At 32.8% G+C, this 72,089-nt stretch overlaps 2 protein-coding genes across 2 annotated transcripts; one reads left to right on the top strand and one right to left on the bottom strand.

Moving 5' to 3' along the window:
- Nucleotides 1-12,644: 12,644 nt before the first annotated feature.
- On the top strand, nucleotides 12,645-51,515 carry LOC136417616 (condensin complex subunit 2-like). The gene is made up of 12 exons (XM_066403389.1): nucleotides 12,645-12,811; nucleotides 13,425-13,601; nucleotides 14,327-14,543; nucleotides 21,022-21,268; nucleotides 21,404-21,568; nucleotides 32,087-32,202; nucleotides 38,760-38,996; nucleotides 42,770-42,935; nucleotides 46,527-46,707; nucleotides 49,657-49,785; nucleotides 49,879-49,980; nucleotides 51,230-51,515. Exons 1-12 carry the CDS (start codon nucleotides 12,689-12,691, stop codon nucleotides 51,425-51,427), a joined length of 2,058 nt encoding a protein of 685 aa, XP_066259486.1. The 5' UTR covers nucleotides 12,645-12,688; the 3' UTR covers nucleotides 51,428-51,515.
- A 2,499-nt stretch (nucleotides 51,516-54,014) lies between these two features.
- LOC136417697 (uncharacterized) lies at nucleotides 54,015-55,306 on the bottom strand. The gene is made up of 6 exons (XM_066403516.1): nucleotides 55,301-55,306; nucleotides 54,864-55,223; nucleotides 54,606-54,812; nucleotides 54,314-54,555; nucleotides 54,156-54,259; nucleotides 54,015-54,106 (listed from the first exon to the last, which is right to left on the bottom strand). The coding sequence occupies exons 1-6, from the start codon at nucleotides 55,304-55,306 to the stop codon at nucleotides 54,015-54,017; spliced, it is 1,011 nt and encodes a 336-aa protein (XP_066259613.1).
- Between the last annotated feature and the right edge of the window lie 16,783 nt (nucleotides 55,307-72,089).

The following is a 72,089-nucleotide window of genomic DNA, read 5'->3' on the forward strand; positions in this document are numbered from 1 at the left end:
GTCTTCGCGTTGGTTCGTTATTCTTGGACGGCCACTACCACGATGACGATTTACTGACCCTTCGTTAGACCAATCTCTCCAAGCTCTTAGCACTGTTGATGCGTTTCGATCCAATCTACGTGCAATTTCGCGGAAAGGTAAACCTACCTCATGCATACCAACAATTCTTCCCCTTTCAAAGGGAGTTAACTGCCGATAAACTGCATTTTGGCGTACACGAGGCATTTTGCACTACCACACATTTAATATAGTACTAACAATAATACCTTTATCGCTATCTGCCTGTAAAAAAATTTGCAAAAAGAACGATCGTCACAGATAAAAAAGTAAAGAAAAACTTCATATCGCATTAAAATACGAACTTGAAATTTTTATCATTTTTTTCTCTTTACAAGCCTAAAATCATACCAAAATTTCAAATACATACAATGCGTTCTTCTTGGTGTTGCGGTTTTTTTGAAAGTCAGTGTATTAAAGAGACACTCGATGTTAAACTTACTTATAAACAAGGTGAATATAAACATATCTTATCTGGTTATTGCCGACTCAGATTGGGAAGGCAGTTTAGATGACAGAAGAAGTACTACTGGATATACTATATTTAAATTATTTGAAACCAATGTAATTTATTGGAATACAAAAAGGCAAAATTCAGTAGCAACATCATCTACTAAGACCGAATACATGGTACTATTTGAAGCCGTGAGAGAAGCTCTGTGGCTAAAATCCTTTTCAATTTCTATTAAGCTAGATATTACAGAACCAATTATAATTTATGAGGACAATCTTAGTTGTATAAGTATAGCAAATAATCCAACAAGTCACAAAAGGTCTAAACATATACATAGATATTAAGTATCACTTTACTAGAGAACAAGTTGAAAGGAAGATAATAAAATTAATATATATTTCCACAGACAATCAAGTAGCAGATTTGTTGACAAAATCGTTGCCATCACCTAAATTCATGAAGCTAAGGGACTCCATGGGTGTTGAATAAACAGTCTAAGTGTCGATTATTTGAAATTTTTTTATGTTTTGCTGATATTTTTATAGTAACATAGTTATATAGTTGATACTGGCTATTTAAAGTCAATTAAATGATTTGATTAGGTTTTTCTGGGTTTCCCTAATCCTTAGCAACAAATGTTGGATCATTTTTGTATTCTTCCCAGGATTATGCGAGTTCGTAAGTTAGTGTGTCTTAAGTTTATTGGGATATAAATTTTGAGGGGGAGTGTTGGATAATGCTTTCTTTCATAAGGCAAAATTTATGGAAGTATCACTTTCATCAGACACATAAATTATTTTTCGATAGATATGTTTGGTCTAGTCCCTCCAGGATTATACAGGGTGGTCCAATTGCTATGGGCCACTATTGCTATCTTCTAAACCATGGACATTACAAGTTCGGTTAAATTAGACAAAAGTTGTCAAATTTGATGACAAGTTAAGATCTCGAGACACTGTTGCCAAAATTTGTTCGGTTTCGGAAATATTGGAAAAAAATAGAATTTTGCCAAAAACATTTTTTGTAAATAAACCGAAAACTAAGGGTTCTACAAAAAAGTTTTTCTCATAACATTTTATTGTTTTTTAAGGTTCTACACACTAATGATAAATTTTAATTTTTAATTTTTATTTTTTAAATTTAATTTTTAATTTTTAATTTTTTGTGATGAATTTTTCTAACGAAACGTCGGCAAATGTAAACATGTAATACATCAGTGAAATTAGGATAAAATATGCATTTAAAATAATAAAAGAAAAATCCAGGTCCGCATTTAAAAAATTGAAGTTAGTGTCGATACCTCAGAAACTACCTGCTATTTTTTAAAATTTATCATTAGAGTGTAGAATCTTAAAAAACAATAAAATGTTGAGAAAAACTTTTTTCTAAAACCCTTAGTTTTCGGTTTATTTACAAAAAATGTTTTTGGCAAAATTATATTTTTTTCCAATATTTCTGAAACTGAACAAATTTTGTCAACAGTGTCTCGAGATCTTAACTTGTCATCAAATTTGACAACTTTTGTCTAATTTAACCAAACTTGTAATGTCCATGGTTTAGAAGATAGCAATAGTGGCTCATAGCAATTGGACCACCCTGTATACATATATAAACACACAGGTTCAATGTATGGGTGTCTGGAGCGATGCTTGATAAATTCATTATTTTTCTATGTCTTGATATAATAAGACTCTCTTTTAAAATCTATCAGACCGCGCATATCAGAAAATAGAAAATCATTAGTAATTAGTGTGTTTTCTTTTTATCCTCATAACCCAATAGCTACATAAAAAAATCTGCCTTGAATTAATGAGAGATCTAATTTGGCCAAAAAATGTGACATGATAAAATTTTTAGGGTATTTTTCCCAGATTCAGCACCCTAAAATCTATAAAAATCAGTAAAAAAATCGGAGGTAATTTTTTGGTTGTGTACCTGTGTAATTTAGTGCAGTGCTCAGACTGGCCAAGACTTAAAAAGGAAACATTCCACCTAGCAGAATTAGACAAATAACATGATAACAAAAAAGACACAGAAGAAGTTAAGTTAAAGCCCCACATGCCTCAGATTTGCTCCTACATATTGGTAAATAATATAATGGATATATCCTTACCAAATGAACTTGTGGTCTGGGTTTGACTTGTTAAAGCAATTAGAATATTGTGTAAACTCATCTGCACAGGATCTTTTTATTTGTCAAAAAAAATTCAATGTGCAACTGGTAACAGACTTTCCTTCATACATACATTTCCGTGGATCATTTAGTTCTCAATGACACAAAACGAACTCCTAAAAAAGTTGTTACATGATTTCGACTATATAAGATTTTAAACCTTACATTATTCTGATGTTCACAAGCTTTGCCCAAATGAAAAGTTCCAGCTTTCAATGCAGGACCACATATACTGACTTCTTGGTCAATTCCTCATCTGTAGGCAACGTTGTTTCATCAGAAATGATCATTGTGGGATAATTTTTTTACACTTTAGAACAAACAAACAGTAAACTTCAAAAATTTTTCATAATTTATTTGAGGTTTGACTTCGAGTTGACTAACTGTCTGCTTGACATTTGACATTAGAGTGCTAGGAGTGTTAATATTGATGCCCCATCGAACTTCCAGGGACTCGGACATGTAAGAATGAAAATGAAATTTGTTGACCAATCGTTGGTTCTGTAGAATTTCCCATAGAATCAGAACTATACACAAAATGGAAAACTTTCATACAATAATAGATTTTCACAAACTTAGTTTTTTCGATACTGTGATTAACTTATATGTATATTAACGTAGCCGCTATTAACAGGTTACAAAAACGGTTTTCATCCGCCGAGGTGTTCCTCGACGATTACGATTAGATCAAGGGAAAATTGATCACGTGGTTTCAACAAAGCGATCAAAATACGGACTGAATCGATCATTTTTGTATTAATCCAAATAATTACTTCTTTCTCGGATAAACAGATGTACACTTATGATAATTAAAAAATTAGTAAAACATATTCTTGATTAAATTAGATATACATATTTCATTTGGAAAAATCTAGTATAAATGTGTAGCGTTATCACCTGACATCTGGAATCTCTCAGTTGTCGTCATACAACGTTAACTGAAGTAACGCCTTGCTAGTCTTGAATACTCATAACGTCGATCGAACTTTGCCAAGTTCGTTTTATCGAATAACCTCAACTGTCATTCAATTAGAAATTTCAAATTTAAATTTGTTTTGTTTAGTGTGACGTGTTTGTTCTGTTACAAAAACGTTAAATATATTGTAAATTGGTATTTATTCCTTACTCTGATTTGTATCAGAAAAATTAGGAAATCAGGTAAGCATTTAACGTTTATTGAGGTATTCTACGATGTTGTTGGGATGGAAAGCAAAGCTTTAAGTATGCTTATTGGTCTGAAGACCCCTCCACACAAGCTACAAAGGGTTCCTACATTGCCTCATATGTTTGCAGAAGTTCTGATTTATATAGATACGTATTTCCAAAATTAATAACAAGTCTCTGCATAGTAGAACCACATTTTAAATACAAGAAATATATTGGAACAAAATCAATGCTATGTTGCTCCATTAGTTGCTTTTATGTAGTCAAGTCTTTATATCTTTTATTTCTTCCTGAATTTCTTTAACTGACAACTAAAGTTTGAAGGGTAAATGTCCAGACAAAGATCCTTACCTTCGACTTGCATTCTTACAAGTTACTAAGTGACTTTACTAACTATCTAGTTAGGTTTTATCTTTTTTTAACATATTAAAGAATTGCCATGAAACTTCCCTAAAGTATGGGTTTCACTACTTACATATGTTCATTTATGGGAAATAATATTATTGTCCACATCCTACTTCATATGATGGCTCAGTTCTTTGTTCTAGAAGTGTCTCTAGAAATGGTGCAGATAGCGATTTTTAAGCTTAATTGAATTTGACATATACCCAGATATTACAGTTTGGGCTTACAATATAATGCTATATACTACTTAGACAAAGTGATAATTTTTTTCACTCTGTGCAGAGTGTGCAATATCTGTTTTGGAATAATAGTTTGAGTAATAATGGCCAAAAAATCAGACAAATATACAGGGTGACATTTTAAAAACTTGCAATGATTATATCTCAGGAATGAAAAAAGATTGAAAAAGTTCTCGAAACTATTTCTATCATTAATAGGGGGAACCGAAATTATGTACTTACTAACCAATTCGTGTCTACCCTCTAACCTCCAACCACCCCAATTTGGTAATTTTAAATGACAACTCCTCATTTGAAATGGCTTATTTTAAAGCTCTTTAAAAAATACTTTACAATTATATTAATTAACATCTCATTTGTTCAAGCAGTTATTGAATTATTATATTAAATAAATAAGGAATAGAATATAAATTTTCAGAATCATATTGAAGCACCTACTAATATTTAAAATAGTACTTCTATTGTTTACTTAGAGGTTTTGAAGAATTTAGAAAGTAAAATTAGTAAACTTTTTTTTATTTAAAATTCTGCTTTCAGACCTTAATTTATTTCACTTCATTTTTGTACTGAAATCAGTAAAAAAGATTTTGACTAATATTATTAAATAATCTTTGAAACTTTGAGCATCAGTATGATTAAAGCATTTATTCCATTTTATTTTTTCCACAATGGTGTACAATGTTGCTGAACATGTAGAAATGATACTCATTTATGGTTCTGAGAATCATTGTTTCCTCAGAGCAGTTGCTGCGATCAATGACAAATATAAGGGCAGAAATGTTAGCCGTAAGTACATTCAACAGCTAGCACTAAATTTCAAGAAATAGGTTCTGTTGTTAATAAGAAAAGGAATGAACCAACAGTTCTTAACAAAGCCGTTCTAGTGGAAGTTCTCAGTCAATTTGGGATGAACTCTATTTTAGCGATACATCAGGCAGCTACGGCAATGGGAATTTCACGCGAAACGATTAGGAGGGTATTAAAATTGAATAAGATTCATCCTTATAAAATGCAAATCGTTCAAGAACTTTGTGAGGGTGATTCAGGCAGGAGAATTGAATTTTGTGAAATAGTGACTCTGAGAATTGTTACTAAACCTTGACTTGTGAAAAACATTTGTTTTAGTGATGAATGTTCTTTTTATTTAAACGTGCATGTTAATAAGCAAAACTGTCATTATTGAAGTGAGCAGAACCCGCACATATTTAGAGATCATGCCTAGTACCTTGAAAAATTTAATGTTTTGGCTGGCACATTGAGGGATACTATTATTGGTCCGTCGTTTATAGAGGGAAACTAAATGGTACGGTTTATGCTGATATGGTTGAAAATGCCATTGAACTTTTAATTAAATTAAATAAAGAAAATATGTCTTTAAACGAGAATTTGCTACACTTTCAACGCGACCTCTTCATTATGTGGCTCCAGTTAGGCAATGGTTAGATGACTATTATTCAAATAAATGGATTCGTAGACGAGACGTTATAGTAGAGTGGCCACTAAGGTCTCCACACCTAACGCTACTGGATTTTTTTTTAAATATAATATAACGTTCCTCAGGAATTTAAAAACAGGCTTTATTATTGTCTGGAAAATAACGAAAACTATTTTGAACACTTAATTAAATAAAAGGTAAATGCAAACATTCTATTCCTTCTTTTTTAATAATTCCACTGCTTAAACAAATGTGATGTTAGTTAATACAATTGTAAAGCATTCTTAAAGGGCTTTAAAATAGGCTATTACAAATGTGGGGTTGCTATTTAAAATTACAAAGTTGTGATGGCTGGGGGTTAGAGGATAGACAGAGGTAGGTTAGTAAGCACATAATTTTGGTTCTCCCTTCTAATTGAAGAATGGAAATATTAAAAGTTCCAATTTCGAGCAAATCGTTATTTTCCTTTTAAAATGATCTATGTACCATCAGCAATATCCTGTGAAATGCGCTAACTGCCAACACCTCGGGATTCGTGTGAAATTTTATTTACAGAGAGCGTGAAGTGTAACTGTACGCGTTAATCTTACAGTGTTAAGTGTCATCTAGTGCTTTCATGGTGTTTTCTTTTCTTTGTTGATATTTATCGCGTTCAATCATGTTGATTTGTGCACGTTTTCAATATTTTATAACAAATGGAACAAGCAGAAAGATGCAAAAGTGGTACAGGTTCGTTTGTTTCCGAACAAAGACAAGCGAAAATAACAGAATAGGCTTATATTAATCGAAGTAAAAAAACTGTTCCAACCAAACAATAACCAAGTAATAAAGTAAAATTATTACATTCGATTTTGTAATTTATTGAATAAACTGTCATTTTTCATTTAAATTTCTTGTAAATATAAACTTCAATGCAAAGAGATCAGTCGTGAAACAAGGAAAACATTATTTAAGCATTATTATTCTTCTAACAAAACAACTCAAGGAACATATCTTTTAAAGCTTTTGCATGTTGGAAACATAAAAAGACACGGCGAATATAATGAATCTTGTGAGAGTAAACGACAAGTAATAATTTTCTACACTCTAACCAATGGAACAGGGGAAGTCATCAACGTTTGTAAGTTTACCTTTATGCATACTTTTGGACTTACAAGAAGATATATGGTTACGCTAATAAAAAAAAATAGGTGAAACTATCTTTGTCGAAAGAAGGAGACGTTCAGTACCAGAAAAATTCACTTCCGAGGATCATAGAATGGTTCAAGATCGTATAATTATAATACAATAGTATTCCACGTCACATTTCGCATTATCCCTGGCAAAAGACTAAAAAAGAGTATTTGAGTCCCGACTTAAACATCAGTCGCTTGCATAAAGCTTTTTTGGATAAATTTCCGACCAACGGAGTTATATAGAAATTTTATAGAAAAGTGTTTCTAATAGATTTCCCTAGTTTGTCATTCAGACATCTTCGTAGCGATACACGCAGGGTTTGTGACAAATTACATTGTGAGATTCAAGCTCGGAATGTTTTATATGAGCTAACTGAGTTGTTACAATTTGTGTATAAACTTGCCAGATGTAGGTATGTTTTACATGTGCTTATGGCACGAAGGATTAGCCGGAAGAGGGGGCAATGAAGTATTTTCATGCTTACTGCATTTTTTAAATAACTTTAATCCAAGCAGCAACAAGAATATTACCATATGGAGTGACAACTGCGCTTCGCAAAATAAAAATCGCATGATTGTTTTCATTTATGTATTCTTAGTTGCCATTGCGTTATACGAATCTATTGATTACAAATTTCTAGTTAGTGGACACACTTTTCTTCAATGCGATCTTGATTTTGCGTTGATAGAAAAACGAAAGAAACATTGCATACCCATAGTGCCTGAAGATTGGCGTTATATTATAGAGAGCAGTACACATACCGAAAAATTTCAAGCAGTCGGCATGCGAAGATTCTTTAATATTCAAAAGGCCGTCGATTCGGTTTTAAATTTTAAATCAGTTCAGATAAGCAAGACAATGCATATTTGAATAGATGCTAGATATCGAGAGTTTTTGTTTTATAAAAACAGTTATTCAAATATTGGTAACTTGAAAAAGATTCATATTTTGAAAAAAGGCGTATCCGTGGAAGATCTTAATAAAATAATACTTGAAAAACTGCCTTACAAAAGTCACATAGCCGCTAACAAAAAGAAACCCTTAGACGCTATGATTTCCTTTTTGGAACAGCAGAAGCATAAAGACTTCTACAAAAAATTAATAGTATAGCATTTAAGGAAGTGCTATTTTGGTACTTAGCACATAATGTTAACCTAGAGTATTTAGCATTTTTCCAAATTATATTTTTAAGTATTTTTCTAGTTTGCAAAGTTTAAGTTTTTAAGATGTTTACTTGATGTTACTTATTTAGAGTAAAGAAAATTATGCTTGTATTTTTTCTTAACATTATACAGGGTGATTCATTGGGAATGGGACATGACGAAACCTGAGATACGGGATACCAAAATATGACGATTGGACCCAATATTCTTTATATAAATGTTATGTGTTTCAGAATTACAGGTTTTAAAGGTTGAAATTTTATTTTAAAATTCCTTAATAACTTTTTGTGTTTTTGTAGTATCAATACAAAAATTTGTATACTAAAGTTTTGTAAGATGTCAAGTAAGAATTTTGATCTAATGTTTATGTAACTCCTATAGGGTGCTAGTTACGACTCACTGCTTCAATAAATTTGGTCATATTTTTGTATGAATGCAACTAAAATCAAATTCTATTTCACATAATGAAAGAACGTTTATTTTTACTCAAAAAAGATATTTTTATTTAATCCTGATATCTCTCTTCGTTTACGAGATTTTTACCCATAAGCTAGTCCGTGTTGTACCATTTCAAATAAAAAAGTATTCAGATCTTTGAGAAAAAGAATAGTAAAGTATATTGAGGTGGAAAGAGCTCATTTTGAACAGCTGCTTAAATAAGAATTATTTTTTATTTGTTTTTAATGCGGTAAAAGATTTATTTGAAAATTAATAAAATCAAGTTAATAAATGTCTTATTTATATTTTTAAATAAAGATATGGTATTTGACCTTTAGGTTTGGACTTCTCGCGGGCCATGGAAATTCATTTCTACGATCGATCCATCGATATGGAAAAATATTGTTGAAATATTGACGCACTTGCAGCCACCATCGTTTTTGAGGATTTGAAATGGTACGACACGAAATGGGTAAAAATCTCGTAAACGAAGAGAGATATCGGGATTAAACAAGAATACCTTTTTTGAGTCAAAATAAACGTTTTTTCATTATGTGAAATAGAATTTGATTTTAGTTGCATTTATGCAAAAATATGACTATACTGAAGCAGTGAGTCGTAACTAGCGCCCTCTAAGAGTTACATAAAAATTAGATCAAAATTCTTACTTGACATCTTACAAAATTTTAGTGTACAAATTTTTGTATTGATACTACAAAAACACAAAAAATTATTAAGGAATTTTAAAATAAAATTGGTAAAATATATATACAAATACAAATAAAAATGTATATACAGTATATTAAATTGAAACTTTTACGTCTTAAAAATTTCTAATACTTAATTCTTTTCTCTTAGTTGAAGACTTATTTAAATTTTTCTGTATATATTGCGTGAAGAATGATAAAGGACGATAGGTTTCTATTACAATTTCTTGTGATAAAATACTTGTTGGCAAAACATTAGTTTTTATAGTTTTTTTAACAGTCAAACAGCAACTTGTATTTCGTAGATTCCTAGCTAACAAATATATCTTGAATTCATTATGTAGCTCCAAATTTACTTTATTACAATCCAATGAAATTTTAATCAAGTTACAAATGTAATAATTAATACCCTTATAATAATTAAATGTCAGAGAGGCTAACAAATTTAGTAGCAACTTGAAACATCATACTGGGAAATCAGGAAAATGAAGTGGAGAAATCTTAAGAAGTATTTTTAATAGGTAAGATGTACATTAGATTCTAAATAAAATTACAAAAAATGCAAAATTGTCTACTCCTAAATTGGCAAAATTCATGGAAATTGAGTCCAAGAAAAAAGCTCATCCCCAAACAATTGAAAATTTATTGCATAAAAACAACTTTCATGGTAAAGCAACAGAAAAAAGCCATACATAAGCAAGGCAAACTAAATTAAATGTTTTCGATTTGCACAAAAACACAGAAACAAAGGTGTTTCATTTTGGAACAAGGTGATATGCACGGACGAAAGCAAATTCAACATTTTTGGTTCTGATAGAGTAACTAGGATTTGGAGAAAATCCAATGAAACATTAAAACCCAGAAATTTGCAAACAACTGTAAAACACTGTGGCAGCTGCTTAATGGTATGGGGTTGCATGTTCGCCAAAGGCACTGGCGACCTGTATTTTATTGATTATGAATCAAAATGTTTACCTTGACACCTTAAAACAAAATCTTAAGCAAAGTGCTGAGAAATTAGAAATATAGGATCGTTTTACTTTTAGCCAAGATAATGATCCCAAACATAAGATCCCTAAAATTAAACAGTTACATAACTGCCTGAAAGTTATGGAAACACCTCCACAAAGTCCTGACCCCAATGTGATTAAGCATTTATGGTAACACTTAAAAGTTGCTATTAGGAATCGTAAAATTTCTAACATTATCCAATTCAAACTGGCTCTTTTGGAAAAGTGAGCAAAAATTACATCTGGATTTTATCAAAAGTTGGTTGAATCTATACCACGCCGTTTAGAAGATGTAATTTGTAATAAGGGATTGTCAACCAAATACTAATTCAAATTTGTTGAAATTTCTGTTTTTGTTTTATATTAATGTGTGAGTTTGCCTACCAAAAATAAAGATATTTAATTTTTTTTTCATAAAATAACGACTGTCTCTTAAAAAACAGGTGAAGTTGTACTGTAGTTATTTATGAACGGATTTTGACGAACTAAAAAACAAATAAAATTATTTTGTTCAGGCTACTAAATAACGTTAAAGTCAATTTTTTTAAACTGAACTTCTGCTTTAAGAATCTACTTCAGGATTTTAAATAGAACTCCTTATTTCTTTTACATTATTTAATTTTGAATTTCATGATGTATGGCAAGTTAAAATTAAAACAATTTTTAACTGAAAAAAAATTAAAAATTTGAACAATATGAATTATACAGACAGTCATTGGGCTATCTGTGTTATCCTGTGGTCATCTGCATTTTATCTTATCTTATTCCATTGTATTATCTTGTGCAAAGATGCCTAGCGCCATAGACAAGTGGCGTTCATTTTTTGCACAACAGCAAAAAGGAACAATATAAAATCGCCGAATGGTTCTTCGGTCCTTCCTCCAGTGAATTTTTGGCTATGGGGCTACGTTAATGATAAAGTTAATGTTACCCAGAAAGAAAAAATTGATATTTTAAGACAAAGAATTATAAATGCTTCCCAGGAAATTGCATCAAATGCTATCATAAATACTATGTATTATGTAATCAGAAAATATCAATTATCGTATCTGTACATGCTGCTAGTCAATTTGAGCAATATCTATAATATTATGTAGAAATAATATTTTATGAAAATTACAAAGAAAGACGTTGTTACATACAGAAGAAAAATCCTACTTGTAATATTTAAGACAATGTATTAGTACTCAAAAAAATAAGATTTTTGAATTTTTTTTAGATAAAAATTGTTTTAATGTTAACTTGTCATACATCACTAACTAAATTTAGAAAAATACTTGGTATCAAAAAGTGTAAAAAAAATATAGTGTTCTATTTTAAATTCTGAAGTTGACTCCTGAACCAGAAGAAGTTGAGTTTAGAAAAATCAACTTTGACGTTATTTAGTAGTCTCAACAATATAATTTTATTCGATTTTTAGTTAATCAAAATCCGTTCATAAATAACTGAGTTATAACTTCACTTGTTTTTTATGAGACAGCCTGCATATTCCCACGCATTTTTCCATTTAAAAACTTTTCCATTCTTGGCCGTTGTTCCCGAAATATACACAGAAAAATTAAAAATTAAAAAATTATTTAACTAATAAAAAACAATTAGGCACATTAGAAAATTTTAATGTGTACAAGATTCAATTTGATACGCTGAATTGTGCCAATACCAAATGGTTTGCAATGATCGCATAGAAATTATGATAAAAAACATTGCAATTTCCACAGTTGTAACTTCCAAACCATTAAAGTTAGAGCGGAATATACTCTATATCCTTAATCTTAATTTTATTTTCAAGATCTGTCTAATGACCTATTCTTAATGTGACATGTTTGCAGAAGATTTTTCAATTTTTTGGCTTTTTCAAACTCTATATTTAGATTGTCTTGGAAAAAATGAGAAATCTGTTTCGACCTAATTTTGATCACTTGAAAGATAGAGGAGTGAAAAATACAAAAGGGTCTTATTTCCGATTTCAAATACCACTACTTAAAAAATAGATAAATATTGAAGTAGGGTTTAGTATATGTATATTACACGAAATATTCCTAGAATCTCGAACCCGATGCAAAAATTCAATAATAAACAGGTTCAACAATTTAAAATATCAAAGTTGACGTCTGCTTCTAGTATAACCAGAATTGCCGCCATCTGAACAATATTTGATTCATATAGTTCCCGTTTCCCGCAGGACCATATTATATTGTATCTCATTATTATATTGATTGCAGCAATTTGCCAACCGATTCTAAAATTAAGAAAGAAAAAATCTGGCAATGGAGACATCCAGTCCAATGGTTCCATTGAAGTTAAAGACTAAGAGAAACAATCTTATTTCTGAAATGACTTTAATCACTCCATTAAGGCGAGGACATGCCCAAAGGAATGTTTTAGATGAGGTGAGTGAGTTTTACTAAGTTTCTAAAGTTCATTTTGGATTTTTACCTACATACCAGCTGCTGTCAAAATAGATGTTAGCAGAAAATTAAGATGTCCTGGAAACATGATATTGCTAGGTATTTAGGGTGTAAGTGTTAGTTCTGTACTAGGTTTTAAGACATGCGCGAACATAAGAGTTTGCAGAAAGAGTAAAGTGAATCATGCATCTTATATGAATGCCTTAAACACTTGTTTTTATCAATAATGTTCTACACTAAATTTTCGACAACAATTGACTTTAACATTAATTACTTCATTTTTAAAAACTTTTTTCAATTTTGACTTTGAAATTCACATTGACACCGCACAAGAAATGCTTTTCTAATGATGCTGCGGAAAATCTAACAATATGGGAGAGGCCTGAGAGCTAGTTGTCATTTTGTCGCTCTTTTTTAAGCAAAAGCAGATGAAATGATTTAATTGGTGTACGACTGTTATTATTGATTAGATTTAAAATTTTCTCAAAATTTGATTAATTGTTAGTCTAATGAGGCAAATACTCAAAAATAAAATTGGATAATCCAGTCCATTGTCATATGTGACTAAAAGTTTAGTAACATATTTGATTCCTAGTCAAATGATGATGTGGAGCGTGCAGAAAGAAGACGATCAGTGGCCATCCGAAAGTCAATACAAGCATTACCACCCCCTGAACCCAGTTCGTCAGTTATGAATGATTCTATCATAGCTTTGAGCGAAGAAGAATTAAAAACACAGTTACAAACATTCTACCGATTACATACGGAAAACGTAAGTAGATATAATGTATCAAAAAAAAAACATTGTAAATAGTTTATAGTTTATAAGGGTGTTCCGAGTTGCAATAATGAAATGGTTTTGCTTCATTCCATAAATAAAATAGTGAAATCATAATCATAATCTGATCATGAGTTATTCTAAATTAAGCGATCACCAATACTAATTTTTTTATTATTGAAAACAGAATATGAATTAAATTAGCAAACTTGTAATATTTTTTAGCTGTTTAAAATGTTAACAACAGGTAAGCAATTTAACATCGCGTTATTGACTCATTTCAGAATATGCTGTTTCTTTACATAGGACGCCATAGATAGGTATTTCTGCCCAGATCGATAGCAAATCACTTTCTCAACGGAAATTTTCTTATCATCATTGTGTTAAACTTGATGTAACGAACTAATAAGGATATTTTATTTTTTAGTTTAATAGGTTTTTATTTGAAACTATATGATGACTAATATCGAAGTTAGTATATTTTTAAATATGAATAAAATAAACTAAAAAATAAGCACCCATCTCAAAATTGTGTGGTATCCAGTACTTAACGTTTTTCCAATTTGTTAGTATTTATATTATTAAATATTTTTTTAGAAAAGAAGTGAACAGGCTTAATTTTCACTGTGGAAAATTTAATTCAAAAGATCAATGGCAAAAAATGCAATAACAAAGATAGGCACATGTTAAAAAAATAAGTTGATGATGATCTTTTTTAGAAAATAAATGTTAAAAACGCCTGGAGTTTACGCGTCATCGATGTGTTAAAACAGATAATAACCAAAAACCAACCGGACGTATTGAAAGTAGCAGGGAATTCTTTAGAAATAGCAGCAAGAGTTTATGGTTTACGCGTTGACGATTTATATTCTGAAGGTCTGAAACTAGCAGGAAATTTAGCCAGAAATTTTGCAAGACCTCAAGATGTCGAAGACGGTAAGTTTGTAGCGAGAATTTTTCATAAAAAAAGGTATTTACGTGAAAATTTTCCCTATTATACCAAATTTTAGTTACCAATATTTGCTACTGATTAGTTAATTTAAAAAATAATTAAATATCATTTACCACACCGATTCCATTATACTCATTCATTTACATGTAAATACAGTAGACACTCGATACCGTGAACAAAATAAAACAACGCACGTTCACGTTAGCGATTTATTTATGTAATCGGAGGTTAATCTAAATAGAGTGGAAAACAGATTATTGGGTGACAAAAAAGTCTGAAATTTTAGTTTGCTTCTTAAAATTTGTAATTTTTTGCACAAAGGCTGTTTCTCTTAGTCTTTTTAAAACTATGAGGTCTGTGAAGTCCACACCACCATATTCTGCCCACTGGATTGCAGTATTTAATGCAGTTGTAGCGCTGTCCAGTGACACTTTATTTGACATTTCTTGAAAATTCTCGACTACATGAACTTCACATTCTTTGTCAGCATCATTCCATTCCAATACATCAGTTTCCTTGAATGTGGCCTACAAATATACATAAATTACATATGTAATAACAGATTTAAATTGTAAAGATAAATCCCTTACTTGTGGTGCTAGTGGGTTTAGAAGATCACAGGATTTGGAGATTAAGCCTGCCTTATCATCGTCCCATCGACGTTTTAAAACAGAAAGAGGTAATTCATCATCGTCATCCTTGGACATTTCAGTGTTCTCTAAAATATTTCTCCAACATTTTGCAATAATTTGTGAATCGAGTCGATTCCATGCAGCCGTTAAGTTGACAACAGCTTCCTTAATAGTCAAGTTTTTCAATGTATCAGTTATGTTTGAATTACTTGCTATAACATCGGCAAGAAGGCTATTCCTGTAATATAATTTTGTAAGCCTAATAACATTTTGATTCATAGGTTGGATAAGCGGCGTAACGTTAGGTGGAAGAAGCATTGTTATTATCTGTCCATCTTCGCTCTTTAATTCTTCTTCGTTTGAATGAGATGGCGCGTTATCTAGCAGAAGTAAGGCTTTTATCGGGAGCCCTTTATTTGACAAAAAACGTGTAACCTGTAAAGAAATACGTAAATTTATGCTACGATTTCAAGAAAAATACACAACAAAATTTACCTGAGGTACAAAGGAATGATGGAACCATTTTTTAAAAATCCACACACAGCAGTCATCCACGCTGTCTTGGAGTGTTCATAATCAAGAGGGCAAGTAAAGTTTTTAAATGACCTTGGATTGGCAGCCTTACCGATAACTAATGGTTTTACTTTATGTCTTCCAGTAGCATTTGTGCAAACTGTTGTTATTCGTTGTTATTCATTGTTTTTCAGTCTTTCAATGTTTTGTCCGGTAGAAGTTTCCAGTATAAGCCCGTTTCGTCAGCATTATAAAGTTGATCTAATGTAATTCCAAGTTTCTACATTTTATTTTTTAACTGCTTTTTAAAAGGGTCAATAAGTTCCGCTTGGGAAGAAAGTTTTTCCCCGGAAATTTTTAAAAATCGAATTCCAAATCTTTTTTTAAACCTCTGTAGCCATCCCTCACTAGCCGTAAATTCCTTATCAGTTTCCTTTATTTCAGAATGTATGGATTTGGCTTTTTGCTTTATCATTTCTCCGCTTACAACTAAATTTTTATTTCGTTGATTTAGAAACCATTTGTATAGCTGTTTTTCCATTTGTGGTAATCCAGACCCTTTAAGTGTTTTTCTTTTACTTGATCCAACATATGTATGTGTTATTACTCTTAAAATGGTTTCTTTTCTTTGCTTTATTTTGCAAATCGTAGATTTAGCTATATTGTATTTTCTGGATAAATTTGAAACACTTGCACCTTTACTTAGCTCCTGAATTACAAGAGATTTTTCATAGAGAGTTAAACACTTTGGTTTTTTCAGCGACATTACATATAACAACACGTATTCACTAAACCTTTCGACAACCGTTCAAAAGCAACAGGCAAATGTTGCAATGCAAAAAATGAAACAATAGGGGATTGTCAGTAAACTACAAAGTAAAACTGGGAAAATACCGGGCACGACCTGGGGTCGAGCAACCCCGTATTGAGCACGACTGCCAGGGAATCCCCAGAAGTAGTTCCCCCGGTAACGGAAATCATTTGTTCACGTTATACGGTGGTTAATGTGATAGAAAGATGATTCACGTTATCCGGAGGTTTACGTTATCCGATGTTCATAGTATCGAGTGTTTACTGTATTTACAATTCACATTAATATATTGGGCATTAATAAATACAAGATTAATTAACAGGTTTTCTAGTAGATGAGGAATAATAATGCTAACACATTTACAGAATGATCACCGATCACATTATTGATACTTATTACGTACTTAAATTTCATGCGTGCTAATATCACTGTATGACGCCACAAACAATTTCCTTACATTGTAGATTACCTGTCATTGATCCTTTTCATCAGGATATTGGTGATGGAAACTGCAAGGCTGTAACAGATTTTGTTCGTTAGCGTTTATATGGGTGTTTGAGAACTTAAGCTTCTCTTGAAAAATCACCACGAACTGCGTAAATTCCTTGCTTGTTACTATTTCCCCGTTAATCTCTACCATACATGTAACGAACCATATAGGCTTCCCTACATTTGTAGTACCTTACAGATACCCTCGTGTATGGATAGCACTTACAGTGGCGGACAAAAGTTTAGAAACTTAAAAAATTTTTAATTATTTGAAAAAAGTTGCAAGTTATTGATTGTGATACCTTTGATATATAATGGTAACCTTTCAGAAGATTGATTGTTTGATATACTTAATTATTAAATTTAATATACAGGGTTATTCACGCTATACGGCGCGGAATATTGTGGCTAAAATACGATGCCTTCAAAAGTTTTCACTTTTGGGCTATATGGGGATCTATTATGGCTAGTTTTTAAAATTATTTTCATATTATAAAGGGGGTCCCAAAAGCCCTAAAAGTATCAAAGTTGTGTTTTTTTAAATGGAACCCTCTGTATATTATTGCATTTTTGGGTTCTCTGATCAAAATAAGTGTCTGTTTTAATAAGGTTTACTATACCTAAAACTTAAGGTTTTTTAAATAATTTGAATTTTATCAAAATTTGACCTAATTTTCATGTTTTAAACATTTAAGAAGTATTTAAGTTATGCAAGTGTATTTACAGTGTAGTGTAACAATAGATCATATTTTATATCCCAATTATGATAAACTTGCCATTTTATACAGGATGTGCAAAAATTAAAACTAATCAAATAAGAACTTTAAGTGACTATAACTTGATTAATTTAAATACAAAGCTATATTTTTAAACTTACCAGGATATGTAATTTTTAATTACCTATTGAATGGTATTAGGGTGTTCATAACTAAGTCTTCGCGTTTTTACAGAATACGCTAAATAATTGTTCTTTGCGCCGTTTGGTGTTATTTAGTTCAAAGTTCTAAATCTCATATCTATCATCTCATATCTAAATCACATATCAACTATAACATAAAACAGAAAAAAATATTTATAATAGATGTTCGAAATGTCTACCGTCCATTTCTAGGCACTTAAAAATTCTTTTTTTAAAACCACTACTAACTCTGGAAAGCATTTGCGGAGTAACAGTTTCAAACGCGTCTCTTATACGTGTTTTCATATCCTGTGAAGTTGTCGGAGGCGTATTGTAGACAATTCCTTTTATGTATCCCCACAAAAAGAAATCTAGTGGAGTTAAGTCCGGGGATCTGGGGGGCCAATTTTGAAATCCATTTCTTCCAATCCACCTTTTTTTAAAGTTGGCATTTAAAAATTGCCGAACCTCGCGATGATAATGAGGCGGAGCTCCATCCAATTGAAGCCACATGGTGGTTCTAATAGTTAAAGGGACTTTTTCTAATAATACTGGAAATTGGTGTAAAAGGAAATTTAGAAACATCACACCATTTAAAGGTCCTTCAAAAAAATACGGTTCAATTAAATATGGACCCAGTATAAAAACTGACAGATTAAATAAATTATCTGACATTTTGAAATATCATAGGCAACTAGATATTATACATTGGAATTTTGAACTAAATAACACCAAATGGCACAAAGAACAATTATTTAGCGTATTCTATAAAAACGCGAAGACTTAGCTACGAACACCCTAATACCATTCGATAGGTAATTAAAAATTATATATCCTGGTAAGTTAAAAAATATAGCGTTGTATTTAAATTAATAAAGTTATAGCCACTTAAAGTTCTTATTTGATTAGTTTTAATTTTTGCACATCCTGTATAAAATGGCAAGTTTATCATGATTGGAATATAAAATATGATCTATTGTTACACTACACTGTAAATTACACTTGCATAACTTAAATACTTCTTAAATGTTTAAAACATGAAAATTAGGTCAAATTTTGATAAAATTCAAATTATTTAAAAAACCTTAAGTTTTAGGTATAATAAACCTTATTAAAACAGACACTTATTTTGATCGGAGAACCCAAAAATGCAATAATATACAGAGGGTTCCATTTAAAAAAACACAACTTTGATACTTTTAGGGCTTTTGGGACACCCTGTATAATATGAAAATAATTTTAAAAAGTAGCCATAATATTAGATCCCCCCATAATAGATAGCCCAATAGTGAAAACTTTTGAAAGCCTCGTATTTTAGCCGCAATATTCCGCGCCGTATAGCGTGAATAACCCTGTGTAAAGAAATAGTTAGAAGAATAGTTTATTTTTGGAACGGACAAAAGTTTAGAAATTTCTATTTACAAAAGAATTCTGTTACGAAAAAAAGTAAAAATTAATATTTGTTCCATATCCTTTTGCATTAATTACTGCTTGACATCTTCTGGGTATCGAATCTATAAGTTTTGCACACATTTCTTCAGGAATGTTTTTCCACTCGTCCATTAAGGTATCAAGAAGTTCAGCTCTATTTCGAATATTTTTCAATTGAATACGACGATCTAGTATTTCCCACAAGTGCTCAAAAGGATTTAAATATGGTGATTGTGACGGCCAGTCAATTAAATCCACCTTTTTTGTTGATAACCAATTTTTGACAAGCTTCGAAGTATGCTTGGAGTCATTATCTTATTGGAATCTCCAACGAAGAGGTATTTCATATTCCGCAAAAGGCGATATTTGATTCTCCAAGATGTCCCAATATTGGAATTTGTCCATTCTTCCTTTGACCTCAACAACTGGTCCAGTACCAGACCAACTAAAACACCCCCAGACCATAACACTGCCACCTCCGTGTTTCACCGTTGGTACTTGGTACTTTACGTCGTATCTTTTGTTTTTTAGTCGTCTTACATAGTGTCTCCCATCTAATCCAAATATTTTAAATTGGTTCTCATCACTTCAAAGGACAGTGCACCAATTTTCACAAGTCCACTTCACGTGGTCCCAAGCAAAACGAAGACGGGTCTTGATATTTTTCTTTGATAGAAGGAGTTTTTTAACAGCAACCCTTCCGAATAAACCAATAGTCGACGTCTTACAGTCCTTTCACTCAACTGGATATGAAATTGTTCCGAAATTTCTTGGTTAATTTGTTGAACGGTCTTACGTGGATCTTTTTGTGAGATTTTTTTTATGACTTTATCAACTGCAGCGAAAATTTTTCGTGGTTGTCCTGTACTTTTCGCTGTTACAAGACTTTTATTACCACTGCGATAAGCAGATATAATCTTTGAGATGACACTTTTGCAAATTTTGAGACTTTTTAAAATATGAACTTGTTTTTCACCACTTTCACATAATTGGACAATTTTTTGTTTCAAATTCCGAAATATACATTTAGCCTTACCCATATTTATAGTATGATAATAATTCTCTCACAACTTGTGCAAAATTTTGCAATAACTGAAGATAAACAAAAAGTTTGTAAACTTTTGTCCGAGCAAAAAATTGTTTTTGCCTATTAAAAAAATTAAGGAATGTATGTACAATAAACAAATAGATAGGAGATTTCTGTTTGTCATAAACAACAATTTTATGCATACGAAAGATCCCTGAAAAGACATACTCCAATGAACTACAAAAAATAAAAATGTCTAAACTTTTGTCCGCTACTGTATTTCGATGATCAGATGTAGGTTTCTCTTCACGTCTTCAATTTGGTTGACCTTTGTAAGATGCACCAAAGATTTAACTGTATATATCTTGCGCGTTTGAGTCGTTGGCAGCTTCTTAGGTTCTGCAAATATAATACAATGACCTCAGGTGCGACTATCTCGTCAATATGGAGCCGTATAGATGGATGTTAAGACGGGATCTTCGTCCCGGAGCTGATTATGACTGTTATGCTGCCGGACTGGAAATTCTTCAAACAGTTGGCCCTGCCAAACTGAGAGAGGAGACCTCAGATCCTCCCATATTATTTTATTTCGTGCTTTGAATACGAGTACATGTTAAAACGACTTGTTAATCCGTTTCTACATTGTGTTTATTATTTGAAGAAAATGCTGAAGGTCTTAACGCATCTGAACCTGAAGCTCAAAAGAAAAAACAACGGAAAAAACGCGCCTTGGTAATGGGGTCTAAAAAGTTCACTGTCAACGATGATCCAAAAGTATTTCTGTGTCAAGTAGCCAGACTGGAATCGGCAATTTTTTCTGCGAGAGAAGATCCAAGCTTGAGTGTTACTGGAAACTTGTTTACAAACAAAGTTCCCATGGATCCTATAGGTTATAAATTTATGTTTGTGTGAGTATGACTACTACAGTGCATGCACTTTTATTTTTTCTGTTCTATGTTTATTGTACCTATATTTGTGTTTTACGTTATCTTTTTTCTGAGCTGAGATATTACAGGGAAATAAATGTATTGATATTTTTATAGGAGCAAAGAACCAGGATGGAGATGGGAAGTTGGGAGCGATTTGCCAGTAAGTTCGGGTGATAGTGAAAAATTTCCAGTCGACATAAGACCTGTTAACCAATACCACTTATGTGCACCATTCACGGATTTCAGACTTGATTTGTGGGACCCAGAGGAAAATAATGAGTAATTTACATTTATTCAAATTTAGGTCTTGGTTGATGGTATTTAAATTTGCTTTGTTACCATTCATGGTGTTCGCTGTTAATTTAGAGAATTTTATCTTCTTGCATTTTTCTAAAGAACGGTCGAATCATTCTTTTATCGATTTGGTTTAATGTCAGATCGATTTCTATTTTCCACTGATTTGGCTAAAGTGTCCGCTGAATCGCTCACAATAAATGAAAAAAAAAATTACATGTAAAATAAAATATTTATTTATGATAAATCTTTCAAAATTGATATAGGAAAGTGCCAAACACTTTTCGTGATGATAAATAATTTGCAAACTATTGTCCCCTAACTATGACAAAATGGGAAACTTTATACATTATATCGTCGGCGTTCAAATAAAAGTCATTAAGTCCATTTTTATCATTTTTTAGTTAATAACACCAAATATTTTTAAAAATGAGCATTTTTTAACTGGTAAAACTCATTTAGTCCATATAAGCATGTATAGCTATTTTATTGGCACGAGAAAATCATTAAGTTACATAAGAACCTTTTTATGTCAGGCAAAAGTCACTAAATTGACTTAGTGATTTTGTTTGATCTGTGACAAATGATAAACGTATACGTCAGTTGGACTTAGTGATTTATTTGACATTTCATTTTAAGATTAGATTCATTATTTCGGTGGTATTTATAGTTTGCGTGCGCATCAATAAAACATATTCCTGAATTTGAATTATAGTTATATAAAACGAGCTTAAAAATGCAAGATGGTAGGGGCAAGCGTCTTTTAGAATTTGTTTAAAATGCGAATCACAACAAAAAAACCTAAAATAATTGTGCCATCAGTTGTAACGTTGAATAGCCAATATTTGGGAGAAGAAAAAACTTTAAAAAAATTAAAATGTAGTGATGACGATAAAAATTTCGATCCAAACGATGAAGACAGTTCTAATAATAGTAAGAAAATTGAAGGTAAATAAATTTTGTTGTAAACAACAATTCTAAAGCTTTGTATTGTATTTTAGAGTCAATGCCTAGATAGGTCTCTAAATCGTAAGGAAAAAAGTTGTTGGAATAAAGCAGATAAAAAAATGGGTTCGCAACATTATAAAAAAATCTAGAAATCTAGGTCAACCCGTATATTATGAAAAAAGGACCAAAGGCAGCTAAATTTCCGCAATCTGTCGGTTGTAATAAATGTAGATTTAGCTGTTCTAAAAAATTTAGTGAAGAAGAGAGGTTTCAGTTATGTTCTAGTTATTGACAATTAGAACTATATTCACGAAAAGGGATTTTATTCGACAAAATATTAAAAGTAAAACTCCATAAAGACAAAGGTTTCGAAGAGACTGCCAAAGCATGGAATAATTGCAAAGGGTTTTATTTTTTGAAAAATGATATTCTAACGAAAATTTGCCAAAAGTTTTTTTTAAAGACTCTCTATAAGTAATGGACCACTGAATAAAGCGTTTGAAAATAAAAGTGAATCCTCAGGATTGTATGATGGAAATGACAGGCGCGGTAGGCATGATACTTCTAACAAAATCACTCAAGAAGAAAAAAATTATAAATCACATTGGAAGTTTCCCTTTGACTAAATCACTATTGCAGAAAATCTGAGAGAAAGTATTTAGATGCAACATTGTTCATAATCAAATTGTACACTCTCTATAAAGGATTTTGTGAAGAAAATGGTCATATTTCCAAAAGTTTGACAACATACAAACAAACAATAAAAAAATACAAAAAAACAAAATTGCAATGAATATAATTATACATTTTTCAAACCACGCAAAGATCAGTGTGCGCTTTATATGAAGTACCAATCAGCCAAAGCAGAGCAAAAGATCTTTTGATTCAATCTACAGTGAACACAAAAAACAGGAAGCTGATGCAAACGAGTCAAAAAAATCAGATAAAAAGGGCATGTAAAAAGCCCAATTTTGGCACAGCGATGTTTGATTTTCAAGTGTCCTTTAAATACCAAGCAGTGATGTATAGAGTAGAAAATTGTGCGCTCATAATTTAACTCTTTATGAAGGAGCTCCATCTAACAATGCATACTATTACACATGGACTAAAGGTAATGGAGTACGAGGAAGTTTAGAAATTGCAACGTGCCTTTACAAATACCTTAACATCCTACTTAATCATATTACGGGAGTATCATTTTTTTCTGATACTTGTGGTGTGTAAAATAGAAATCAGAATGTCTCTGCTATAGTTTACTATTTTGTTCACTACGGAAATACCGTAGTTACTACCGTTAAACAAAAATGTTTGGAACCTGGGCACTAAATAATGAATTGTGATAGTATGCATAATTCCATTGAAAAGGAAAAGAAGAATGTGGTCGTTTGTACATTAAATGACTGGATAAATATTTTTAAAATGGCTCGATCCAAAAGGGAGAAGAAAAAAAAATGACCCGTATCATGTTCAAGAACTGAAGTATAAAAACTATCTTGATTTTAAGAGCCTATCGCAATCGATTTTAAAATTGTCAATATCAATGGCGAAAAAGTAAAATGGCTACAGGTAAAATGTTTCCGAATTGAACAAACTAACCCTGGATTAGTTAAATACAAATACAGTCATACAGGGAATTATCTCTTTATGAATATTAGTGAGAAAGGCAGGCATTCAACATCATCTGTTTCGCTAAATAAAGCATATACCGCAATGTTGCCAATTTCTATCCAGAAATATAACGATCTAAAGAAGCTGTGCACTAATGGAGTAATTCCTGTAGAATTTAACAATTGGTATCTATTGCTACTACCATCGAAAGTTTGTGAGAATAGAAATGCCGAACCCAGCATAGAAAGTGAAAGCGAACAAGATTAGTTTCTTTTTTCGTTTAATACTATTTCAATGTTTTTAATAATCAATAGTGATAGGTTAAATGTATTTTTTTACATACAAAATTAATTTTGATATAATACATTTTTTCACTATACTGGCCCTAACAACTATACAGGGTGATTCACGTAACTGTTTCATTAGAAATTTTTGTACTTGTAACTAATCTAAATTTTTCATATTTGGGGGTTAAACTAATATACAGTGTGTCCGGGTTAAGGATTTAACACTTTCGTAAAACCTTTATTTCTTAATCGATTTTGACGTTTTTTTTTTTTGTTAATTAGATATTCAAAATGCGCATTCGTCTAGTGGATACGATCCCTCTTTATCCATAATCATAACCAATTACGTGCATTTTTATGGGATCAAATTTCGGAAAATACTATTAGGGCTTTTTTGGGATAAAAACGAAAACAGATTCTTAATTAGAATGACCTAAAACTTACCTGTTCCGATTTTCATTTTTCTACTGTACAGGATTTTCGAGAAAATCAATAAAACATGTTTTTTACGTAAACAAATTTTAAAATTGGCAAAAAAATTTATTTTAACAATAATTAACTAAATTTTGATATTTTCAATCAACCCCCCAAATTCTCGTATACATTTTTCAATACGTCAACGATTATTTCTCAGTACTTTACTTAGTTGTTGTGGAGTTATGCTCTGACAAGCTTCTCTACTAGTAATACGAGCACAAAACGTAAGATTTTTTTTATTCCAGAATACAAGTTGTTGAAGAACATTGCAATTTTGTTCTTTCAATTATGCCAAAGTGTTTTAAACATTAGACAGATATTTTTAATTCATTACTTTGCTTCCTTTTTCCTTTGCTACCTGCAATGTATGCGGTATCCACAAGTTAAGTGTGCTGTGAAAACGAACAATATATTGCTATGGTTACGTTAGTACTGTTACTGTTAGGTACTAACTATTGGTTTGCTGTTCGTAACATAATCAATTTCACAGAAGTAAAAAGTTCGAAAAATGTCTTATTCGCTGCAAGAAAAAGTAGAAATAATAAGATTAGTTGGTGATGGGACGCGTACTTTTCGTGAAACAGCAAATGAATTTAATCGACGACATCCAGAACGCAATATTAGTCATGTAACAGTCGCAAATATCAACAGACGTTTTGATCGTTATGGGACAATTGTAAAACTACCGGACCAGCAACGTAATCGCGAGCCTCAAGCAAACCAAATAATTTTATATTACTTTAATACCAATCCGCATTCAAGTCTGAGGGATGCTAGCAGAAATTTAAACATTTCTAAGAACATGGCTGCTTCCTGTAAAATGCGTTAATGTAATTATCAATTCAATAAGTTCGCTCAGCAGTTTAGAATCGTGAACTTTAATAATACTTATTCCAATAGTGATATTTTAAATTTATTCTTTACTCATGGAGAGTGTAACAAAGTTTTGGAAAGAACTTGCCGTACATTCAACGAAAGATATCCGCATCTTCCGAAAATCACAAAGAACGAATTTAGGATATTAGAATCAAATTTTTTAAAATGTTCTTTTCAAGGCCAAGTAAGATACTTAGAATTATTATTGCACAATGTTAAAATATCGCAAATTAGAGCAAAAGCGTTAATTTTAGGTATAGGAATGCTTAATAATAATCGATTGAGAATTAAATTTAGATTCTAGACATATAAAAATATAGTGAGTGTTCCATTTGAAATAAGCGATTTTTTTGCTATCAAAGTTCTTTAAATATGACGTGGTTTTTTGAACACTCTGTATGATATTTATAAAAACTTTTCACATTAACCTAATCTACCATATCTAGTTAACATGTCAGCAAATTTTCGTAAAGCCAGCTTCAATAATAGCTGAGAATTTTAAATTTTGTGGAAATGACGTTTTAGAAAGATTTGTCTTTTAAATCAAAATATCTTTAAAACGGTTAGGTTTAGGTATAGAAATACCTAATAAGAATTTAATTAGCTTAATCCTTAAATTCCAAAAATGCAAAAATTTACTAGGTGTTCCATTTGAAATAATGAATTTGACCTCTACTTCCGGTATAACCGGAATTGATATGACCTTCAAAATATTTTTAAAATGTAAAGTGTATCTATATTAGTTTAACCCCCAAATATGAAAAATTTAGATTAGTTACAAGTACAAAAATTTCTAATGAAACAGTTACGTGAATCACCCTGTATATTGGGACGCATTGTAATCTTGAGGTTTACTAAAAATTTAAAGTAAATAAGTGTATACATACTTAAACGAATGATATTTTCAACATGCAAATACAGTGCATAAACAACTGGTTAAAACTAATTTGCCAAAATTATTGTTAAATACTAAAAATGACAAACTTTAAAAAATATTGTACATTATGTCTGACAACTATACATTGGGACGCCATAACTAATAAGCTAAGTAGGCTGCGACAACTTGACTTTGACGTATTCTAAAGTTCTATGCATATATTTTTAAGCCATTTGTAATGGCATAGTTTTTAAAAATCCCCAAAATATGGTCCGAAATGTGCCTATTTCTCAGAAATTAAGAAAAATTATAATTTCTCAACACATTAAAGGAAAATCATTGAAAAAAAATAACAGAGGACTTAGAATTATCAAAGTCATCAGTCGGGAACATTGTAGAATCCCATAATCGCAGAGGTACAATTGAAATTGAAGGTAGAAGTACTGGTCGTTGTTCAATTATTAAAGAAAGAGATCGACGACCATTAGTAAAAATATGCAAAGAACAAAGACGAGGCACTCTCCGGGAAGTCACTGCTAGATGGAACGATCATTGTGGTTTAAATATATCTATGGAGTGCTATCGAATATGGATTCATAAGTCCGGACTCGGTTTTTACAAGGTACTTTCATTTCTAGGAGGCGTATTACTTGTTAATTGCTTTTTATAATTTTCGTTAGGCCAAAGAAAAGCCACTTTTGATAGCTACCCAAAAAAAATCAATTGATTTGGGCAAAATCAAAAGTTTCATGGACTTACAATGATTGAAAAAAGATTATCTTTAGTAATGAGTTCAAATTTGACGTCTGTATTGGAGATATACGTAAAAGAGTCATAAGGACAAAACGAGAGGCTTTTCACAAAAACTGTTTGAAACGAACAGTTAAATTTCCTAAGGGTCAAATGGTTTGGGGCTGCATGTCTGCCAAGGGATTAGGTCAGATAGAGTTTATAGACGGCACAATAAATGCTGAGAAGTATAAACAAATATTACAAAACAAATTACTTCCGAGCATTCGTCAGTTGCACGATGACGAAAAGTTCATTTTTCAACAAGATGGTATTTCTTGTCATACTGCCCATTCAACGAAGCAATGGTTTGGCGAGAATAACATTAATGCAATCTCTTGGCCTTCAAGCAGCCCTGATTTAAACACAATCGAATGCGTTTGGCACGAAATGAAGAGATATCTAAGAAATAATCGTCATAAGAGCCTCGAAGTTCTAAGATTAGCTATTGAAAAGATTTGAAACACATTTTCACTTTTTTTTTACACTTTATGATAAATTGGTGAGAAGTATTCCAGCAAGAATCCAAGCAGTTATTAAAGCGAAAGGCGATGTTACCAGTTATTAATTAGAGCTAAAATACGTTGCGTCCTAATATATAGGGTATTTCAAATTCGACTCTCACCATTGGGATTTCGAAAACTACAGGAGATATGAATAAGTTTAAATAGGGGCAAAGTTGCACAATCTAGTCCTTGATGGAATACCATTTTCAAAATTTTAATTTTCCGAGTACTTCCGAAGATATCCGAGAAAAACTAAAAATTGGAGAATCCATTTTTTTTAGCGTTATTTGACAAGGAAAGTTAAATCCGTCAGCACATTTTCATTGCCACTTTTTCTCAGCTACACGATGACATATTCAGATTTGCCATCCGACGTTTCGTCTTTCGGCTACCATTATCAACTTTATTTTTTTATATGGGGGCCACATTGGATTTTTCAATAGAAAAGTAGTGCGTTTCATTCTGATTTCATTGATATACAACTTCTTATAATTTACTTTTTAAAAACCGAAATATTTAAATAAAAAGAAATATTACATAGTTAGCTTTGACTCCATCGAAAGATTTTCTTTTATTCGCACTATATGACAGAACTCTTCAAACGAGTTTAGAACTTGTGCAGATTTCCCATGAAAATCAGCTTCAGAAATGAAGAGAAACGAGATATGTTAAGACTTTATTACAAATTTGATAGGAACAGTACGAAAACAGCTCAAATGTATATTGAGTTATATCCGGAAAGACAACAGCCGCATAAAACATTATTTAAAACTTTGGATTAACATCTAGCTGAGTTTGGTGCTTTCGAAAATCTTCTTCCATTCTGCTTCCATACTTAATCCTAGGTTTTTCACCAATCTCAACTAGATGTTAATCCAAAGTAAAAAAAATAAAATAAAATGGTAGCCGAAAGACTAAACGTCGGATGGCAAATCTGAATGTCATCGTGTAGCTGAAAAAAGTGATAATGAAAATGTACTTACGGATTTAACCTTCCCTGTCAAATAACGCTAAAAAAAATAAAAATGGATTCTCCAATTTTTAGTTTTTCTCGGATACCTTCGGAAGTACTCGGAAAATTAAAATTTTGAAAATGGTATTCGATCAAGGGCTAGATTGCGCAACCTTGCCCCCATTTAAAGTTCTTCGTATCTCCTGTGGTTTCCGAAATCCCAGTGGTGAGGGTCGAATTTTAAATACCCTATATAGTTGTCAATACGCAATATTTCTTAAGTTTGTCATTTTTCGGGCTAAACAACAAATTCGTTGTATTATTTTTTTATTAGTTATTTAAGCATTGTATGAGCATCTTGAAAATATAATTCGTTTGAATATGTTAATTAATATTTGTTTTAAAATATTGAAAACTTTAAAAATTATAATGCGTCCCAACATACAGGGTTATTCCTGCTATACGGCGCGGAATATTATGGCTAAAATACGAGGCTTTCAAAAAGTTTCACTTTTGTGCTATATGAGAATCTATTATGGCTACTTTTTAAAATTATTTTCATATTATACAGGGTGTCCCAAAAGCCCTAAAAGTATCAAAGTTGTGTTTTTTTTAATGGAACCCTCTGTATATTATTGCATTTTTGGGTTCTCCGATCAAAATAAGTGTCTGTTTTAATAAGGTTTACTATACCTAAAACTTAAGGTTTTTTAAATAATTTGAATTTTATCAAAATTTGACTTAATTTTTATGTTTTAAACACTTAAGAAGTATTTAAGTTATGCAAGTGTAATTTACAGTGTAGTGTAACAATAGATCATATTTTATATCCCAATCATGATAAACTTGCCATTTTATACAGGATGTACAAAAATTAAAACTAATCAAATAAGAACTTTAAGTGACTATAACTTGATTAATTTAAATACAAAGCTATATTTTTAAACTTACCAGGATATGTAATTTTTAATTACCTATTGAATGGTATTAGGGTGTTCATAACTAAGTCTTCGCGTTTTTACAGAATACGCTAAATAATTGTTCTTTGCGCCGTTTGGTGTTATTTAGTTCAAAGTTCTAAATCTCATATCTATCATCTCATATCTAAATCACATATCAACTATAACATAAAACAGAAAAAAATATTTATAATAGATGTTCGAAATGTCTACCGTCCATTTCTAGGCACTTAAAAATTCTTTTTTTAGAACCACTACTAACTCTGGAAAGCATTTGCATAGTAACAGTTTCAAACGCGTCTCTTATACGTGTTTTCATATCCTGTGAAGTTGTCGGAGGCGTATTGTAGACAATTCCTTTTATGTATCCCCACAAAAAGATATCTAGTGGAGTTAAGTCTGGGGATCTGGGGGGCCAATTTTGAAATCCATTTCTTCCAATCCACCTTTTTTTAAAGTTGGCATTTAAAAATTGCCGAATCTCGCGATGATAATGAGGCGGAGCTCCATCCAATTGAAGCCACATGGTGGTTCTAATAGTTAAAGGGACTTTTTCTAATAATACTGGAAATTGGTGTAAAAGGAAATTTAGAAACATCACACCATTTAAAGTTCCTTAAAAAAAATACGGTCCAATTAAATATGGACCCAGTATAAAAACTGACAGATTAAATAAATTATCTGACATTTTGAAATATCATAGGCAACTAGATATTATACATTGGAATTTTGAACTAAATAACACCAAATGGCACAAAGAACAATTATTTAGCGTATTCTGTAAAAACGCGAAGACTTAGCTACGAACACCCTAATACCATTCGATAGGTAATTAAAAATTATATATCCTGGTAAGTTAAAAAATATAGCGTTGTATTTAAATTAATAAAGTTATAGCCACTTAAAGTTCTTATTTGATTAGATTTAATTTTTGCACATCCTGTATAAAATGGCAAGTTTATCATGATTGGAATATAAAATATGATCTATTGTTACACTACACTGTAAATTACACTTGCATAACTTAAATACTTCTTAAATGTTTAAAACATGAAAATTAGGTCAAATTTTGATAAAATTCAAATTATTTAAAAAACCTTAAGTTTTAGGTATAGTAAACCTTATTAAAAACAGGCACTTATTTTGATCAGAGAATCCAAAAATGCAATAATATACAGAGGGTTCCATTTTAAAAAACACAACTTTGATACTTTTAGGGCTTTTGGGACACCCTGTATAATATGAAAATAATTTTAAAAAGTAGCCATAATAGATCCTCATATAGCCCAAAAGTGAAACTTTTTGAATGCCTCGTATTTTAGCCATAATATTCCGCGCCGTATAGCGTGAATAACCCTGTATAATTGTTAGGGCTCGTATTAGTCGTTGCCATTTTTTAATCCACCGAAACTCGCTAAGTCCGTCAAATATCAATATAGTAATGTATCAAAAATTTGCATGTCATTATTTGTTGTATCATATCTTATTAAACTTTACTTTTGTTTTAATATAGTAGTATAGTTCTCTTCTATAAAATAAAATTTTGCTTCCAATTATAAAATTAAAACAAATTTTTCTCAAACCTACTATTTTGGACTTAGTGATTTTTGCCAGAACGCTGACAATATTTAAAAATTTTGAACATAGGTATAGAACATAGTAGATAAGAATTACTTAATATCACACTTTTTCGAATTCCCATAGTAAAACGGCTAAATTGATTTAAAGGATCGACAAAATTTGATTTTCTAAAATATTTAGTAAAACATGAACTGTTTAAAATAGAAAGAGTGGTTCTAAATTTGCCTTTTAAGGGGTTGTGGTACTAATCAACTTAACACAAATTTACCTTCATATTCGGTTTATTGTCAAAAATTACATGATGCATTTGATCAATAAACCAAGATGGAAAATGAATTCCTGTTATATCTCCTGATGCAAATGTGAATAAAACTGCAATTCTCTCCCCATTTAAAGGAATCCGCAACGTTTCTAGTTTCCGCGATTCCTTCACTAATTACCAAAAAAAATTCAGTCTATATTTCATATATTTTGAATTTTCAATAGATCGTTCCAAATCCACTGTTTTTCAGCGTTGAGTCCAAAATTTGTACAGAACTTGTTTTGTCCGATGACGTATCAACATGTTATCTATTTTTCCATGTTAAAAATGTATTGTTTTTGGATACTTAACAATATAATTCCTACATAATTTATTTCACAGCTTACTTACGAAGTCCACTACTTTAGACGAAGTCGTTTTAGATGATAAAGGGATCCCAATTGCGGAACTCGACGGTTCAATTCATGATATTTTTGCGGATGGAAATGACCAGGGTGGTAAGTTTCTTATAAACCCTTATTTTTGTCACTTAATATAGAGTAATATTGGTTAAGTACTAGGGATATTAAGTAGGTATACTTACATTTAACTCTTATGGCCGCTGTGGTCGATAAAACCACCATTTTTCAATTATTAGAGCGGCAGTAGGTCAAATTTTAAACCACATATGTGAAATCATTTTAATATTTAATTAAGTATCTACCATTGTGGACAAAAGTTTGGAAACAGTCAAAATGATTTTAAAAATTGTAAAGTAATTATTATCGCTATATGACTTACAATAATTTAAATCAATAGGATTATCTATTAAACATTGTGCAACACAATAAACCACTTAATTTAAATGGATTGCAGAAAAAATACACAAATTTAAGATTTTATGACAGATAAAAGTTTGGAAACTATTCAATTTTTTCATTAAATTAAAATAAATTATTATTTTATCAGTACAATAATTTTATGTATTAATATTTGATTGCGTAACCGTTTGATTGGATCATTGCTGCACATCTACTGTTCATCGAATCAACTAATTTTTCACAAATTATCATCTAAATATTTTTCCATTTCAGTTTAACACTCTCCATAAATCATCCTTGTTCCTAATTGTAGGATTCCTAATTTGTCTTTTCAAGTGATCCCAAAGGTGTTTAATTAGATTTAAATACGGTTACTTCAATGATAGCCACTTCAAGACGTTGACGGATTTCATCTGAAACCAATCCTTGACAAATTTTGAAGTGTGTTTAGGATCGTTGTCTTGTTGATATCACCATTGTAGAGATTTATTATCTTCAGCATAGGGAAACGTGATCGTTCAATATATTTTTATAAATAAATCAATCCATTATGTCTATTATACGAATTAGCGAACCAACACCGGACGGCGAAAAGCATCCTCAAACCATAATTTATCATAAATACCGCTATGTTTCACGGTAGGGTTTTGGTATTTTTTTTATTATACCTTTTACCAATCGAACGCCTCACATTAACCTTACTGTCATTTCCAAACAAATTAAATTTATTTTCGTCACTGAATAACACGGCACCTCATTCATCATGTGACTTTGAAATATTTTCACGTGCAAAAGTAATACGGGCCTTTCGATTTTTTTTGGAAATTAGTTGTTTTTTTACAGGTTTGCGTCCAAACAATCCCATATCACGTAGAAGTTGTTGTACAGTCTTTATTGAAACGTTTTTAATGTTAGAAAACATTAATTCTTTATGAATATCCGAAGCCATTTTGCAAGGATCTGCTTACGAAATGGTTTTAATTCGTCTATCAAGTTTTCTATTAGTACAATGTGGACGTCTAGCACGAGAACGATCAGTGACAGTACTGCACTGGTTTTTTTTTAACAATTTTTGAAATTATCTTTTTCGACACTTTCAACACCTCGAAAATCAAAGCGTACGAGTAACCCTCTCTTTTCATTTTAATTATCCTATAAATCGTTTAATCATATAAATTCGTTGACGGATAGCTACTGGAATTTGTTTTGTTTCAGCCATATTTGGAATTAAGTGTACAGTTAAAAATACGTACAGAAACTGATGTATATTTATAAAATTTGCAGATAAAACAGTACAAAAACGACGTTTCCAAACCTATGTCGAACAACAAAAAACATACCGGGTGAGCCAAGAAGGTGGCTCGCCCTTATAACTTTTTTGTTTTTAAATTTAGAAAATTGAAATTTGGAAAAAAGCTATATGACAGTAGAGCCGATTGATTGACATTAATTACATTTATCTAGCACTTCCGGTTTAACCGGAAATGACCTCAACTTTCGATTTTTAAATGTAATGCCCTATAAATTTTGACTTTTTTAGAATCTAGAGGTCATTTCTAATCTAAAAATATGTAATTAAAAAAAAAAAAATTTTTAGCGTTTTTTCGTGTCGAGCTACGCCATTGAGGTATACACATTAGGTACAATTTTAGGTCAGAATTATGGGGAAAAATATTAATTTGTCATTTTATTGAGTACTCTTGCTTTTATGAGCAATTTAAATACCGAGAAACAGTTTTTCCCATTTATCTTCTGTTTTTTAAATAGCAACATAGTGGCTCATTGCGATTTTCTGAAAGAGTATTTTTTTCTGAATTTTTTGATACTAAACACAACGTATGCTCATTTAGAAATAAATCGTTAATTCGTTAAAAACGTTCAAATTTAGAGAAAAATACGTTGGCCGTGGAATACGTTATGGCCGCTTTCCAAATGACAGAACAAAAGAATAAAATATTTCTACTTGTAGAAATTGTGTGCAATTCTAAAAACGCAAGTGAATTAAATTATAAAAAAATGCAAAATTACAGAAATAATGAAAAAATTTATATGTTGTTAGTATTTGGAGAATGTCGTTAAGGGCCTTCCGATGCTGCGCGAGTTTATACGGAAAAGTTTCCATTTAGAAATCATCCAGGTCGCCACTATTTTAAAAAATTAGTGAATAAAATGAAAACGGGAAATGCTGATAAAGAACTACACTTTATTATCAGTGAAGACAAAGAAATCGATGTTTTAACTATTGTAGACGTTAATTCAAGTACATCAATTCGTGAGATAGCTGTTCTATCATTTAGAAAGCGGCCATAACGTATTCCACGGCCAACGTATTTTTTTTTGAATTTGAACGTTTTTAATGAATTAACGATTTATTTCTAAATGAGCATACGTTGTGTTTAGTATCAAAAAATTCAGAAAAAAATACTCTTTCAGAAAATCGCAATGAGCCACTATGTTGCTATTTGAAAAACAGAAGATAAATGGAAAAAACTGTTTCTCGGTATTTAAATTGCTCATAAAAGCAAAAGTACTCAATAAAATGACAAATTAATATTTTTTCCCATAATTCTGACCTAAAATTGTACCTAATATGTATACCTCAATGGCGTAGCTTGACACGAAAAAACGCCAAAAAAATTTTTTTTTTTAATTACATATTTTTAGATTAGAAATGACCTCTAGATTCTAAAAAAGTCAAAATTTATAGGGCATTACATTTAAAAATCAAAAGTTGAGGTCATTTCCGGTTAAACCAGAAGTGCTAGATAAATGTCATTAATGTCAATCAATCGGCTCTACTGTCGTATTTCCTTCCATCCGTAGCTTCCTTCCAAATTTCAACTTTCTATATTTAAAAACAAAAAAGTTATAAGGGCGAGCCACCTTCTTGGCTCACCCGGTATATATTATTTTATTAATACCAGCTTCATTATTTATAGGTTTTTACACTACCTGTTTATTTACATCTATGTACAATTATATTTATACAGGATGATTCATTGGGAATAGGACATGGCAAAACCCAAGATAGGGGACACCAAAATATGATGATTGGACCCAATATTCCTTATATAAATGTTGCGTGTTTCAGAATTACAGTGTGTTAAAGGTTGAAATTTTATTTTAAAATTCCTTAATAACATTTTGTGTTTTTGTAGTATCAACAAAAAAATTGGTATACTAAAGTTTTGTAAAATGTCAAGTAAGAATTTTGATCTAATTTTTATATAGCTGCTAGAGGGCGCTGTCTGCGTCACGTCGATTATGTTTAAATTGTCACAACTTTTTCTTAATAAATTTGTGTTTTTATTAAAGTATGTGAATTTTTAAACGTTTTTATGTCAAAAAGATATATCTTGTAAATATCGCCAGTATGAACCGTTGTCGAGATATTTGCATTTGAAAATATTGCATTACATGGTAAAATAAAAAAACAAAAAATAATAATAAACAATTTAATTTAATATCAACAACAATCTAATAAAATAAATCTTCTTTATCTAATAAATGTTCAAAGTGTCTACCTTTGGTTTCAATACATTTTACAACACGTTTGGTTAATAATCTTCTAATTTTAAATAATAAATTTTCATTTCCCATTGTTTTGACGCCTACGACAAAATTGTGAAAATTGCATTATAGCGGGAAAATCAGTTTCCTATAAATTTTGCACAGGTGTAAAATGAGACGGGTGCAGATTTTTTTGATGAAAAATTTTTATAATCGATTTTTTGCTTACTCCAGTATTTGCTGCCATTCTCCTAATTTCTGGATTTTCAGCAACGCGTATTAAAACTTCTTCTTGTTGTGGCTTAATTTTTGGACGTCCCATGATATTGTTAGTGTTGTGACTTAAAGTACCGATTTCACCTAATCTATCATACATATATTCTCTTAAATATTTTGAAATCAGGTTGTTTTCTATTTGGGTATCTTTCCAAATAACGTCTATAGGCCCTACGTCCATTGAAATTTTCCTGCCCATATACGCACAACATATCTCTCATTTCTAAATTTGAAAACGAACTATGTTTTGGCATGTTGAATTTATATTTTAATATTTGTTTGACACTCGTTTGACAACTACGAGTAGTTCTGTCAATTATAATAATGTGTATACAACAGCAGTTATAAACAACTAAAAATGCAATTATATTTTCAAATGCAAATATCTCGACAACGGTGCATACTGGCAATATTTACAAGGTATATCTTTTTGACATAAATATGTTTTAAAATTCACATAGTTTAATAAAAACACAAATTTATTAACAAAAAAATTGTAACAATTCAAACATAATCGATACGATGCAGATAGCGCCCTCTAAAGGATGGAACTAATTTAACATAATATTCAAATTTGTTATGTTGAAAAACCCCTAAATACCATTTTTGGTGGAATTCTGTACATTATTAAAAAAATTATAAAGAAAAAACGAAAAGAAAATTGCGACTTTAACACCCTGTAATTCAGTTATTCTCAACTTTTTGACTAAGGTAAATTTATCTAAATCGCAATATTTTTACATGGAGAATCTGCCATTACTCTGTGTACCATTACTTAAACCCCACCCTGTATATAATTTAAAATCTAACTAAAAGGACACCGTTATAACTAAAAATAAATTCAGTAGTTTCCAAACTTTTGTCCACCACTGTATGTGCTTCGGACGTACATCATTTTAACCGCCTATTTTTTTAAACATCCTGTATATTATTTGAATAAAAAGGACATATGTAACTTTCTATTCGACCACTTATAACAATTAACCTTAATAGAACCCTAACATTAAAAAAAATTCTTTACGCCACTTGGAAAATATTTCATTTCAGATTTCTGTTCTAATAAGATTTAAAGTAAAAACTGGGACAGAGCGTTCATCGAGACGCTCTAAAAATGATAAAAATATTAGACACTTCCAGTCTATGATGTTATAAATATAATAGTTAAATGTTAGTTAATAAATTGGATCGATATTATTTACTATGTGACAATTGGAAAGTTTACACCGCATGGATTAAATATTTGGTGCAATAAATCAATGACGTTATAATACTTTCTTCATGCTGTAAACACTCCGAATCAAATTTTTGGGATTTCAATTTAGTTCGGAGTAAATGGAAGAGGCCAAATCAGCTTTTCGTAGCATAAACTCTTTATTACTAGTTTACGTACCCAATTTCAGATGCGTCTTCAAATAACAGCTGTTTTCTATTAAACTTTGAACAAAGTTTAATTATTATAATTTGCTCCAACTTGGATTAAAAATGTCTTTCAGATCTATGTTACGATGGTGTAATTACATATGCATAAAATTCAATTAACCCTTTACCAAAATTATAATGCCCAAAGGTTTCGCTGAACATATACTTAAAAATATCTGCTTATTTTGAAATCACGATAATGTTAATGGTATTTATTTTATAGATTCATAGTAAGTATCTAATATTTCTTATTTTGGCATTAAATACAGCCATAGGCAAATAAATCATGTAGAACGAAACGACAAAATAATTAAAGTGAAGCAACTACTGCAGGGCCATCTGTTCGTGATAACGAATGAATTTCGAGTTCTTAAAAGATTTTTTTTTGGCACTGAATCCTTCGTTAATGTTTTGAATTTGTGGATTGAATTTATTAAATGAATGCAACATAATATTTTTCAATTAACATAATGTTTTTTCACTACCAGTTTAAAAGACACCATTATTAGCTGTGTGGAATAACTGTAAAGTATGTCAGTGAAATGAATTTCACACTCCTATTTTTAACTTTTTAAGGTCTGTCTGATAACATAGTTGTTTTAGTTTGACTCCTGTATTTTTTTTCATTTTTGTAGCATTTGAGATGAATTTGAAAAAATTAAGATTGTGGTTATGGTTTTACTATAATTTTCACCGTTTGGAAGTTATCACTCTCGAGAGTGCAAAAATTATAGTATTTCAAACATCAATTTCTTGAAAATAATTTTAAAACTCAAATGCTATATTACAAATTCAAAATAATATACAAGGTGTTCTATTTGAAATAAAAAATTGTCACTTATCCACGAAAGTTCCAAACTTCGATTCGCGCGAATATGCTGTCTTATGAAGGTTATATCTTAACCTACTGTTATTGTACGAGGACTATAAAGAATCAGTTTAGGGCCGCAAACAGTAGGTATTAATCAGAGTGTTTTGTAATCAAATCAGATATAAAACTAAATATTGCGCAAATTTGTGCAATGACTCTAAATATATTTTTTTGTTAGAGTTAGAGGATCTTCTAACCGACGAAGAAGAAGTAGAAATGCCATTAAGAAATCGAGACCTAGAAACCATAGTAAATTTCTATCCAACTGAACAGGGCCTCGTCAGCAATGTCGAAAGGTCTGTCTATTCCTTCAATAATGTTATGGACACTGCTTACGGAAAAGTGGATCAAATTTGGGCCGGTCCAAGTCATTGGAAATTAAAATTTATTCGCAATAATTCCATGGTATATGCAGGTAAGTTCTGAGAGAAAATTATCTATGAATTTATTCAGATTATGGTATTTAAGTAGTATCTGTATTTTAACGTTTGTGATGGTTGATGTAAACAGTACGAAAATAAGTGGGAGCAAGTGCTGTTTAGTTCCTATATTCATAAACATATTAATCAATAACCGGGAAAAACTTTGTAACAATTGCCACAATGCCTTATAAGACATATTGTAACATTTTTACATTATTAAATTCTATGCAGATTTCTCAAGCATGTTCAGTATTAAATAGAAAATCTAAAAGAAAAAAAATATTACAAGGTATTGCTTTGGAAAATTGAAGTTTGTTACGTCTCTGTTTTAATAACTATCTTGAAAAGGTGAAACGTCATATGAATCGTCAATAATACGAGTGTTACCTTATAAAAACCTTTATAAAAATGTGTTTCCTGTGAAACATTACAATATGACTGTTCAAGATGAAATCAAACCCAAACTGAAATTATAAACTTACGGCAAACTTGGTTCTTATATTCTACGTACAGGGTCATTGGTTATATTTTCACCACCCACCTAGAGGTTTTCCTTTTAATCTGAGAAGAAAAAGTTAAATACAAAAGTTGTAGATAATCATTTGTAGTTTATTTCTATATACAGGGTTATTCCTGCTATACGGCGCGGAATATTATGGCCAAAATACGAGGCTTTCAAAAAGTTTCACTTTTGGACTATATGAGGATCTATTATGGCTACTTTTTAAAATTATTTTCATATTATACAGGGTGTCCCAAAAGCCCTAAAAGTATCAAAGTTGTGTTTTTTAAAATGGAACCCTCTGTATATTATTGCATTTTTGGGTTTTCCGATCAAAATAAGTGTCTGTTTTAATAAGGTTTACTATACCTAAAACTTAAGGTTTTTTAAATAATTTGAATTTTATCAAAATTTGACTTAATTTTTATGTTTTATACACTTAAGAAGTATTTAAGTTATGCAAGTGTAATTTACAGTGTAGTGTAACAATAGATCATATTTTATATCCTAATCATGATAAACTTGCCATTTTATACAGGATGTGCAAAAATTAAAACTAATCAAATAAGAACTTTAAGTGACTATAACTTAATTAATTTAAATACAAAGCTATATTTTTAAACTTACCAGGATATGTAATTTTTAATTACCTATTGAATGGTATTAGGGTGTTCATAACTAAGTCTTCGCGTTTTTACAGAATACGCTAAATAATTGTTCTTTGCGCCGTTTGGTGTTATTTAGTTCAAAGTTCTAAATCTTATATCTATCATCTCATATCTAAATCACATATCAACTATAACATAAAACAGAAAAAAATATTTATAATAGATGTTCGAAATGTCTACTCGAAATTTCTAGGCACTTACAAATTATTTTTTTAAAACCACTACTAACTCTGGAAAGCATTTGCAGAGTAACAGTTTCAAACGCGTCTCTTATACGTGTTTTCATATCCTGTGAAGTTGTCGGAGGCGTATTGTAGACAATTCCTTTTATGTATCCCCACAAAAAGATATCTAGTGGAGTTAAGTCTGGGGATCTGGGGGGCCAATTTTGAAATCCATTTCTTCCAATCCACCTTTTTTTAAAGTTGGCATTTAAAAATTGCCGAATCTCGCGATGATAATGAGGCGGAGCTCCATCCAATTGAAGCCACATGGTGGTTCTAATAGTTAAAGGGACTTTTTCTAATAATACTGGAAATTGGTGTAAAAGGAAATTTAGAAACATCACACCATTTAAAGTTCCTTCAAAAAAATACGGTCCAATTAAATATGGACCCAGTATAAAAACTGACAGATTAAATAAATTATCTGACATTTTGAAATATCATAGGCAACTAGATATTATACATTGGAATTTTGAACTAAATAACACCAAATGGCACAAAGAACAATTATTTAGCGTATTCTGTAAAAACGCGAAGACTTAGCTACGAACACCCTAATACCATTCGATAGGTAATTAAAAATTATATATCCTGGTAAGTTAAAAAATATAGCGTTGTATTTAAATTAATAAAGTTATAGCCACTTAAAGTTCTTATTTGATTAGATTTAATTTTTGCACATCCTGTATAAAATGGCAAGTTTATCATGATTGGAATATAAAATATGATCTATTGTTACACTACACTGTAAATTACACTTGCATAACTTAAATACTTCTTAAATGTTTAAAACATGAAAATTAGGTCAAATTTTGATAAAATTCAAATTATTTAAAAAACCTTAAGTTTTAGGTATAGTAAACCTTATTAAAAACAGGCACTTATTTTGATCAGAGAATCCAAAAATGCAATAATATACAGAGGGTTCCATTTTAAAAAACACAACTTTGATACTTTTAGGGCTTTTGGGACACCCTGTATAATATGAAAATAATTTTAAAAAGTAGCCATAATAGATCCCCCCATAATAGATAACCCAATAGTGAAAACTTTTGAAAGCCTCGTATTTTAGCCGCAATATTCCGCATCGTATAGCGTGAATAACCCTGTATATATATATTATACAGGATGTTCGAGAAATGCGTGGCATGCCAAACTTATATTTTTTTTAATGGAACACCCTGTATATTTTTTATTTTTGAGTTCTATATTTCGTTCCAATAATTTCTGCATTTAACTTCCTATACCTATCTCTAGCATAGCAAGGACATGCAGAAAGTGCAATGGAATGTATTCTGATTTGCAACCAATAAACGAAAGGAAATTTATAAGAATACAATACAACTTCATTAACCATGGCTCAAGACTAAAGGCCGAACCTAGATTACTGAAACCTGTAATTGCTAATGAAGAAAATATTGTGAATATTTTAGCTTACTTCTTTTTCTCTTTACTTAATTTGGTCACATTGTCCATGTAAAATAAATAATTTCATCAACACTTCATTTGAATAACTGTTTTCTGCCATTTTCTCAATTACATATTTCGAATTACTATTCTTAAAAAAAGTGTAAATTAAAAATTACAACAACGCCGCCTGTCAAACTGTTCAAACAATTGCACAGTCTTCAACAATTATGGCGTCGCAGAGCCACCTTCGGCAAATATCATTAAATCATTCAATTTAAAGACAAAACAGCATTTATTTTCGAAACGTGATGGTTTAGGTATAGGGACATAACACATCATTTTAAAGGAAATTTAATTGTCTTTCGGCATGGCAAGTAATATACAGAGGGTTCCATTTGAAAAAACACACTTTAGACACTTTTACTGTCTACCCGTAAGACCTTTAATTTTGAGCCACCCTGTACAAGACAGAACATTTTTATTTGCATGCGACAAATTGATGGACCTTTCACAAATTATATTTCAAATTTTGTCCCTCTGTGAATTCAAATCACGTTATAACAGAGGTTTTATTAAAGGCCTCACTTTGAACAAAAAATAAGAAAATTAAATAATGTTCCGAAAACTGCTAGAGATAGGATAGGAAGTTAAGTGCAGAAATTATTGGAACGAAATATAGAACCTAAAAACGAAAAAATATACAGGGTGTTCCAATAACAAAAATATAAGTTTGGCATGCCACGCTTTCTCGAACATCCTGTATAATGTGTATATATATATATATATATAGAAATAAACTACATATGATTATCTACAATTTTTGTATTTAACTTTTTCTTCTCAGATTAAAAGGAAAACCTTTAGATGGGTAGTAAAAATATAACCAATGACCCTGTACATTTTGTATCAATATTAATAAAAGGCAAAAACTAATAAAAGTTCTTGGGGAATACCCCATTTAGGGAAAGACCGAAAAGAAGAGGAGAGAAGAAAAACAAAACCTCTGAAAAGAAAGTTTGAGCCGCAGCCATTTGACTGGATGGCACTGTATCACAATACACCCAGTGATCTTGATAACAAAGGAACGAGGCTAAAGAAAAAGAAATGTATTGTGGTCGATACTAGAAAGTGAGTTATTTTAAATACCTCATAATTTCCATTTTATACATTTTATTTGTAACGAAAATTTTACTTTTGTTTCAAAACGTATGCATTTGCTGGTTGTCTCTGAGAGGTTATTAACCCTATGAACTTTATCGTCTTTGTTACCGTTTGAAACAGTAGATTACACATCCAGATGACATTTTTTTCTATCGATAACAAAAAATTGCGAACCCAAGGTGTACGTATCGCCGAAATAAGCTATTGCTCGAGACAGACAAAAAAAAATTGTGACGTAATGTTTACTATTTTTTTCCCTACTATTTATTGAATAGGTATATTTTCTCGCTTTTTTTTCTAAAAATAATTTATTAATAAGTTAACAGTTACAGGTATGTGGGTCATTATTTACCTAGAGAGCTAATCGACCATAATGTCGTCATCATTCCCATTGTGAAATACAGTAATATTCGCTTATAACGAACCCCAAGGGACCGTAGTAAATAGTTCGTTATAACCGAAGTTCGCTATAAGCAATAAATGGTGTTATGATTGTTTTTTTAATTAATACATAACACTTTATTTACATACATATATATTTTAAAAAAGTCAACAAGTAACATTCTTCAACTAGTAACCAATTTAAATAATACATATTTGTTAAATTTAACAACACTTTTTAGGAATTAGAAAGAAAAAAATCGCTAATTTTGGTTTGTTTTATTGTGGTGAAATGAATTTCATTTATATGTAATTCCACATGGGCTATTCCATCGAGAACATTTTGTGGAGTATTTCGCGATTGAAGAAATTGACGAATACTAGAAACATATCGAAGTGCTTCTGTGGTTGTAGGAACGGATATTATTTCATTATTCTCATATGCTGCATCTTCGTCTTCCTCATCATCATCATAAGTGTCAGATGCAGAAGACACAGACGCAATAACGGCATTATCGTCTAAAAACTCAACGCTCACAAGATTGTCATCCACATGAACAAATTCATGAAAATCGTTGTTGGTTTGAAGAAAATCCTCTTGAATATCGGTTTTATTTTTGCATTGATTTTTTTTTAAGCCATTCGACTAATGGTAAGTCATCATCTGAATCAAAATTCTCATTTTCGAGAAAACCGGCATGTCGAAAACAATTTCTAATCGTTTGCTTTGACACCTTTTGCCATGCCATATGAATAAAGCGTATTGCATCCAAAAGAGTAATAATAAATTTTTCCTTACCACTATCCATACAAGATATCATTTCCGAGAGGAGGAGTCGTCGATAATGACTCTTTAGACTATGGATAACACCCTGATCCATGGGTTGTAATTTAGAACTAGTGTTTGGTGGCATAAACACTAACGTAATCCACATCAAATTTTTAACATCGGGATGAGCCGGACAATTATCCACTAACAATATGATTTTTCTTTTTTTACGGCGTAATTCTTCATCCCATTCACGTAATGCATTTATAAAAATCTCTGAATTCATCCATGCCCTTTTATTGGACTTATAAGTTACTGGCAATTGTACAATATTCTTAAAACATCTAGGGTTTTTAGATTTTCCAATTACCAATAACTTTCTTTTTTCGGATCCTGTCAAATTCGCTACAACAAATATAGTGATTCTTTCTTTGGAAAGCTTTCCACCTTCACAGGTTTGCCCTTTAAACTTTAGTGTTCTATCAGGTGTAAGCTTGAAGAATAAACTGGTTTCATCTCCATTGAAGATGTCCTCATCCTTAAAGTTTGACCTAATTATTGGCCATTTGTTTTGCAGCCAGTCATCTACAATGTTCATATCAACTGAAGTCGATTCTCCAGCAATTCTTCCACTCGTAATATTATGCCTTCTTTTGAACCTTTCGATCCAGCTTCTATTAAATTTCGGTTCCTGGTTTCCGGACACCTTACTTGCAAAATCTTCAGCTTTTGATTGTAATATAGCACCGCTAACAATTGCGTTATTATTTCTTTGTTGAGAAAACCATTTTAAGAGTCTTTGGTCAACTTCATAATTATTGGGCTTTTTGATTTTTTTTACATTTGAATGTTGTCCACTTTCGAAGGTTTTTAGGATTGTTTCTTTATTTTTCCAAATTGTTGCAACCTAAAATTACATATGTATAGTCAAATTTTAATTCGTATTAATACTATTTCAAATTACATAATTTATTACAAAGCCGGAAAATTACTGGAATAACAAAAAAAAATATCTGTGAACATTGCATATTTTATTGTTCTTACCGTTGATTTACTTAATCCCATTTCTGAACAAATTTCACTCTGTTTGGCATGTCTCTGCAACCGTTTAACAATGTCATATTTACAATTTAAAGTTAAAGCTTTACGTTTTTTTTTTAATGATATAACTCATGATTTTTTTAACGAACGAATTCTTTGAACGCTATCAATATACTGGAACAACTGTGTCGTTTGTGTCAGCAATTTGCTTCAAACGATTTTGGACTTTCCCCGAGAATTGTTTACTTTTCTTCTTTGGGATTTCGGTAAAATCCCGCGTTAAGTTCGTTATAACCGTAAAGTTTTTCTATTCTTCTAAAAATTTAAGGTTCGTTATAACCGAAAGTTCGTTATAAGCGGGTTCGTTATAAGCGAACATTACTGTATTTATGCCCCTGATGTTTCATATCCAGGTGCTACGCCCATAGGAATTTAAACTTAATGATTAAGTCCCAGTGTTGTACTCAGAGCCTGGGCGTATAATACACCACTATTTTCAATCACATATTAATGAAAATAAAAAGAAAAATATGGAATTTTTAATCAAACCGCGGTATAGAGGGTGTCGCAAAAGGAGATGTAAATATTTTAAGGAGTGATTGTGGTGACAAAAAATAGGCAAATTTCATATAAAGATAGATCGGCACACGGGCCTCAATGGAGCTAAATCCTTTTAAACGTTGGTTCCTGAAGATGGTTTTTTAATCAATATAACTGAAACGGTTTGAGATGATGTTATAAATTTTTTACTGTTTGTTAAACAGGACCGGCATAGGGTACTTTTGGCACTAACTTTAATCCGAGTTTGGCAATTTAATATTTAAATTTATTAATTATCGCTTACAATAATAACTTAAACTTAGTGCAGTGATTATCTGAAAAGTACATTGTGTTCACTTTTCGACATATTTTTTTTAAATTTGATTTGACTGGTTTTTGGATAAATGAGTTATTTATGTCATCCAACTTCTAAGTACCGGAACGATTGAGCTTATTTAAGTAAATCTATCGCTTTAGTATTTTAAGGGACAAAATAATAAATTCGACAAAAATTATGAATTCATATTCGTTGCACGAATTTTCTATAAGAAGAATATTTCGTGAATAACATCCTCGAAGAATGTGGCCACAAGACTGAATTATATCAGTTGATTGTAAGATTGCAGGAATGACTATTGCATTAGTGCAAATTACGGCTGTAATTAGTTTGTAATTGGTTCAGCGAGAAAAGAGGAAATTAGTATGATATTGGAATATCGATTATAGAATATCCATATTTACAGTAATATTCGATGTTAATCATCGAGTATTGTTTAGGGTCAATCTTTTCGATAATTATTATTAGTTAAAATATTTAAAATTTTCAGGATTTTGATGCCTCTGCGCAATACTGCAGCTATAAAAATGATAGAAAATATGGAATATCTCTGCACCATCCCTACTATGAAAGTGGTTAAAAAGAAACCGTTGGGAAATGAAGTGGATTATTACGTGTCTGGTTACAACTACGATAACCCCAACGATAGTCATTATTGTCCCCCACAATCGGTAAATATTTAATTTTTTCTAATTTTGACATTTAAAATCACATTTTAAAATTGATTTCAAAATATTTTAAAATTTCAACGACGGGAAAGTTTCGTGTCGTGGGTAAATATTCTTCTTGTTTCAATTTCGTATAAGTCAGACTGGCGCAAAGCCCGTGTAAGGTTAAGGGGTCAATTCGGCCCCCACGGGCGATTGATCTGAAATTTTTACCAATTGTCCCTATCACTCAAAGGACTTACCACATAAAATTTCAACTTCCTAAGTCTCACCATTCAAGGGTAGGACGGGGTTGAGGGTGAAAATTTTAAAACGCCATATCTCGGGAACTATTCATCGTACAGCGTGGGGCAAAATGGTGCGTCCTTCAGTAACTACCTTCTTATTTTCATATACTTATAGATTTATCGGTTGATGCCAAAGGGCCGAAATCTCAAAAAAAAAAAAAACTTAGGTGATTTTAGAGGAGTTCGCACTTTGGTACACTAACCATTTTTGCACACTGTGTAGAGGGCCTCTCGAAGTATCTACCCACGTTGAATCAGATTTGTACAAAATTCAGTATTTGAGATATAGCGATTCAAAGTATAGGTATACAGGGTTATTCACCCAACCCGTTCATTAGAAATTTACTAGGATGTAAAAGTGATACGAATTTGAAAATTTGGAATTAAGTTAAGTTCGACATATATATTTTTTTTTAATATTTTCAACTTGCTGTCACTTCCGGTTTAACCGGAAATAGCTGTAACTTGCTTATTTCAAGTGGAACCCCAAGTATATTATTTTATTTTTAGATTCTACGTAATATTTTAGGTACATTTTCTGTATAATTTTCTATACTTAGTTCTTACCGTTTTTGAGATATTTGACCTTGAATTAAAAACATGCCTCTGTAATGACCAATTTTAAAATTGCATATCTCTGTAACTATTAAAGACATAATATCCATATTTTTCAGAATGCCAATACATAGTCTTAGGTTCACTCTTTCACTATTTACATGGCTTAGTATTTTACAGGGTGTCCAAAATTCTGCTCCTGACATTTACATTTTTGAAGTTGCAAAAGTCAGTTTTTTTTTAAATGGGACACCCTATAACTTTAAGCAGTACCAAGTAGAAAATGTAATTCTCCATTGAACTGTATTAGGGTTACCTATACCTATTCCAAACCTTTTTCGAAATAATTAAGTTTATCTGAAATTAATAGTAGATATTCATTCTGGTAAATTTTTATTATTTGCGTAGTTGGCCGTGGAAAAGAAATAATGACAGTTATTTGTTAATAATGACAGTTATTGTACGTTTTTGTTTTTCGGTGGCTGTTAGTAGCAAAATTAAAGTGAAACTTTGAATCATCACATGACATGACACACAACATGAATTGAGAATATCAGCGTTTGTGTATTCTTGCATCAAAATTGAAAATATCAGCATTGATGTATTCTTCCATTTTGATTTGAATTTTGGACACCCTGTAAAATACTAAGCCATGTAAATAGTGAAAGAGTGAACCTAAGACTATGTATTGGCATTCTGAAAAATATGGATATTATGTCTTTAATAGCTACAGAGATATGCAATTTTAAAATTGGTCATTACAGAGGCATGTTTTTAATTCAAGGTCAAATATCTCAAAAACGGTAAGAACTAAGTATAGAACATTATACAGAAAATGTACCTAAAATATTAAGTAGAATCTAAAAATAAAATAATATACTTGGGGTTCCACTTGAAATAAGCAAGTTACAGCTATTTCCGGTTAAACCGGAAGTGACAGCAAGTTGAAAATATTAAAAAAAAATATATATGTCGAACTTAACTTAATTCCAAATTTTCAAATTCGTATCACTTTTACATCCTAGTAAATTTCTAATGAACGGGTTGGGTGAATAACCCTGTATACCTATACTTTGAATCGCTATATCTCAAATACTGAATTTTGTACAAATCTGATTCAACGTGGGTAGATACTTCGAGAGGCCCTCTACACAGTGTGCAAAAATGGTTAGTGTACCAAAGTGCGAACTCCTCTAAAATCACCTAAGTTTTTTTTTTTTTTGAGATTTCGGCCCTTTGGCATCAACCGATAAATCTATAAGTATATGAAAATAAGAAGGTGGTTACTGAAGGACGCACCATTTTGCCCCACGCTGTACGATGAATAGTTCCCGAGATATGGCGTTTTAAAATTTTCACCCTCAACCCCGTCCTACCCTTGAATGGTGAGACTTAGGAAGTTGAAATTTTATGTGGTAAGTCCTTTGAGTGATAGGGACAATTGGTAAAAATTTCAGATCAATCGCCCGTGGGGGCCGAATTGACCCCTTAACCTTACACGGCCTTTTACCGTTTGGATGTTGACCGCGAGTTTCCCGATCTTTAATTTTTTAATTTTTTAAAAACAGTGACACTAACTTTTTGCCGAGGCTAAAAATAGTAACGTGTTGTGAGCTGGGAGTTCAATAGCAAAATGAGATAAATTGAGATCTTAAAATGCGTTATGAACAAAATCATGGCACAACGAATACGTGGCAAACCAGTTTAAAAAAATGTATTACCGTACAAATGCTATTGCCTCCCCATTATAGGACTAGCTATTTTTGTGTGACTTAAATATACAGTGTGTTCATTTTAGCTTATCACACCTTTAAACGGCTGTAATATTTTTATTTTCTTAGATAAAGGTGCCATTCAAAAACACATTTTATATGGTAATTTAAAATTTTCCCTATTGCCTGTATTCATGAGATATGTTAAGTATTTTTTATAAAATCTGAAAATTTATTAATACACGGAGTATTTAATTTAAACGGTAGTAAAAAGTCTTTATAAAGGCATTTTAACGTAGATACTAATAATTTTGAAGATGTGACTATCCCATATTATTAACTGAGCCCCTTGCAATTTAAACGCAGATTCGTTTTTACTAAACTGCAATGTTATTTAGGAAAATATTCATGACAATGAAGATGATACAGATAACCCGTCCCATGATATGGATTGCTCATTTCCAAAATCAATTGACGAGTATGCTCCAGAATTTACCGGCGATAACATGGTCGATGCACCTTATATGGTTTGTTGCAATATTTAAGAATTGTTGTGAGACATTAGAATAAATTAAATTGATGAAGGGTTTTTGGGCAGTACAATAGAATTTATGTTGCAGGTACAACAATCTTTTATGCATTACGCGACCAGAGCTAAGAAGATGGATATGAAGAAACTGAAGGAGTCGGTGTGGTGCGCATTAACACAAAAAACAAAATTTGTAAGTTTATTTTTAAGCATATTCGACATTTTTTAGTTGATTCCTGATTTACGGCTCAGATATGTGCTAAATTGAAAGAGTGATATATTTTTACCTAATGAAAAATGATAATAAATCATAAATTTATAATCATTATTTAAGTAAGTTTTATACAAAGTCTAGTCTACACATTATGTTTTCCCGTCGTCTTTTGAAAAAGTCTATTAGTTAAAAATGCATATCATAAAATGTATAAATTTGCCTTAAACGGTAAAAAAGCAAAACCAAATATTGTTATTATTAACAGTCGTTTAAATTAGTTAGCATTTATTGCTATTGCTCATGCATGTCATTGTACTGCCTGAACTAAATGATTTATCGTCGTATAATTTTTTGGCAAAAGGTAAATAAAATAAATTTAATATTTATTAATATTAATAAGTAAAATAGAGAAATATAGAAAAACATGTTTAGTGCCAAGCCATTAATAATTTCTGTCGATGAATAAAATTAATTCCATAAAATATTTTTCAATTTTGTACTCTTATTGCAATCGATAAAATAAGGCAGTAGCCGATCTTTAATGGTTATATAGATGGGATGTGTTGAAATGCTAATTTCGTAAGACTCTAATTGATGTTTATGAAGCTCTAGTACTAACGATGAATGTACACAAGTAACAAAAAGCACTATCCTTGTTAGTGGCGCTCCTTAGTAAAAATGATATGCTCATGTACAGATGTCAAAATCAGGATGGTTTTACCCCGTAATAAAGCATAGAAAATATACGCACATGCGGACGTAGCCTGGAGAGAAAGGAAAAAGAATAGAATATGGAAACCACAGGCAGGCATCAACCTTACTGTTTTATGGATTCGTTTACAAAATGCATTTACTGCAAATGCATGAAGTATCTCCACTACATCATTGTTACAACCTAGCCTGCTGTACTTAACCAGCCGTGAAAAATTACAAACAAGAATTTGTTAGCGAATATGCATGGACATGTTAGGAAGGTGTTAACACGGTTTATGCAAATTTTCATTAGTATTTAAATAGAAAAGAAGGGGGACATCTACCAACACGCGTTTTTACTTATTGATTTCATGAGGCTTCTGTGTGTGTATAAAGTAGATACACACACATCATGATGCATTCTGTAAACATAGTATTATTATTGCTGTCCATACAAGCCAATTTCGTGTCGTCATTATGTTATTTAAAATTATTTTCTGATTTAAAATCACTAAGAGAATTCTCTTCTTTCCAGGACACATCGGCACAAGTGAAACGAATCCAGTTTTCTCAAATGTACCAGCAACTGCCGCAATTCCTTGATGAGAAAGTGGCATCTGAACTGTCCTGTCCATTAGCGTTTGTCGCTTTGCTTCACTTGTGCAACGAGCAAAATTTGAGTTTAAAGAGTCAGAATGATTACGATTTCTGCATTTCAAATTCGAATTTTTAGTTATATAATTTTTTTTTTGTCGAACTCAATCTTGAATTATACATCATTTGAAATGTTGTATCTCTTTAAATATTTATGATAAGGAGTGCACAAAAAGTACTAAACCATAAAAATTTCGCAGTGTTTATCTTCTTGATACTTGCACAAAGAAAGTGAGTAGATAACATATTATGATTCTACGGTCTACTTTGTAAATAAAATTTAAATTGAGTTTTTATACAGTAATGTATTTATATGAAGTTTTTGCAAAATACAAAAAAAGTTTATAAAAAATGGCATTTTTTTCTTATCACCTTCCCAAAATATTAATATACAGTACTGTTCCGGGCCAATCGAACACGAGAAAAACTAATCGAATTGACTGACGCTAAATTTCTTCCCATTATAATGCTCCGAGCCCAACGGAGCCGGCAGTTACTTTACTTCAAACTATCGAAGATAGAGAAACGATAAGGTATTTTTCACTGAATAGAAACGAAAAATTTATTTTAAAAATGTCGACTAGTTATAGTGTTTCCGAAAAAGTCCAAATCATTAAATGGTATTGCCAAGGGCAGACTTGTCGCCAAATTAGGTAATCTTTTTCGGAAATCCTTCGGGAAGAAAATAGATCAATTCCCTCGTTGTCAACATTACATTTAATTGTTCATAATTTTGAGACATTGGGATGTGTTTCGCCAAGCGCACATCAGAGCTTTGTTGAACTTGATGAAGACGCCGAGGTCACACAGATCCAGATCTTTGCTATGGCGTATGAAGGTCCCACACTCTGCAGCGAAGGCATTGCCGATGAAGTTGGAACCAGTGGTTCGTATGTCAGGAAAGTCCTAACAAAAATGGTTACCGATCCTACAAACCTCAAAAAACTCACGAGGTGTTTCCCGCAGATCACTTTCGCAGAATGGAATTTTACGACATAGTAATGGAACGTTCGAATCGTGATGACAATTTTCTCAGGAACATTGTCTTCACGGATGAATCGACTTTTCCATTATTAAATTAACCTAATTCTGCTCGTGTGCGATATTGATCTCGGGAGAACCTGCACAAGTCTTTTGATGTTCGCACTCGGTTTTCTCAAAAATTGACCGTCTGGAGAGGCATATTGGGTGAGAATATGATCGGTCCATTTTTCATTGATGGAATTTTGACTGGCGCGAAATGCTTGGACCTGCTTCAACAACAAATAGTGCCCGAAATTCAAAGAATCGCTGGGAATCGATTCTGTGAGACCTGGTTCCAACAAGATGGATGCCCTGCTCATAATAGTCGTTTGGTCAAGGAATTTTTGTGTCAGACGTTTCCCCAACGACTTATTACAGGGCAAAAGGGGACTATTTTGTGGCCAGCCAGATCTCCAGATCTTTCTCCAAACGATTTTTTTCTATGGGGGCACGCAAAATCTAGCATTTATGGCTTTGAGAGGGTTAATAATTTGGATGAACTTCGAGGAAAAATTGAAAACTCATTCCAAAATATTAGCTGTAACATGTTACGAAATGTTAGAATGTCATTTTATGACCGGTTGGGCTATTGCCTAGCTCAGGAAAATAGGATTTTCAAACAATTAATTAAATTTTTTCAATTAATTATCTTAACATTTTTATCATTTGGAATTCGTTTTTATTTTATTACTTTTAAATAGATTGAATTTTTATTTTGGCTAGAGAAAATCTTTTCGTTTTGAAGAAAGAATGAAAGACGTAATTCCAAGTTCATTTTAGGGATTGGCGTATTTTATTAGAAGAGCGGCCGCCGCCGTCTACACTCCATACGTATCAATATCGTACTGATTTATTTACGGTACTAACTGGGCAATTGTCCTTGTGCAAGTGTGAGGGGGGAACAGATATGGACATGATTTGGGTAGTAGTCAATTCGACTGGTTTTCTCGTGTTCGATTGGCCCGGAATAGTAATGTATATGTAACAGTATTGAAACACCCTGTAAAATAAGTTATTTTACTTACATGGCTACAATCTATTTTATGTTTTTCTCGCCTTATTAAAATTACATAGGGAGGTATAAGGTATGTTGTTGATGCTTAGAGTAAAGTCAACTTTTGCTGATCTTCGTGCTCATTTATTATCCTTTGATAGTACATCTATGAGCACTATTACAATTGAGTGACATTTAATGCATGGTATGCATACATTTATTTTTGATTTGAAAATTCATGTAAGTAACGTATTTATCGTGTATTAGAGATGATCTGTCCTGTCTCAACATATACCTACCCCTACTGCCTTATCTATTATGTCATAATGAGCATCACGTATGAATATGTACCTTTAAGTATCTAAAAATGAGTGAGTTCCATAGGGACCGTAGTTACATCAATGAGATCAGTAGATGCAAACTTACAGAGATAAAGGACTGTATCGACATCACACCAAATGGACCAATAGTGAAGGCAAGAGGTTTCTGAACTCTCATGATAAAAATCAAAATCATGAATTTGATTTTAGGAGACTCGTCTGGCTAATTACTTTCCCAGATTGAATGGGTCAATTTCTGACTCTAAAAGCGAATAAAAGCGGAAGCTTTTATGAATTCCTGATAATAGGTACTTACCAGAATCAAGAGTTCATCGGCATAGTAATAATACAAAGAAAGTCTTAGCAGCATGCTTGTCGAGAACATAGTTATAGATGCGATTAACAGTAATGTGATTTCGTTCTAATTAAAAGATAAAGTTAAAGAATATTGCAACTAGAAGTAAAGTTACCAACCCCTGAGACTTGCGTTAAAGACGTGGCAATTTGAATTGAGCTCTGAATAAAATCCAACATCATAGGATAGGTCATGTTCTTATTGTAGATGTTAACATATCTGAAAATGTGGAAATTACCTAAAAATGGGTTATAACACGTGTTTGTGACTCACTGAATAATATTCTCGTGTCTGACAATGAGGTGTTTAAAAAATAAGAAAGCAGCCGTTTCCTCGTCCTCAATGGCATTCAAAGTTTGATATTTCCGTTTAAAATCCTGAAAATTCCTGAGCAAATGGTCTAGCTTTTTTAGCTGTCTGGAAGGATAGAGAATTAAACTGATCACAAGAATATCGATGACTACTAGAGTATTAGACACTACTACAGTGTCTATAAATTGAACAATATACGCCGTCTAAAACTGATAATATTTTATTTGTCCATAGGGCATGTAACTCAATAGACCTTATAGTGTTCTTGTACATCAAAAGGAAACCAAGTGGATAGAGGCAATTCTTTTACAATCTTGGTCACATTGCCATATGTTTCTTCAACGGGTTCAAGCATAATAGGTTTTAAGAAGTATGCCAAATTCACAAAATTCACGCAGTAAATGTAAATCTTACATTTCCAATTCAGGTTTTCAACGTTCTCTTTGTCGAGTTTTTGAATCTTGAATTTTGAAATATTATATGATGAAAACTAAAGCATTGCTAACTCTACCAATTCATCATCAATAAAGTCTCCCTTCATTTCATCTTCAATAATTGTCTTTATCATTTTCTTGAAGCTGGGACTTATTCGTGTTATCAATCGCCTACAAAAAATAACGGTGTGTAGCAAGGTAACACATAGATTTGAAGACAACTCATCTATTTTAATGGGATTTTCGTTTAGGATCAAGTATAATTCTATGTATGCCGTGACTATGAATATGGCATAAGTAACAAGTATTATATTGCAATAGACGTCATAAGCCCTTCGCATTTTCTTGCTTTCTGGAAACGTCAACTCCGACGGTAAAACTCCCAACATAAAGCACCCTTTTACGGCTATTCTGAAGTTTTCGCATTTGGGGTATATCTAGAAAGTCTTTAGCATAGGGAACTAATATCCAAAGAGATGTTTTATAATTAACGAGATTTTGAAGGTTGACTTACGATCATGTTTTTCGGTAGCTGTAGCTGTAGCTATCACTCGGCAGATGCAAATATATAACTGCCAACAAAGTGCGGCACTGAGGGAACTAAACTGCGGCGCAAATTACGTTACTTTTAAATGCTCCGAATGGTAGGTAAGGCAGATTCAAATGTCAGATATTTTTTGGAAACGGCTTTTTCTATATTAATAGAATTCAAGGATCGGTTGAAACAGAGGGGATTCTTTGTGGTCATTGGAGTATATTGTTTTCCTCTAACTTTTTGGGAAAATTACTTGAAATAAAAAAAAATCCATTTACCCTAATGTTCATCGCAAGAGTTTACTTAATATCTCAGGCTAGGTACTTACCGGTTTCTTGTCGGATTCGTGTCCTTCTAAAAATTTCGGAACTTGGGAAAATTATTCATTGATAAGGCGACAATTATTTGCGATATACTGTATAATAATCTGACCATGATACATTGTAGTATTGTTCTCTTATTTAGTTACCATTTTAATCCTTACGTGCAATTATATATCAATTGCATTAGTATTTATGTGTCTAGTTACTATTTCATGACTCTATTATAACTTTAGTCTATAATTACTATTAGTTTAGCCATATTGTAAGAACAAGTTTTCATCATTAATAAAGAAGTCTTTCCGATATTTGTATCCCCACGTTTTAGAATTTAATTTGCTTATTTACTGGCGGACCTCGGGACTCTGATGGTAACTTGAGACACAACTCTTCCCCGAAACTGAAAGATACTTGACGATAAGACAAAATCAGGTTGTGCCAACACGGAATTATCTGAAATAGGTCATTCGGAATGTAACAGTGACGAACGACGAATGCAGATATATTTATATCTGCATTCATTGTTCAATCAAAGACTTCTTTATCAATGATGAAAACCTGTTCTTGCAATGCGGTTAAACTAATAGTAATTATAGACTAAAGTTATAATATAGTCATGAAATAGTAACTAGACACTTAAATACTAATGTAATTGGTATATAATTATATATATGTAAGTATTAAAATTTAACTAAATAAGAAGACAATGCTACAATATATCATCGTCAAATTATTATACAGTATGTCTCAAATAACTGTTACCTTACCAATAAATAATTTTCCCAGGTTCCAAAATTTTTAAAAGGACACGAATCCGACAAGAGACCGATAAGTGCCTAGCCTAAGATTCTGAGTAATCTCTTGCGAAGAACGTTAGGGTGAATGGATTTTTTTAATTTCAAGCAATTTTCCCAAAAAGTTGGAAAAAACAACATAGTCTAATGACCACAGAGAAGCCTTTCTTCTAGATGCGTTGGGAAAAAGCTACCACTTTAGTATGCCCCAAAAGAAAGTTGGTGGAAAGAGGGGTATTTAGGAGTTCTCCGGAACTTTTATAGCAATAGAACTCCATGCACAGTTTCGAAGGTAGGCGCCAGTTGGAGGCGCCCCTTGAGTGAGGGTCTTTTCTCCAGGAAGAAAACCACATTATGCAAGCGCATAAGTTGAAGTAAAATGCATAAATTGCTGGGAAAGTTTTGGGTTTTGTTGCAAAAGAAATTGTCGTATCATTGCAGCATTTGCCAACATTCCTATCAGATTCCATCAGCGTACATTAGTACCTAAACTTCAATTAAACTAATTTTCACCAATAATTAAATATTTATGCTGGAAACTCCGCTATTTTATATTTAGTAAAAAAACGTCATTGTTTCATGTGCCTTTATTATGTAACTACCACATAGGATATGGTAGAGATTGTTGCAACCGATCTTTAAATTTTATTAATAAAGAAGAAGCCGTTTCCAAAAAATATCTGACATTTGAATCTGCCTTACCTACCATTCGGAGCATTTAAAACTAACACTGAATTCCTATTAATTTTACTGAAATGTTTTATTACATAAAATTGGCAACATGTAAAATTATCACTTTCCATGGCGCTCTCATTATTAAATTAAAAATAAACTTGTAATAATTTTGTAAAAAACCAAAACGATGAAAAAATTAAAAAAGCAAATTTTGTCATGAAAAGATATATGGGGTTAAAATAATATTCTGAACGACTTTTTTTAATTATTTTTTTCATATCTTTAAGGCGGAACAAAATATGGAAAATTAATCCTGTTTCGAAATTTGTAGTAAGCTGAGTTTACAATTCAGATGTTACATGAGTATCTTAAAAAATGTGACTCACCAACCTGTATGACTGTGAAAAAATTCAAATCTGTATTCCTTCAAATAGCAAAAATATGTGGGTGTCTTTATCTTGAATGCGACACACTGTAGAAAAGCACAAGCTAAGTAATTTTTACAGGTTGTTTATTCGTAAATTCGTGGTACCAAGATGTTGATTAGATGTGGCCTAATTCTTGATACGTCTAGTTAGCAATGGACTGAATTCTTGCGAAGGACCATCTTGAGTTCGCGGTCTCAGAGTCACCGTGTTCGTGCAAATGAAGAAAACAAAAAACCCTTTTAACTGTAACTAAGGTTTATTGTTTACCAACAATTTCGAACAATTTAGCAAAGGGAGTAACAACTTTCCGTGATAAGTTAACTAGTGTACTAATTAAACGTATATAGGAACCTTGAGTAAGTATTCGCGTACGAGTAACGTGCAAAGTACGGAGTTAAGAGTCGACGGAGATGCACAAGAAGGGGAGCGATTTTTCTTCTTGAAAAATTTTAAATACTAAAGTTAATGGGAAGCGCACATAGGCGTACTAAAAACCAGGAGGTCATCATCGGCACTTCTTCTAGATCTGTCCTTGTAACTTGCCTAACTTTAACAGTATAGGATAAACGGTATAGTTATTGGACAGATTCGATTTAGAAATCTGTAATAAGCACAAATACAGTAATAATTGAATATTTTACTAAGAGATGGCGAGATTGTTTACATTTCTGCCAAGAAATAAAGGGGATTCACCAGGAATGCTTTATAAGAAAAGTTACTGTGAGTATAGTATCGGAATGCATAGTGTGCTGCGTACAAGGTAAGATTTTGATAAGAAGTAATAATTTTAAAAGCAACAATTTATTGAATTTCGATCGCAATTTGAACTGTTCTAATATTTCCGCAATAATTTAGATCCTTCCAATTTAGTATTTTTTACAGATTTACCCACATATTTTCATCCCAGGAATTGTATCACCTCGTCCAACATCTGTATGTACAACTTTCAGTTATTAAACATGCTGTCAAATCATTGATTTTGGGTTTTGTCATTTGTAGATAATTATTGGACGCCGAGTTGGACAGATATTTATTTGAAATAAGTAAATCATTGGAAATGCCGAAATGTGCCAAATATAATTTGGTTCAACTTGAGATAGGTCTGGAAGAGTTGCAAGAAAAAGGAACAACCATCAGAGTGGTTTCAACAAAATCCAAGATTCATTTCAAACTCAAAAATCCGCATCGTAAAAGTAACTATGGGCCTTCGCTTATTTTAACAAATGAAGAACACCGTTTAGTTTTGTGGATTTCGGAATTAGAAAAAAGAGGATTTTCGAGAAAAATGGAAGATGTTATCTCAAATGTTAAAAAATTTTTAGAAGTAAATCCTAGACCAAATCCTTTCAAAAATAATCGTCCCGGAATAGGATGGATGAAGGCTTTTCTTCGTCGAAATTGTCAAATCTCGGATAGGCAAAGCGAAATGATTTCAGCGGCTAGCTCCTGTGTAACGGAATCGAATATAAGAAAATGGTTCGCCGAAATCAAAGAATACTTCGAAGAGCAAAACTTGACGCATGTACTAAAGTACCCTTCCCGGGTTTATAACCGGGAAAAAACGGGATTTCAAATGTATCCATCTACAGATCGTGTATTGGCCGAATAGGGAACAAAAAATGTTTACAGCATCGAGAAAGATTCTTCAAAAGAAAATATTACTGTAATGTTTTCTTTCTCCGCTGATGGAAAAACTCGTCCCCAATGATTATGTATTTGTCGGAGATTTATTAGTTTTTAAGTTCTGTAGATGTAATATTAGAAGAGACAATAAGATGAAGGGCAGGCTGACAGCCTTCTTAAGAAAAAGCATTGTCGAGCGAGATCACTAATACCACGACGCTCTTAAGTGGCAATGTGTGCTAATTATTTGGGTGACACTAAACTATTGGCTCCTTTGTAATAGGGACTAGCAGGTACTTTTCCCACGGTTCTGAAGGACTCACCAGAACTGGGAAAGTTAAGACAACAGGGACAAAGAACTGGCAGTTAATAGATTGACGAGCAGAAGAGTGGTCGTGGGGTAGTGAATTCGCTAGTCTGTCTTTTCATTCTTTGACTTTTAAAGACATACCTTTCCTCCAAAATGGAAAACGTAGCAAACGCTATTCCGACATATTCTTACCGAAGAATTTCTGAGAAAATTGCTCGTGCTGTTCCGCTGGAATGGGGTGTTGCAAGGAGCGATAACGGATGGATGACTGCTGAGGTGTTTTATGAGTACATAGCGAACGTTTTCTATCCATAGTTAGTAAAGAACAAGGCGACGTTCTCCGTGATCCTCTTTGTTGATGGACATAAGTCTCATATATGTAATTTACGACTTGAGTATTTTATGAAGTCAGTTGCAAATTGTGCTTATAGCTTTATACTTAAATTCAACTAGGATTTTGCAGCTCGCAGATGTCGCAGCTTTTAGTCCATTGAAAGCCACCTGGCGAAAAACTACAAAACAATTCTATGCAGAAAGTCCAGGGGAATCAATAAATAAACTTAACATTGCACCTATATTAGCAAACGTCGTTGACAGCATTAAATCCGATACAATCCGAAATGGATTCCGATTATGTGAAATATGCCCCTTTAATCCAGATGCAGTGGATTACATTCGGTGTTTTGGATCGAAAAAACAAAATGTAAATAAACAGAACGAAGAAAATGAACAGAGCGAGGGGAGAACGCTAATTTACAAGTCTCAATCTTGTTGAAGTGGTAGGCCCAGATCTTATTACGAAATTTGAGAGTAATAATTCGTCTCAAGAAATCGATGACGAAAATTTCAAAAAATTACACTTAATTTGGAAGCACTTCCAAAAAGTATTACCCAGTAATTTTGATAATTTTTTGTCAGAATCTCTTGAAAACGGACAAATAAGAGATACAAATGTTGAACTGAGTGAAATTACTAATGAGGTAACTACAGAAGAAGGGTTTAATATCGAACGAATCAAAACAACAACTCCAATTCCATTTTTATCTACACGGTCATTGATAAAAAAATCACAATTTTTGGCCTCTAGTTCTACACTTATCTCTGATTTAGTGGTAACACCTACAAAACCAGACGTCCCACTTGAGGTAGCGTCGAAAACTAATGTAACTCTTTCCTCTTTTCTAATGTGGCTAAATTCTCCGAAACGAAAAAATAAACGACAAACTGGGAGAACACTTTATGCTTTGACATCAGAGAAGTTTCAACAAATATCTAAATCCAAACATGCTTTAAAACAGCAAAAGTTAGAGGCGAAAGAAGATAGAAAAAGAAGGCATGCAGAGAAAAAACAACAACAATTAATGGAGAAAACTAAACTACAAAACAGCCAGAAATACAGGCAAAAATGTAACAAATGCTTGAAGCTAATAAAAAGAAACGGGTTGACTTGCGATACTTGTCAGAGGAATTTTCATCGATCATGTGTTCCTGTGTCACATAGAGAGCACATTCCAGATGATGAAGATGATTATTTGTGTCATTTATGCTACAAGGAAGCACGTGAAGAAAGTGATGAGACAGATTAAGACTCGAAAGAATTAAACTTGAGGAACTAAATGTCCACTAACTATAATTAATTCGCCTATTAATTGTTATAATTTGTCCAATAACTGTACTTTTTGAACATAAAAATTTAGTGATACCTAATTTTTTTCTATGTTGTTTTGTGTTTTCGATGATAACATTTGAATACCCATCTGTTTACGATACTTTCGTGCATTGGTGATATTTGTAGTTTAAAAAATAAATTTTTATCAAATTATTGAATAAAAAAAACGTTCCTTATCTGTTCAATAACTATATCGTTTACCCTAATTGGATTTTATTAAAGGACGGTTAAGACCAGAATCGAGGACATGCCTAAACTCTGGTATGCACAAAAGGTCGGCGAAAAGTTTTGTAACACAGTTGGTTTAAATTCAAACGAAATGCGTACCAACATCTGGTCATATGGGCAAAGTGGCAAAAAAACGAGTAATGTTCATAGGCGTAGCACACGGGTTCCTTACATACTAATCACGGATTTAATTCTAGGTTTATGTAGAATACCACTTATCGAACTAATAGATTAAATCAATTATCGGATATTATGTCCTCTACACAAGCCCTAACAATTATCTAGGGCAAAAATAATATCTTTTAACGTTTGCTTATTTTTTAAATGTTGCTTACATCACCAGTAGTGCAAAATGGTCGATTTTTTTAAATTGAAACTTGAGTGAAGTGACACCTAAAATAAAAAATCTTTTAAATCTACATTTCATAATGTATTGCGATTTAAAATCTATCGATTAATTTTGGAGAAAAACTTCTATAAATGTGGTATAAATGGTATAAATGGGTAAAAAATGTAATACAAATTCATTCAAATAGTACGTGAACAATGAAAAAACTTTCTTGCTGATAGGAAATTCCTTTGTCTTCGATTTTTTACTCACAAACAGCCTTTGATTATTTTTATTTATTACTTTGTTTTTTTTTTTTAAATCGAAACCTATTTGTGAGCACAAAATCGAAAGCAAGACAATTTTCTATTAACAAACAAATTTTTTCATTGTTTACGTACTATTTAACTGAGTTTGTATTGTATTTTTTACTGCGTTTATAGCTATTTTTCTGAAAAACTAATAAATAGATTTTGAATCTCAATACGCCATTAAATATATATAGTTTTTAAAGACCTTTAATTTGAAGTGGCACTTGACCCACGTTTTAATTTTTAAAAATCGGCAATTTTGCTCTTCCGGTAACGTAAGCAACATTAAAAAAATAAACAAACGTGAAGAAATAATATTTTTTGTGCTATTTAATGCTGTTGTTGATCTTTAAAACAATAATAATGTAGCATCGGGTTTGATACTACTGTAGATATAGGATGGTATTTATATCTTATAATGAAATCACAAGTCAGAAAAAGGATTATAAATGTGCGTCTATTAATACAAAGTGAACAAAGCGAAGGACAAAGTAACTTATGAATTTGTGAGCGCGGAAGCGACTCCTGAGTTGTCAACGACCAACCGAACCCAGAAGAAAAGAGAGCTCGTATATGCCCTGCAAATCCTTAAATACTAAAACCCATTGTGATAAACCATGGGTTTTAGTATTACATTAACCCACTCGCAAGAATTTGGAAAGTGCAAAAGAATAGATACCAAAGTGATGATGTATCTCGTGAACTTCACAATATATCAACACAAGGTTTGCGGCAGGTTATAGAGCTCGGCGATGCGATTAATGTTGAAGAGGATCTTTCTCAAAAAGAGTGTGCGTGTCTGACAGACTATCACATTAACTTATCGTGCCATATAAAAGTCTATATTGTATTTATGTGGCTGGGATTGCCGAAATTTCTTAAAATATTGTTCTTTTTCTTCGTTGCTAAATGAATTAAAATAAAATGCAGCCACTCTTAAATTATCCTCTGAGCTTCGTACTTCATGAATTCTGGTACATACCAACATTTGCGTCACACTACTTTGCTTAAGTGCCTTCAAGAGTACCAAAGTCTTATCTTTGTGCGTAGGACTGATCTCATCAAACTCATCAAATAAGAAAGCGACTTTTAGATTTAGGCTTTCATGAGTATTTTTACCTTTCTTTAAAGCATATTCGAGTAATCTTTTCTGTAACAGTTCATCGTCTGTGCCACTTCTAAGTAATATTTCTGTTATAAATTCAATTGCCTGATCTGTACCTTCTTCTGTAAAATTTACAGCTACCAATGTGAGTTTTCCTGCTCTTGGAAGCTGTTCAGAAGATACGGCATAGTGGTTAAGGTTCATTCGTTTCACCTATATTTCCGGATATGCGGATTTAAAGTTTTTGCCGATGTTAGACATGATTGAATTTTGCGATAAGATTCACTTTGTTTTCCATTGATCTTTTAATTGACTTTATAATTTCTTTTTCTTTAATTTTAGCAACGTTCGTTTCACTATTTATATTGCAGATAAAGCCCTTTACTGGGCCAGTAGTTGTAAATTGCTTTAACACTAAATAACCTGCAGTGTTTTCTGGCCAAAATATATTATGGATCTTTGACACATTTTGTTCACTATATCTCCTAAGTAGATTTGAAAAACTTATAGTTTGGTTAATTAATTTCATTCCACTTCCCAGTTGGTCGTAATCAAACAGGGGGTTCTTTTCAAAGTTGGCACTTAATTTATGTAAGTCACCTGTTGAGGCATTTGATATAACGACACAGTTAGAAGATAAAAAATATTGTCGATTAGAACTGTTTTATCTACAATTTGCAGTCTTAATGTGCAGTTAATAAAAATAACTCCTTCCTCTTCTGGACTAAATTTATGCAATATAAGTTCACGTTTTTGAAACAGCTTTATCAACGTTTTGTTACCAATAATTGTGTTAGCATCAGCAGTACTCAAAATTCGATTAAAAGAAATACTCTTACCCTGGAAATTAATATTTTTCTGTAGTAATTCCATTTTTGATTTATCATTTAAGACACTGAAATTGCTGTTGTCATAGATGAACAAATTCTAAATTTCTAATCTAAAATTCAAAGTTTTTGACCTTTCCAAACATCCTAGCAGCTTCGATAAAATTTAAAATTTAATGGCTAAGTATATACAAAATATATACACGAACTACGAGTGTTCGCACCCAACATGTCGGATATATAAAATGGCACGTGACAAGCCGTATGTAGGACACGATGGACGGTGTTATGTCCTGTCGTCATCAGAGAATGTTTTAAGAGAAGTACACTGGGCAGTTTACCACCTGGGTTTTGAACTCTTATGTGAACATTTGCAAAACTAAGACGTACACTTGTGTGTAAAGAGAATTTTGAGGTAAGCTATTTGATGCGTGACGTAATGTTGTTTAATTAGGTAATGTACTGGAAAAATCAGCTGAAAAAATTAATTTAAAGGGCGGCCTCATTTATTACGTGGCATTTGAGAAATTTCAGGAGCCTTTCAAGATCGCTGAAGCGGACTTATAGAGTTCTTGCCAAGCTTTTTCAATAGATTTTCTAGTGTGAAACCAGTGCATTCACAGAATGAGATGAGATGAGGTGGTGTTAATGTTGATTAAGGAGGCCTCTATCCCGTGGATTGAGCAATCTATCGGACGCGTCCCCCGGGTGGCGGATAGGGGAACGGCCAGGACTTCTTGTGAGGTCACTGGTTAGTGGGAGTGATAAGTGATCGCTTCAACCTAAAAATAACAAGTTCGGAACGAAAACTTCCGCCGTGGACCAGCTTAACAAACCGTAAACAGCTGATGGATTCCGGCAACGGGGGCAGGGATGTCATCGGGGCTGGGGTGGATAAGGTGAACGCGGATCCTTCGCGGATCAAGTGGTGAGGCCACTATAACACCTCCCATCTCCCAATTCTCGTGGTATGGTGCGCGCTCAAGAGATGCAAGGATGGAGGGAAGCCCAATCTTCAGCGGCCTCGAAGGGGTTCACACAGTGGACACGGGCTTAGCGAGCTCGCGGTACCTTAGCTGAAATTGTACTTACCTCACATAGTGCAATTTCATTCAACTTACCTGCCATTCTCTGAAACTTCCACTCTTTGAAGCATCCCGTTCTTGCCCCCACTTATCCAAGGAGCAAACCGTAAACAACCGATGGGTCTTGGTAGTGGCCGCAGAGATGTGGTCAACATCGGAGTTGATTGGGTGCGCGGGGATCCTTAGGGTTCGCGTGGTGAGGCCCCTATACATATCTTCCAAATCCCAAGATGGGATGTGCAAGAAATATCCCTTAATCCTAGGTACCGCTGACCATAAGATGTCGACTATGCATTTGTGCTCTATAAAACTACTTGCAGCATTATAACAGTAACATTAAGTCTGTGTAAAAGCTAATTGCTGTTCGTCTTAATTGTTCGCTCTAGTTTTAAGCCATAAACCCTATTTTATAATATTATTCTCTTAAATCCGAAAAATAAAGTTTTTTAAAAGTGATTCTCATCATCATCATCATCAACCCTCACTTAATTCGCGCCAATGGGATGCATGGCTGGATAGGAGTCCAGTTCTAAGCGGCTCCGTTGGGGTTCACCTTCATTTAGTGAACACAGACGTGACGAATCTGTGGTACCTAAGCTGAAATTGTACTACAATTCCAAAGTGCGATTTGTCCTACTTACCTTATTCTTCTCAAAAAACCCGCCTCTTCGGAGTGTCCTGGAACTTATTCATAAATCTTAGACTATTTCTATCCTAAATAACTTATACTTACTGTTATGTCCGTGGGATATAACGAAATAATAAAGACCACTAAAATACAAGTATATTATACAAGGACTATTTACAGTATATGTAAAGGCTAGAAGAATACTGCGTACTCTGATATTCCGCTCTTCGATCCCGCATGCATTTATATGTAAGGTCCAGGTGTCGAGAACTAAAGCGCTCGAATATTCCTGAACGTTGTGAAAGAGTGCTTAACGTTTAGGTTACGACAGGGGAGTTTTAGCATGGTTATTAGTATGTAACACTTACGTAATACTTACCTGGATGATGTGAAGTCCGTATGTGTGTAAAATTTTTTGATACTTGAATGATGAGTGACTTAAAAAAACAAGTATCCTAGGCGGGTGGTAATGCCACCACCAGCTCCGACCGGGTGAAAACCTAGGTGGCTGGTGCTGGCCCCAAGGATTCGGGGGGGGGGGGGGTCGATGCCACATCAGGAAAAATAGCCTACCAGGCAGGCTGGAGAAAATGGATACGAAAGAGGGGTTCGCGAGGAGCTCCAAGCTTATGTGAACTCCTCCAAAGGAGAGAAAGGAATCAATGGGGGAACGGGAGACAAGGAGGCAACGGGTGTAAGGAGGAGATGGGAGAGGAGGTGCAAGGGAAACTTGTGAGAAGAGCGAGGGAGGAGCTTTCCTTCGTCTTTTCAGAGGAGATGCCTCCTCCGGCGAGTACCCCCAAAGGAGAAAAGCGGAGGAGGGAAGAGGAGAGCTTTTCCCTCTTATTTACAGGGACGGTGCTGAAGGTGGCGGTGGCGAGAGTCGAGGACCTCGATCGCTTCCTCAAGACGGCCTACAGGCCGTGGCACGATATTGTCAATGCTGTGGCGGGCGTGAGAATTGCGGTGCGTAGGGTGAAGCGCACCGATCGCTCGACAACGGCGGAGACAAGGGGAGAGGATGAGGAGAAGGAGAGACTCAGGAGGAAAGTCGTGGAGGTATTGAAACGAGCGGGATGTGGGGCGGTGCAAATGGCTGACTGCGCCGCGCAGCGAGACCGGGTCAAGAGTCTGATGGCTGTTGGAAGACTGCAGGAGGCGATTAGTGAGGAGTGGGAGGATGGCCTCTTCACCGCCACGGAGTTGGTAAGTGGGGTGGTACCCCAGGTACAGGGGACGGAACGTGATATTCATCAAATGGACTTCTTTAACTGGGATTCCATTTTCTTCTTTCAGCTTGCTTTTCACCTCTTCCGGCGAGATTTCCTCCTGCAATCCTTTGAAGACAAATGTATGCGTTCTGTCCTCGAATGTAGCGTACGTGTGAAATTCTAAATCTGCCAACTCAAAATTCCGTTTGAAGTGGGTTCAGTCATTAATGTACTTCACGTACACTATGACTGAGTTCTTGGTGTTTTTTACAAATAATTTTATGTTGGTGGTAAGGTCCTTGTGATGGATAAGTTTACCAGGCACAACTAACGGGGGGGTGTTGTGGATATGCCTGCCACAGAATCTATAGGTCTTGAATAATTGCAATTTTTATAAAAGTTAAAGAAAAACATTCGCTACAGGATACTGTCTAGTGTTTTTCAGGACTTTAATGTAAATTCTTGTTAATTTAAGGTAGTTACGCATAGCATAATTTAAAATTAATCTTGTTAAGGTAGTTACACATACAATAATTTAGAATTAAAAAAAAAAAACGTGTAATCTTCAGGCCCAGCATCCTCGTGATACGCCTATGAACGTCACTAGTTCGAGAAGTAACTTCCGCCAAGCACAGGGTTTTTTCACCCATTATCCTTGAATAGTAGACGAGCCAAGTGGTGGAATTCCCAGCGGCATCGTTTGTCGGAACTAGTACCAGGGTGCAATTACGATTACCGAAAGACCCAAAAAGGCCAAATCGTGCCTCCCGAGCGTTACGCTTTAATGCGACCAGTAGTTATTGGACCAATAACTACCCGATAGTCTAAGTACGCCTATGGTTGTTCTCCAGTTGATGCGGTATTTAAGAATTTGCAATATGCGAAAAAGCTCTCTTGCAATCTTGCACCCCCGCGTCTTAGGACCTTGCTTTTGGTTCTCAACTACCGGCTCAAGTGTCCTCTTATTCGTTACGTGCCTCCCGTAAATGAATCGGTGAATTGGTTCCCGGAGGGTCGAGTGGAAATCCCGGAAGAAATATCTAATCCCGACTGGTTAATTTCACGACGAATCCTTCGAAAGTTCATAATCGACACGCTGTAAAACAGTGAGTTCGGGAGGGTTAGTGCTATATCCGGCAACAAAGAGACACACAGGTTAGTTGTAGATTATCTAGCATAAGAATGGCATTGTACTATCGGCCACAAAAGTGGTTGACCACGCTAAGGTTCAAAATCGCTTGACGCGTATTCCGAGGGAAGGTACCTTATCAGTTCACAAAAAATGATCCACAACAAAAACGAGTCGAGCGAATAAATTTAGAATTTTACATCGAATACCAAGTTTGCCGGAATATTTTCAGGATGATAATTTCAAATAAATCATTTTTGCTAGTAATTGTGTGAAAACATCACTATATTAACATTGAATTTTGTAAATTGCAAAAGTTGATATGGCTATATAATTGTTTAAGATGAAAACTAAAAAAATACATGTTAAATTCAATTATAAACAAGACCAATAATTTACAAAACACTGTAGAACAACTTACTAAACTTCAAGACTTTTATTAACAATAATATTTTGTTGGGAATTAGGAATTAACTAGTCCGACTCTTTCCTACCTCTCACTTAACAATCAAGTGATTTCTATGTCGCAAAAGTTCTTTAGACAAAAGATGACATAAACGGTGTTTTTCGTAATGCGTACGTTAAAAGGGAAAATTTCAAGACACCTTTTTTTCGGAAATACAGTACGATCGAGAGAAAATAAACTTAAAATTTATATAAATAAATGACTAAATTAAAAAATAAACAATTCTAATAGCGGGTTACTCCCCCATTGGCGTCAATGACGTCTTGTAGCCTCCGGCCAATTGAACCCACAAGATTTTGGCACAAGGGTGAACCTCTAACCCCATTCCAGATTTGGTTGCAATGTGCCACCAAATCTTCGGTAGTACGTTCATTGTTATTGTGCCACCTTTGAACCATTAGACCCCATAAATTTTCTATGGGGTTTAGGTCTGGTGAATATGTAGGCCAGGGAAGATTGTTTATGTCTGGATGCTCGTGATACCAGTCCCTCACGATGTTTGCGCGATGTATCCTACAGTTGTCATCAACATAATTGATGACAGGCATTTCTGCCACAGGATACAAAGTACGAACAGAAGGAAGCGTAACTTCGTCGAGTATCCGAACGTACTCAATAGAATTCGCACTTGTTTCAAAACTTGCCAGTTCGCCGGGACCATCAGCAGACATTCACCCATAGAAGTTAACCCGTATTCGACCGGACCTTCTGTTCGATACAATATAGCGTTCATCGTACCGAGTATTATGAGGTCGTCATAAATGTAGCCTGCCGTTTTCGCTTGACAAAAAAGTTTTTTCGTCAGCAAAAATAGCATTTGTCCAATCGAAATTTAAGTACTCTAGGGCAAATGCTAAGCGGGCCTGTTTATGTTGCTCTGTCAGAGCAAGTTTCGTTGCCGGTCGCCGATTATGAAGACCCTCTTTATGAAGAGTTCTTCGGATGGTCTCCATACTTACATCTCAACGTACAGTGTACTGGGATGTTCGTCGGAAACCACATTCCCGAAAATCAGCGACCAGTTCCTGCCGCTGGTCGTCCGACAACTTGGGGGGTCTACCAGGCCTGGGTCGCTCGTTTACGTGACCCTCGACCCCATGACGGGTGATCCAGTGACGGACGATCTCCCTCTGAAACGAGATCAAAACTACACGGGCACAAAAATTTTAAAGACCTCTCAAATTTTGGTTTCTGAACAGCAACTCTTCTTATACAGGGTGTTCCAAATTCGATGTGCTATTATTGCTATCTCTTAAACGGGAAGAGTTACAGGGTGGGTTAAATTGGAAGAAATGTGCCTAATTTAATACTCTTTTAAGAACCGAAAACAATATTGCCGAATGATTTTTAGTTTCTGAGTTGTGAGTGTGAAAAAACTAAAATTAGGTCGAATTTAATTTTCTAAATGAATCGATAACTAAAGGTTTTTCATCAAAACGTTTGATACAAGAACTTCGTAGTTTTCTTATGTCTACAAACCAGTAAATTTCAACATTTTAAATGTTCCTTAGCTTTTGAGATAATGAGACAACAACTTGAGTTTATCAAATACGGACCCGTGCATGTTTCGGCGGTTTTTAAAAGTTCTTAATAACCCCTTTACAACGGTGTATCACAAGAGAGAATTTTTTATGTCTTACTTTAAAAGAAGTAATTCTGCATTTTTCTCTCAATAAGTTAGGCCGCTCTTGGAGTACCAAGCAAAAAATGCAATTATTATGCCTCAAAAATGTTATGCAGGCAAATGAATTATTAATCAAGCTATATGCATACATACATACATACATCGTTGTAAAGGGGTTATTAAGAACTTTTAAAAATCGCCGAATCATACACAGGTCCGTATTTGAAAAACTCAAGTTGTTGTCATTATCTCAAAAGCTAAGGAACATTTAAAATGTTGAAATTTACTGGTTTGTAGACATAAGAAAACTACGAAGTTCTTGTATCAAACGTTTTGATGAAAAACCTTTAGTTATCGATTCATTTAGAAAATTAAATTCGACCTAATTTTAGTTTTTTCACACTCACAACTCAGAAACTAAAAATCATTCGGCAATATTGCTTTCGGTTCTTAGAAGAATATTAAATTTGACACATTTCTTCCAATTTAACCGACCCTCTAACTCTTCCCGTTTAAGAGATAACAATAATAGCACATCGAATTTGGAACACCCTATATAACACTGCCGACATCTCACAGACTTTTTGCTCAACTCAAGATAAATTTCTTGCCAGAAGTAACAATATAAACAAAAAAACGTCCCCAAATTTAAGCCAGTGATAAAGTTACCTTAATTGAAAAAAAACAATGTGATTACGTAACCGTACGTACCGTACCGTAATATTCAACTCACAACTAATTTCGGAAATATTATGGCCTTGTTCATGTAAAAGTACTATATTGTTTTTAATATTATCGCTCAGATTGGTGGGACGATGAACTGAGAAAATACCAAAAAATAAAATTGTCTCAATGAATTGGGCCAGCAATACATGTTTTTGTGCAAAATATTGATGTATATACACAAAAAGGGGGATCCAACAAAAAGTAATCTAGATCAAGTGTGACAAAAAAAGGTATCCGACCCACAGTACCGCAAGCGATTTTGATTTGAAACTGGTCGACCACTTTTGTGGCCGATAGTCCAATTAGTCTTAGGTTGTAGAGTGGCTTAGAGAAATATTTTTCTTCCTTTGTAAGTCGGATAATTTCCAAAGTTTCCTAGGTTAAGCTGTAAAAGTACCGTAAGGGATCTTTTAGAAAAACTTAGGTGGTACCCCTTGGCAAATACATTATACGCGATAATTTTTTTCTGTCATTAATAAATTCGTTCACAGTAAAGAATGGCCTACGATAATTCAAGAAGCAGAGAACAAGCTTTCTTCGATTCGTTAAGAGGTGAAGGGGATGACTCCCCAAGTACCATTGAGGAAAGGGTAAGTTTGGCCGACCAGGCAGGAACAAGATTGGCCCGGACGACACCGGTGCCCCGCCCGCGACGTTCAAATACCGCCAAATTCCGCAATAGGGGGGATGGCTTGTCGTCACCCCGTAATTTTTTGGTTGGTGTTGGGTGGGTTGACTGGTTGAAGCAGGCGGATGGTCCTCGGCCTCCTCAATCTGCATGTCCTCTGCCGTTTTGTCCTCCAGTGGCTTATGTCAATTGGCCGTTTCCACTTGTGTGGGATTGCGAATTAGGTTTTCTCATTTGATGGTTTTTAATGGGGTTGTGAACTCCTCCTCACTTTGGCGCTTCCGCGTCCTCGAGAGTGCTATGTCGCGGGAAGGTTCAGGATTCCGAGACAGGTTGCTGGAGATGTTGGTTTTTGGGACACACTTTGGTGTTCCCCTTTTTGTGTGCTTCACACGGATGTGGTTTACTACCGTGAGAAGTTTTGTGGATTTTTTGTTGTCCAGGACCTTCTTCACGTCGTTCAGGAGGGCTTTACATCTCGGACAAGTTTTATTTGCTTTCAGCTGAGAGCAAAGTATGCTGCGACGTTTTCTTCTAGCTCTACAAAACACGTACGTGTCTGGATCACTCGATGATGTTGATGGGGTCAAAGCGCGTGACTCATCTGAGTGTTTTCTTTCTATGCCTACATCACAATTTTCTATGTTTCGGTT

Source organism: Euwallacea similis, chromosome 29, assembly GCF_039881205.1.
Source record: "Euwallacea similis isolate ESF13 chromosome 29, ESF131.1, whole genome shotgun sequence".
Lineage (NCBI taxonomy): Eukaryota > Metazoa > Arthropoda > Insecta > Coleoptera > Curculionidae > Euwallacea > Euwallacea similis.

Coding starts and splice junctions, on each gene's coding strand:
- LOC136417616 (XM_066403389.1), top strand. CDS start 12,689: ATGGAGACATCCAGTCCAATGGTTCCATTGAAGTTAAAGACTAAGAGA. Junction 12,812..13,424: donor AAAGGAATGTTTTAGATGAG/GTGAGTGAGTTT, acceptor TTTGATTCCTAG/TCAAATGATGATGTGGAGCG. Junction 49,981..51,229: donor TAACACAAAAAACAAAATTT/GTAAGTTTATTT, acceptor TCTTCTTTCCAG/GACACATCGGCACAAGTGAA.
- LOC136417697 (XM_066403516.1), bottom strand. Junction 54,260..54,313: donor AGACACGAGAATATTATTCA/GTGAGTCACAAA, acceptor CCACATTTTCAG/ATATGTTAACATCTACAATA. Junction 54,107..54,155: donor AACGCAAGTCTCAGGGGTTG/GTAACTTTACTT, acceptor TCTTTTAATTAG/AACGAAATCACATTACTGTT.